This window comes from Castanea sativa, chromosome 2 (assembly GCF_040712315.1).
Source record: "Castanea sativa cultivar Marrone di Chiusa Pesio chromosome 2, ASM4071231v1".
NCBI classification, from domain to species: Eukaryota; Viridiplantae; Streptophyta; class Magnoliopsida; order Fagales; family Fagaceae; genus Castanea; species Castanea sativa.
Window position 1 is genome coordinate 16,496,572 of NC_134014.1, and position 62,362 is coordinate 16,558,933.

The following is a 62,362-nucleotide window of genomic DNA, read 5'->3' on the forward strand; positions in this document are numbered from 1 at the left end:
GTTGGGCTTGTGCCTAATTTTTAGATTTTAATTAAAAAAAAAAAAAATTCTCCATGTGCTTGTGGTGGTGCTGGAGTTTGTTTTAGAGGTCCAAGTCATATCAAAATTCCACTTTATGGAAGTCTAAAGTTATTAATTTTTTCACAATAGTTGGGATGGTGTGTTGTAATTAGTGCTATTGAAAATTGTGTCAATAATTTATACATATAACAGTAATATTGTTCTAATAAAAATTTATCATGTCAACATTTGTGAAATAGTTTATGAAAAATTATGTCTTTGTCATCTTTTCTTTTCTTTTTTGCAAATTCAAGTGGATTACTTAAGTTCAAAGAAGTTGAAGGTGTGTGTTCAAAATATTTAATTAATTTGAACAACAAAATAAATATTATAAAATTAAAATTTTGAACTTTCACACAAAACATAAAATTAATATAAGAAATCTAAATAAATAATTAGATTACTTAAGATTAATTATAGGGATTAAATAAACAACCTTGGATCTCCTTCTTCAGCCCATGCTTATATCAAAAGGGACCCTTTATTTTTTTAAAGGAAATTATATCTAAAAGATTTAAATTATCTATCACCATGGAAAATTTTCTCATCTAGAACAATTCTTAAAATTCCAAGGGAGCGGATATGAAAAGGAAAGTGCCAGTTGTAGCTCAAATCTTGCTCCATAACTTAGCCCCATTGAATAAGAAAGGTATCATCCATCCTATTCCGAAAAAACGAGTCAGCATAGGATGGAGTGATGGACCATAGAAAATTCTATCAACAATTATTTAGAAATTAATGTTGACAAGTTATATAAGAATGGACAATGAAGATTGAAGTAGTATAATACGGATGAGATTGTTTTACTAAAAATACAAAAAAGAAAAAAAAGAGGAAAACTATGAATGAGATTGTGTTGACAACTTCTTATTTTAGTTTTTCTACATTCACAATAAAACTCTTATCTTCTTCAAAAAAAACTTTTATTTTGGTGGATTTTGGTATAATCTTTTTATTTCATTTTATTTTGACCAATAATAAATCAACACATTATTTATTATCAACTTTTTTTTTTTCTTCTGAAAGAGTCCGCACATCTTTATATGCTCTTTTGAATTGTTTACACTGTAGAAAAAAGATGAATTGACATAAGATATATTATATGTCGGATATATTGCTAGGCATGGAACATGCCACATGTGCAAAAATTTGTGATATTTATTTTGCCCATATATTTGTTGACCCAAAAAGAAAAACGTGCAACATGTGACACCAAGGTCCACGTTAGTGTTGGGTCTCAAATAATATTATCAATAATATTAGCAATTTAAAATAGCAATCACATATACGAACACAAAATTTACGTGGAAAATCATTTCTCTTAAAGGGAAAAAATTACGAGACAAACTCCGACTCCGAATAATTTCACTATTATCAAATCAATTACAATAATAGTTGTATTTTTAAAATACAAAAACTCAAAATATAAACATGTTATAGATTAAGATAGTCATCAATCTCAATTTATCTTTGAAAAAGCATAAATGTATATGGCGGGTTGAGCCAATAACCTAACTCTTAGATCGGATTAATGTCAGGTCCAAGGATAATAACTATCTTTTGACTCGATTATAAATGAATCATATATGTATTAACCTGTTTGACTCGTCATCAATATGAGATAACCTAATTCATCATTCATGTTAAAGTGGCTTGAATCATTTTGACAAAAACAGGTTTAATCCATACAAATAAAGACACATTTAAAAAAAAAAAAATTAAGATTTTACAAATAGAAAAAAAATACTCCAGTTTATGATACAAAAATACTAAATTAACTCTGTTCTAAATGCATGACAACACTTGTTACGGATTAAATTTGTAAAAATTAAACATTATGGATGAAAATGACAATTTACCCAAATTAAAAGTATGTAATTTGACTTTAAGGTACCGTACATTAAGTTTTTCAATTAAATTCAAACACCATTACATATATATCTAATAAATTTAATTATCTTTAGAAGGTGCTTCATTGGTTAAAACATCAATTTGAATTTAATTGAGGAATATAAAATAAAATATTTGAAGAATTGTTAGCTAAATTTTGCATTAAAAATATGTTTATATGAAAAAATAATGTAGAGTAGCAATAAACTTATCCTACTTCAAGTTATATGTCTATATTTTAACATTTTATTTTTTTCAACAAAAGATTCTAATAATTCTTTTTTCCCTTCTATCTCTTTTAACTTTTCTTTATATAATATTATAAATAAATAAATAAGTTTTAATTTATATTTTTTTCTTATCTTTATCTATTTTTCATTTCCAGCCGCTACATACCCCTCGTCTCACACACATTTGCCTGTTATCATCTTCTCTTTTTTTCATTTTCTTCTTTATCAGATCTCTTCAAGTCTTCCTCTATGGCTCTATCTAAGCTTCTCTTATACTTTACTTAGCGTACCCTTGAAGTTGAAGTCTCAGGGCTTTAGATTAATCACCGCATCCAATAGCAAGTACGAGAGATCTTCACTAGCCATCCCTTGTTATCTTTGAAGGAGACTCCAAATGCGTTGGTGTTATTTTTGTTTTAATCAATAATTAAGAGTAGGGAAATTTAAATGCTGCGTGTCTCTAACCGTAAGGTTTGTATTGTTGCTTTCACTGTATTCTCATCCTTTCGCATTCCCCACGTTCATTTTATCCAAAATGTTTATCTTCAAAGAGCATGTGCATTGTAATTAAATTATGTACGTCTGTCTACACTGTCCCCTAGCAAGCCAATGCCTACTACAGGACTACCCCCCTCACATCCTGTGGTCTTCTCACATTAATTAACTCTGACCACTACCCCATGCAACGTCCTCCTCAGCCGTCACATCTTTTGGCCTTATTCTCACTCACTATTATCTCTAATCTTTAAAGAGTTTGTCCTCAGAAAATTACGAGGTCTGTCCAGCAGGGCATGCTTGATCGACCCCGACAATCAATCCTCTTCAACTTTTATCGTTGAAAAATAATAATATCATCGACAATAATACAATTTTATACCACAATTTGCCATAATTAATTAGAATGTATTCTCATACGATCCCATACATTTTTTTACCAACCACGTAATAAATGTGATTGTGCCATTTTTGTGGTCCTAGCACAACACTATAGTTCTGTCAGCGCAATAGGTTTCACATCTGCAATTGCTGTGCCCTGCATCCGGGAAAATCAACCACAGTATGAATGGACCTCTTCTCTTTTCAGAAAGCTTTATTTTGTCTTATGGCAACTTGGCAACCGACTATTGGGTTTTAGATTTGAGAATAGGATATGGGATTAAGACTTTTTGTTCTTGTTCTTATTCTTGTTTTGTTTTGTGTTTTTTTTTTTGGGTTGGTAATTTGCTGAAACATGTGGTTTGTGTTGAAGAAAATCCGGCATCTTATCCGTTGGGCTTGTGCCTAAATTTTATGTTTTAATTAAAAAAAAAAAAATTTCTCCATGTGTTTGTGGTGGTGCTGGAGTTTGTTTTAGAGGTCCAAGTCATATCAAAATTCCACTTTATGGAAGACTAAAGTTATTAATTTTTTCACAATAGCTGGGATGGTGTGTTGTAGGGCATGCTCGATCAAGCTTCTTTAACTTATTGTTTTGTCTTCTTTAATTAAATACAGCAATCACTCTTTATAAATTAGTTAGTACCGCTAAATTCTTCTAAAAAAAAAAAAGTTAGTACCGCTAAATAAAATTATACAGATTTTTACATTCTTTTCTCTCTGCTTTTGCTTTCACTACGTGGGAAAGACATGAGAAACAAAGGGTGCCACGTATTATGTCTTTGACAGCATTCAAAGCGTGCAAAACGTGAGCTCAAAAATGTCCAAACCCCAATGTATAAATCAGACGTTATCGTTGAAACTTCAAAGTTCAGAGTTCACATATTGTGAACGGGAGAAAAGTTGATGAGAAAGAATCAAAATACTGATGATATGATAAAGCTAGACTTATAATTGATGAGGTAGAAAATCGTTAGTTGTTATAGTTGCCTCTTCGCTAATGCTGATGAACGATGATACGCTATTACGATGATCAATCTGCAAAAAAAGACCACCAAATGATAGAACACTAGTGCAGTGTTGGCCAAGGACCCTTTGATGATAAAAGTTAGTTCAATGTGAAATGATTTACTTGCTTAAATTAGAAAGAAAATTTGGCTAGGAATTGTGAGTGTGAAATTATGTACCTTTCTCTCTTTGATTTGGGTGGATTTTATAATTCTTGTATTAATTGTCTAAATGAATATTTGTATATGTTTAAGAGATATGGAGCCGTAGACATTAATAGTTGTCTTTTATTATCTATCAACAGCTAGTCGTCCGTGGAATGTGAGATATGGATCCCACCATGAATTTAATGAGCGGACCTCATTATGAATGTGAGAGGAGGAAGTACCATTCTCCGTACTCCAAAAGTACCTATGAATTACTCTTCGTCCGTTAGTGTCCGCACGTTACTCCTTAGTTGTCTTGTGCATTGAACATCTTTTATGGCTTCGTCCGTTATTAATGTCCGATTGTTACGCCTTGTACTAAATATAATTTATTTTTTCCATCAAGAAATGGACAATCTTGATAAATTAAAACTCATCAATAATGAAGTGATTAAAGAGTACTACCCTATAGAGACTTTTTTTTTTTTAAATTAATAATTTCATTTTGGCAATTAATGTTTTGTTTGGTTGGCAAAAGATAAAATTAGACACAAACCAATAAGATGATCATATTTTATTTATTTCAATCAAATATATCAGGAAAAAGGAGGAGGAGATGGAGATCCTTCCATAAGAGTAATTCGCCTTTAGGATACAACAAAGTAAACAACTGAAAACAACAATTCTGAAGTTTCTATTAAAATTAATTTTCGAAGAAATTTTGTATTTGATTTTGATTTAGGTCCTTTGTTTATAGATAGTGAAGAGTTATGACTCTTCATTTAAATTGACACCTAACTCCTTTTTGAACATCATGACTTTTTAAAATATTTCATAAAATAATTATATTTTTAAAATCAATTATTTTTGCATCAGAAAATAATATCGAGAAGTTATAACCTAGGCATTTCATTTCCTTTTTAATGAATTAAACAATCATCGTCTACTCTTGATGACACACATGCACATGCCACGTGTCCAAGTGCACCAAAAGAACAAGTGTTGTAGAGCCACATGTACATAGATTTTGTCAATCATTTTATTTTTTGATGTTTATGTTTCTTTATATTCACCAAAAGTTTTTTGCAATTTCAATGTAGGACATGTCATAAAACATAAAATTCCAAGAGGCTGGCCTATTGTTTCCAATGTTTTATGTGATTCATGAAATCCTAGATTCAAATCTCATAACAAGTATCTTAAGAACATCGACAAGGATTACTTCCTGTAATTACCTTATATGTGTAAGATAGGAGAATTATATACAAATGGTGAATGTTCAAGCTAGCTCTCGCAGAACTTTGGAACCTACTCCTTTCCTTCCATATAACAATCTATAAGACAATATTTTAACAATAATTGCTATCAATCTAACACTTACCTAGTAACCTACTAGAAATTTTTTGGATAATTTGATAGCTGAGATATTGGAAGTTGAACTTTAGATATTATTGTTAAAAATATAATTAAAAAAAATGCTAATTGAGCTACAAAACTTTTAGTATTACCTACGTAAATATTAGCTAAGTTGTTTAAACAAATAAATAGTCAAGAAAACCTTAGTTTAGAACTTTGAAAAAAAAAAAACCCTTTAATAAGGATATTTAAATTAAGAAAAGTGGTACGTCTAATATTTTCACAACAAATTATAGATGATAAATTGTTACTAGTTTTAATTTAAACCTATCAATAAATCTACTTTTTTACTTACCAGTAACAACTTGCCGCTTAGGGAGTGTTTGGATATTGGTTATTTGTTAAAAACAGAAAATTTATTGCTGTAGCAAAATATTTTTTTAATGGGTAAAACATTGTTTCCCTGTTTTGTGCAAGTTGGCTGGTCCATGTACTGTAGTAGTAGGTCCCACTTTTTCAAATGCAAATGCAGACTTGGGGCTGGAAATGTGCAATCTAAAAGAAGACTTAGAATTTGTAGTGAAAATGTTGTAGAGATATAATTTTTCTTAAATTAAATACTCATAACTTCAATAAGCTTAATATGATAAGAAAACAAAGACTTATATTGGATGAATTTTGCTAAAACAATCATTATAGTTCAAATTCTATCTCTCCAATTATTAAGTTATAAATAAACAAAAAAAATTGTATCGATGCTTTCACTTTATTCACATCCTTTCGCCTTTCCACACTCATTATCCAATCTCCAAATCTTTATCTTCAAAGAGCTTGTGCATATATGGCAATTAAATTGGGTACATCTCTCTACATTGTCGTCCCCTTTGGTCTTCTCAAATTATCATGCTCCAAATCTGTTATATGTAGAGAGTCTGTAATCGGCAAATTATCTGTCCACTTTAATTTATTGTGACCATTTCACCATGCATCGTCCTTGTTAGTCATCACATCATTATGCTTTCTCACTCACTATTATCTGTAATCTTTTCAGAAAGCATTATTTTATCATATGGCAACTTGTCAACCGAATATTGGGTTTCAGATTTGAGAATAGGATATGGGATTAAGACTTTTTGTTCTTCTTATAAAAAAAAAGACCTTTTGTTCTCGTTCTTATTATTTTTTTTGTTTTGTGTGTTTTGTTTTGTTTTTTTTTTTTTTTTGGGTTGGTTTGCTGAAACATGTGGTTTGTATTGAAGAAAATCCGGCATCTTATCTGTTGGGCTTGTGCCTAATTTTTAGGTTTTAATTTAAAAAAAAAAAATTCTCCATGTGTTTGTGGTGGTGCTGGAGTTTGTTTTAGAGGTCCAAGTCATATCAAAATTCCACTTTATGGAAGTCTAAAGTTATTAATTTTTTCACAATAGTTGGGATGGTGTGTTGTAATTAGTGCTATTGAAAATTGTGTCAATAATTTATACATATAACAGTAATATTGTTCTAATAAAAATTTATCATGTCAGCATTTGTGAAATAGATTATGAAAAATTATGTCTTTGTCATCTTTTCTTTTCTTTCTTGCAAATTCAAGTGGATTACTTAAGTTCAAAGAAGTTGAAGGTGTGTGTTCAAAATTAATTATGGAGTTATTATGAGGGCATTAGTTTAAGTTCAAAGAAGTTGAAGGTGTGTGTTCAAAATTAATTATGGAGTTATTATGAGAGCATTAGTTAGCAAGGCATTTGCAATTGTAAAACTCAATTTCTATAGTTTTCAACGCATCAAACTATATGTAATTTGGAGTTTAATAGAGTGAGTTATGGTCATTTTAATATAGAATATCTAAGATGATATAATGCACTTTGAAGACACTTGAATTTCTTGCTTTTAGTTATATCTATTTAGTTTCTACAGTTTCTGTTTTAAAAATTCCTAGTCTTATTAACAATTTTGTTATGTTATTTGTGATTTAAATTATAAATTGATCAAGTGTTTGAGTTTTATTAAATGTTCTTGTCTTAAAAATATAAGTTTTTATTACTCATGTTACATGTTGGTCTATTTAAGTCCAAGATATCATATATGGATTGAAAAAGAATAAGTGTTATTTTGAATCAAATCAGTCTTTGACGTTTGAGGATAGGGATTTCTTTTTGCTAACTCTTACAATCATATAGTGTGGTTTGGATAGGTGGAGATTTTCTTGCCTTATCTCTTGATTCGATTTCTCTTATTGGTGAGCATTTTTATTCATAACTTTGTGTTCACTAGGCTAGCTACATTATTCACTAGAATTTCTACCAGATTGGTTCAGATATCCTTTTTCCAATTGCGTATGCACTGTATTAAAAAGGTACTGTACTATAGTCAAATTACAATGCACTAACACACAGACCCATAAAGTTTTAAAATTTAATCAAATCAAAACAAGTCTTAAGTATGACAGATAGAGTAATAGCGGCTGAAATAGTAGAAATCGATGAGAGTCTTACTATAACATTAATTAAGGAAATTATGAAAAGAAAAACAACATAATAAATTATCTTCCAAACAACAGGTAGTTCACACTCGTCAAATCAAAACCATTGATGAGTATATGAACTTTTTTTTTGGCATTTAAATTTTGCAGAAGCAGCAGAATAATATCCATCACTTGTTCAGAAAATAAAGTATAAAATCTAATAATTACGAGTGACGAAGTAGTTAATTTTTTGGCCAAGTTAACAATTGAGAACACTTACGAGTGACGACTTTTTTTTTTTCGTTTTTTGATTTGTACCAGTTCTTGAATAATATATATTATTTTTCACTGTTTTTTGTACCTATTCCTATTGTACTATTGTTGAATTATGTATATTTCTCATCAAAAAAAAAAAAAATTATGTATATTTAGGGCGTAAACAAGGAATGGCCATATGTTTGAAAATCAAACGAAAAATCTGACCTAATTCATTGAGATACATATACGTTAAAATGTACATTTATTATTATGGACCCCATGGAACCAAGATATAATCTTTGCTTGTTGCCTTATTCAGGTGCTGAAGACTATAAATAGGGGAGCATGCTACTGCACAACACCACAAGCCTACTTCTCCCTTCTTCTGCCCTAAACCTAGAACTTTCTGAGTTTTCTTGCTTTGTTTATACACAACACAATGGCCAGCAACAAGATTGTGCTAGCTTCTGCACAGAAAGCCATCAAGGCTGAGCTGAGCGTGTTAACCATGTCGGACGAGCAGATCACGGATCAGATTTATGCAACCCATGTTCATGCTGACGATGACAACTTTGATGAGGATTCTCTTTTTGCTATCGTGGAAAACATTCTCAAGCGTGCCACGGTTGTTGCTGACAATGTTATGCTGGTATATATATGTTACCACTACATGCACATACTCTCTTATGAGATGTTTGAATTAACACATGAGAGGAAATATTAGAATTATCGTTAAATAATTAAACATAATTTTCTAATAATTAAAACTTTTCAAAGCATCAATAACTTATCACAATATCTGTAAACCTCCATGGCTTATATCCTTATCAATGGCATAGAGATGAACAATTTTTTTTTCTCATATTTAGTTTTGAAAGGAATAAATAGATGCATGCTAAGTTGTTTTTTGTTTAAATTTATACAAGAAACGTTGGTAATTTCAAATTTGTATTCCCTTCATATATGTTTTTGAGTTTTCTCACGGAGAATTGCTTATGGCTTACTCTAGGGTACCCATGGACACCCGGAGAACGTTGAGGAAAAAGCTCCTAAAGCTAGCTTCACTCCACCACTGTGTACGCTCAAGCATCTTTCTTCCCTGGTAATTACAAAAGAATAGCATTTTTTGTCCCCATTGTAACTATTATAAAATTTAATAATCTAACTATTATTCTAACAATTGGTAATTTGACGCCAAATTATGTAATGCTAGATGACATGCAAATCTCCGGGTGAGGAATTTGCACACAAAACAACAATGTTAATACTTAGTAATCTTGCAAATTACTCATGGGATTCAAAGGCAGTATTGACACTTGCGGCTTTTGCTATGGAGTATGGGGAATTCTGGCTCCTTACCCAACTTCACTCATCAGACCAACTCGCGAAACCAATTGGGATCTTGAAGCGAGTACCTACCATCTTAAGCCGTCCAGGCCTTCAGAAACACAAGAAAGCGATGGTTGAACTTAACAACTTGGTCAAAGTCACATTAGAAGTCATTCAATGCATGTTTGAGTTGGAGAAGCTATCCATCTATGGTACAAAAGATGTACCAGCACTGTCAATAGCCATGGACCGTATCCCAATAGATGTCTATTGGGCTATCATAACTATTGCAGCTTGTATGACTCAATTCTGTTGCATCATTAATGATGAGTAAGTCCTTGCACTTGAAATGAAGAATATTTCCAGAATAATTGTGTATACTATCATATATTTAATCTAACGCAATAACCATGCTTATTGCTTAATTTCAGGGACAGGACACAGGATCTATCACCCTTTGCTCAAAAAATCAATTACACCCTTACCTTGCTAAGGATGCAGATAACACTTTGCCGTCAACAAATAGGTTAAATATGTTGCACATGAAATATAATAGGTTAAAAATGCGTAGGAATTCTAATCAAATTTGCTGTTCAATGCAGAGATAATAGAGGCATATCGAAAACTCTCCAAACTTTTACAAACCCCAACCGAGATCATGGAGGTGTTCAAGGCACTTATTTTTGGCAAAGATAATGTGCAGCCGCTCATTGATGGTTCCACTAACAGAGTGGTTAGCTCTAATGACATGTCGCTTTTTATGGTTTTATTTCTACTACTATTTTCACTATTATACAATGGATTGAGATCTATTGCACTATGCAATACCTTCTCAATGGTTCAGATTAAAAGTTAAAAAGTTAACTTTTGATACTAACCATTGGATGAAGGAAGTTAAAAAGGTAAAAAGGTTGAGAGTTTAAAAAAAGTTAAAAATTTTGAAAAAGTAAAAAATGATGTAAGAGGTCTTGCATGGTGCAATAGCCCGGATCCCAATCTAACAGTCTTTAATAACATACTACAAACAAGGGTGTCTATAGCATTGGGCAGGGTTATAGTATTTGCTCATGTTTGGCCTGAATCTAGCTCAGCTATGATTTTAGAAGTTACCAAAAACTATATCTTTTGATAAACATTATGCAAATAAAATTGCAAGAAACTGTGAACTACCCAAGTGGACTCCAAACCAACCCAATAAAGAGAGTAGCTAGCAAGCTGCAAGCCTAGTCCATACCTAATCCCATTTTTGAAACGCATGACATATCTATCAATAATATCGTACATAAAATTTAATTTATTTTCTCATTCACTTATGCATAATTTAAAATTTATCATTAAAAATTAAGACTAGATAGTATATAATTCAAAATTTTCTTCATATAAATAAAATAAAAATCAATTATTGAATAGGGTTGTTGTCGTAAATCAAGCCTAAGCCCAACTCAAAATGATGTTGAACCAATAAAAAATAGCCAGCCTAAGTGTTATGGGCACGTATTATCTCTAACTGAAGTCCTTAGATTTTTGAGCTGGCTAGCCTAACATGTCCGACCACTGGTACATTTGTATATAACTATATTCGATCTAAACTATGCAATAATTACATCATCTCTTTAATTAACATGTTACAACTTCGATCTAACATAGCTCAATTTTCATAAATGTATTGCATAAACAGGTTAATATCGATGTGCTGAAAAAGAAGAATGTTTTGTTTTACATTTCGGCCCTAGACATCACCATTGATGATATTTTGATTCTCAAGCCAATTTATGAAGGAATAAGAAAGGAAGATCAGTATAAAATTGTGTGGATCCCAATTGTGGAGCAATGGACTGATGAACTACGAAAGAAGTTTGAGATGCTGCGGTCTAAGATGCCATGGTACGTAGTGCAATACTTTTCACCAGTAGTAGGCATTAAGTTCATTAAAGAGGAGTGGAACTTCAAAAATAAGCCAATCCTCGTGGTGATGAATCGACAAGGGAAGGTGGAACACTCAAATGCACTCCACATGATCCGAGTATGGGGAATGAAGGCCTTTCCTTTCACTATTACGGCTGAAGAAGCTCTTACCAATAGAGTGGATGGGATAGGATCAGTGTGGTTTGACATTCACCCAGATGTTTCAAATTGGGTAAATTTATTTACTTATTTTCTCAAATCTAAATTTATATAAATACTTACATCTCATATTAAAATCCTCTGCATTTGAAATGAATTCATTTTATAGTCTACATCAAAATTTTAAATGACATAACACTATATATTGTTAGATTCAAAAAATAAAATCTTAATGATGAAATAGAATTTCTCTCCGTTTCAAGTTAAATGGAGAGGATCACATATGCAGTGAGGGATCATAATCACACACAATGACATGTACAAATATTTATGCACTTTGAAAAGCAAATTTTGAACATATTAATTCAAATAAAATTATTGCTTTGTTGTTTAATCAGATCAAACAAGAGAAGTATATTTTCTTCTATGGAGGCAAGGACAACGAATGGATCCAACAATTTAACAAGAAAGTAGCTACCTTGGCTAATGACCCAGTCATGAAGGATACAAAGATTTCCATTGAGTTGTTCTGCGTGGGGAAAGGCAGTAAAGGGGAGGACGAACCCAACATCTTAGGGCATTTCTGGAACCGCATAGAGAGCTTTTTCTTTTCCAAGACTCACAAGAAGACTGAGCAAGACATTGTAACTCAGGAAATCCAAAAGTTGCTTTCATACAAGACTGAAAGTGGATGGGCTGTGCTGAGCAAAGGCTCTAGATTGGTGGTTAGTGGTAATGGGACAACAATGTTGAAGGTCTTGGACGAGTTTGACAAAAAGAAGGAGCTAGTGCGTGAGGTTGGCTTTGAAATTTGTTTCAAGGATCACCATGAGAAGATTATTCAAACAGGTCGCCATTGTTGCCGTGTTGACATCCCCATGAATGCTGGAAAGGTCCCAGAGCATATTAAATGCCCTGAGTGTCCTCGAATTATGGAGACTTATATCAGCTTTAAGTGTTGCCACATTGATGGTCCTATGAATGCACTGCACTAAATGGCAACCTATGTCTCTCTCTCTCTATCATTATTATCTCTACCAAATAATTATGTGGCTAAGTTTGTTATGAGTACCGCTTGTGTGATGTATGTGATGTGTAAGAGTAATTCTACAATAAGGGAATCTTGATTACGATGGTAATCCGATGCCCATGTTAAGAAAATTATCTTTGTAATCGTTTGATGTTCATGATGCAATTGGAGGGTGTATTTAAGTATTTATTATGCATGGTATTAGTTTTTTTTTTTTTTTTTTTTCGGTAGGCTTTCTTTAGCTAAGCCTAATCCCAATAGCATTAAATGGGTGGCACAACATGGCAATGGGCCTTCAAGGCCGATCACTTTAATATAAGAAACTTCACATATTAGGCTCCAAGCCTAATGGAAATTGCAAGCAACCCTTAACGACATTGGACCTCAAACCCCAAGGGAACTAGAAACTCGTACTATACAATATTGGGCTCCTCCAACCCAATAAACTAATAGATGAAAGACAGCAACCCAAAGCCGTTTACATCTAAAGGACCTTGGATCTCCTTCTTCCGCCCATGCTTATATCTAAAGGACCCTTTATTTTTTTAAAAGGAAACTATATCTAAAAGATTTAAACCATGGAAAATTTTCTCATCCAGAACAATTCTTAAAATTCCAAGGGAGTGGATATAAAAAGGAAAGTGCTAGTTGTAGCTCAAATCTTGCTCCAAAACTTAGCCCCCATTGAATAAGAAAGGTATCGTCCATCCTATTTCGACAAAACAAGTTGGCATAGGATGGATGATAGAAAAATTCTTTCAACAATTATTTGTTTGTTAGCATTAACAAACGAATTTAGAAATTAATGTTGACAGGTTATTTAAGAATGGACAATGAAGATTGAAGTAGTATAATATGGATGATGAGATTGTTTTACCAAAAATACAAAAAAAAAAAAAAAAAAAAAAAAAGAAGAAGAGAAAAACTATGAATGAGATTGTGTTGACAACTTCTTATTTTAATTTTTCTACATTCACAATAAAACTCATATCTTTATCAAAATACTTTTATTTTGGTGGGTACTGGTATAATCTTTTTATTTCATTTTATTTTGACCAATAATAAATCAACACATTATTAATTGTAAAAATGGTGTGAGCTTTTGTTGGCAAAAATTCATGTTTTTCACGTTTCCACCTATAGTCTGATAATTGCAAGCATTATGCCACATGATGAAAGGTAGACTTATCATGTTTGTTCTTTAATTAGATCTAGGACCTCACCATCATACTTTATCATTGTGAACGGTCTTGAAACTTTGGACTCAAAGTCGAAGGTGATTATGACTCGAATTTATCATATGCTTGTGCTCCAATTGGCTCTCCCTTTTTTATTGTGCCATGTCCTTCAAAGTTTGGCCTCCAACGTGATTAATATCCTTCTAATTATTGCCCACAGCCAAGGTCATCGTGGACATTTACCTCCAATATTTTCTTATACGCTTCTTTCTATAAAAGTACACACATCTCTGTATGCTCTTCTTCTTCTTCTTCTTTTTTTTTTTTTTTTTTTTGGGTGATAGAAACAGGGTCCTATTTATAAGAAAAGAGTTTATACATCAACAATAGTCGGCCTTCGGGCACACAGTCTAGTTGTTCCGAGGTCTGTCAAATCCCGCATATAACATACATAGACAAAACTGGGACATGAGCTATAGATAGACAAAAGGTGTTGCTGGTGAGTTCCTGCTTCGCCAAAACATCTGCACAGTCATTTGCTTCACGATATACATGAAGTACTTGTACCTCCTAGTCCCGGTCCATGAGATTCTTGCAATCACAAAGTAAATGTATCATATTAGGAGGATACGTTGCATTTGTCCCTGTTAGCCAAGTTAACACTACGGTAGAATCAAGTTCAATTTGGATAAATTTAAACCCCATATCCCAAGCAATCGCCAAACCCTGTCTGACAGCTGCCAATTCTGCCTTGTTATTTGATGTTACTCCCAAAGAAAGGGAGAAACCAGATATCCATTCACCTAGATGATTTCTTAATAGGCATCCTGCACCAGCTACTCCTGGATCAGGAGGCATTTTCCACGTTATGTTTTGTGGTACTTTGACCTGGATGGGGCTGGCGGAACCAGCAAGGAAATGAAACTAAGTTGCAACCCTGCACAGAGGAGTATATAATGCTATGCTGAGATGGGAATGATTATTAAAAATCCTATCATTTCTGGCTAACCAAAGGTTCCAACAGAGAACTGGAAAGTAAAGTCGCCAAGGCAGTTGAAGATGCAGTACAACCTTGTTTCACTGTAGACAAAAGATGAATTATATGTCGGATTAATAATATTATATTGCTAGGCATGGAACATGCATGCCGCGTATGATATTTATTTTGCCCAAAAAAACGAAAACATGCAACGTGTGACACCAAGGCCACATTAGGAGAGGTCCTATACTTTACTTTGCATACCCTTGAAGTTGAAGTCTCAGGCTTCGGATTAATCACCGCATCCAATAGGAAGTGCGAGAGATATTCACTAGCTATCCCTTGTTATTTTTGAAGGAGACTCCAAATGCGTTGGTGTTATTTTTGTTTTAATCAATAATTAAGAGTAAGAGAATTTAAGGGTATGTTTGACAACTGTTTTTTTTTTCTCTTATTTTATGTTTCCAAAAAAAATTTTCTATTTTTGAAACTAAAAAACTTGTTTGGCAACCCAAAATGGACAAAAAATAAAAATTGTTCTCAAAACTCAATTTGTGAAGGAAACTGAAAACATGCAAAAGGCTGTTTTCAGTTTTCAATTTTCAAAAGTCAATGAAAATACACATTTAATTTAATAAATCTATCTCATTTAATGAGTTAGCATTAAAGTTTAAATCCTAGTAACAACATATTTTAGTATATTCCATTTTTTTCTTCAAAAAACTATTTTTTTTAATTACAACTAATCAAACATGTTTTTGATTTCAAAAATACAAGAAAATTGTTTTTTTCTTTATATTCCTAAAAATAAGTTTTTGAAAATAGAAAACAAAAACTGTTACCAAATATAACCTAAATGTTGCGTATTTCATATTTCTAACCGTAAGGTATTAACTAATTGAATTACAAATTTTTTTATTAATGTTGCTTTCACTGTATTCTCATCCTTTCGCATTCCTACATTCATTTTATTTAATCTCCAATGATAGGTCAAAAATGTATTGACCCTTTATGATAAATTAATTGATTAATTACCCAAGTTTATTAATTAATCAAATTAACATGCAATGTACGTGGCAACACAAACAAATCACTAACGAAAGTAAAATGCAACGAAAAATAAAGTTGACACGGTGATTTGTTTACGAATAGGGAAAACCTCCGAGGCCAAACCCCCACCGAGTGATTTTAAGGTCACCACTCCCGAGAATTCACTATTATCACAACACACGGTTACAAGTAAAGGAATCCCAGTACCTTACACCAACCTATAGTTGAACCCTTACTCTAATACCCAATTGGATTTGTAATGTAGTGACAATCTCTCCTTGTATTGCACGGCTCCCAGTACGTGACTAACCAATAGATGTGCGAATCTCAATACGCAACTTGATCACCAACTAGAGAAGGATGTTGGGTGCAAAGTTCTTCATTTTATCACACGATGAAAATCACAAAGTTGATTGGTCACAAAACCCTATGGTGTACAAACACAGCAGCTTCTTCAAGATGAACCAGGGCAAACTAGGTTTTTGGTTACAATTTGCATGAACAACACTTTTCTTCACACTTGTGCAATTATGCTCCATGTGACGACCCTTAAAATAATCTTTATATATGTTTAGGGTTGTGAAAATAGAAAGCTCAAATACATACTCAAGGATTGGATGAAAGTCAGAACTAAAAATCTCTTTTTCATAAACCTCAACAGATAACCTATCTGTTGAGCAGCTATCGAGTTTCTTGCTTAGACAGCTTTTAAACCTCGATAGACACTAGCTATTGAGCTAGCTGTTGAAATTTAATGAACAACACTTCTTTACTTGATTTTTGGACAGACTTGCATGACTTTAATACTTGAACTTGAAACCTTGTTTCTTGAAGTATTAAACACATCCTAGATCTACCCAAATACAAGTAAAGTGTGTTTTGTCAAAGGATTAGCCTATTACATAAAATGTTGACATATGTTCCTAACATGAATCACATATGTCTTAACAATCTCCTCCTTTGGCAATCCTTGACAAGACCACAACAAACAAATGAACATATGAGAGAAGTCATAAATCACTCAACTTATATTCACTTGTTGAATACAATAAAATCTATCTTAACACAAACTCTTGAAAAACTTTGCAAGAAGAGAGTTCATGGCAAGGAAGACTTTGACAACCTGTATTTCTGAAAAATTTTAAACAAAACTCATCAAGGCATCTTACTGTGAAACAGAATAAAAGATTGCATACAATTATATAAGAAGCATGTGCATAAAGAGAAAAAAGAAACAACACATGTAAAGACAGGTAAAAGAACTGTAATAACAACCTCAAATATATATATATATATATATATATATATATATATATATATATATATATATATATATATATATATATATATATATATATATATATATATCATTAACAAGTACAAGGTATGCTATCACAAAGTGGTCATAAGACTAAAGGTACATGAACAATGTATCTAAAATAGCAAGAAAAGAAAAAGATACAAAAGTCCTCACTACATCTCTCAAAATTATAAACACTCCCCCTAACAAAAATCTCCTAAGTACTAACTCTCCCCTATGTATATGACTACTTTTATATCCAAAACTACTCCCCCTTTTTGTTATGAGTGATACAGGGTAAGTACATCAAGTAGACATCTCATCATAACTAGGCGAGCTAACAACATCGTCCTCATCAGCATCATCACTATCGGAGCCATCATCACTCTTATCCTCTGAAGCCGATGGAGATGGAGTGGAAGCAACGAAACCACCCATGACAGCTTGTCGTCATGCAATACAACCGACATGGGTGTCACTGAACACAACTAATTACTGAGAGTGTCAAGGTGAGCATCCATGCGCACAAGCTATGTCATGATGTCCTCAAAAGTCACCCTACTCCCAGAACAAGAAGGAGTGGAGGTGGATGGAGCTGTAGAAGCTGGAGGAATCACCATCCCGGGCCACCTCGATCGTAGCTGCGCCTCGCTCCATTTAACGGTAGCGGCGTCTATGACACACATGACAGATAAATGGTCCAACTCGGGATAGGAGACAGAAAAATGGCGAATAATCTGCATGATAGCTGAAGGAAAACTAAGCTTATTACGGGTCGTCGTATCCCTATAGACATCTATGAGGGATAGAATGAAGTGAGAGGGGAAATCAATAGAGATATGCTTTAAAAGGGATAGCAAAAATCGAGCACGGGGCTCTGTGATAAAGTTATAGTGAGACAGAGAATGCAAAACAAAAGTCATCACCGTATTAAGAAACCTCAGACCTTTAGCAAAGGCCGAGCAAGGCGTGTACTGACAATCACCCCAATCAGAAGGACGCTCACAAAAAGAAGACATGAACTCGTCTTTGGACACAATCCTTAGACAATCACAGCCAGGGTACTTAGGATGCACTACCATTGAGACATGGTGCACCTCAGATACAATATTCGAAGTAACCACAATAAGTGTACCTCGAACGCAAGTAACAAAAAGAAGTATTGAATAATCGAATCTGTGCATGTTGGAGTAGAACTCCTGTATGATCTCGGATGGACAAGTGACCAGGACGCCACACAATGACTCCCAACCCCTACTGTGAATGATAGTGGGTAGGTCAGTATCGGAGAAGTCCGATAAAATGACTTGGAGTTCTAAATGAATGCCTCGTCTAGAAAAGTTCTCCGAAAAGTCCTTACGGGCTTTATCATCACTGAACCATATGTGGGAGGGGGTAGAATCAGAATAAGATGCCCCGGAATGAAGAGGGTTCCGAGACGGAGTAGATTTTTGTTTAGGTGCTATAGGGCAACTAACCAAGAGAGAGAGAGAGAGAGAGAGAGAGAGAGAGAGAGAAAAGTACAAACACAATCAATATATAAGAATATAAAACATTGAAGTTACATATGCATGAAAATAAATGAGCATGTGATATGCAATAGTAAAAACATCATGGTCTCAGCCCAATTTAAACCTACCAGCACACAAGATTGCAACAAAGTAAAACACACATCTAAAATACATGAATCATTATTATAATGTAAATGTGATGCAATTCATGATGATACAAGATCATTTTTAAAAAAAACCCATCCCAAAACTTTATCAAAAACCTCAACAATTTTGAAAAATTCTAAAAGATTTCAAAAACCCCAAAAGTTAGGTCAAAAGATATGAAATGCATGATTAATGAGTGAGAAAGCATCATACTAGAGAGGGAAGAAGATCTTGAGATCGAAGAATGAGTGGGGATGGGGTTTGGAGTGAGTGACAAAGGTTTTGGGAGGTGAAGAGACAAGTTTTGTCGAGAGAGATCGAGGAGAAATGAGAGAAATGTTGCACAAACCCTTTAAATAAAAATCTTAGTAACACGATAGATTAATAGGTGTCGAGAGCTATCGAGAATAAAAACGCGTGAATTAGTTGTCTAAGAGCTATCGAGGATCTGTTGAGAGGTGTCCACAGTAAAAAGGGGCTTGATGCATCGAGGAGCTATCGAGATTGCGATAAAAAATAACTGAAGAGCTTGATAGATAACCTAGCTGTCGAGAGGTGTGGAAAAGCTGTCGAGATTGCTTTAAAAACAGTTTTTTAAGAAGAGAAAAAACACAGACATGAATGCAATCAATATGCAACTCAACCAAAGATTCAAACAAGATTTTAAACTCTCAAAATCATCTCTCAACAAAAAAATGTCATGCTTTTAGATTCAAAACACACACACACAACAAGTCTAACCAATTTTTTATTTCAAAAACAAGTTAAGACAATTTAGTGAGCATACATTAACATGTGCAAACTTTGTGATGGCCAAATTACATTGTACGTGCACATGTATCAAAAGTAGTAAAGAATATTGCGTGTTGTGTGTGAAAAACATCGCAAGTTTGCATGAGTGTCTACATGTTATGACGATTTGAGATAAAAGTAAACCAATTTAACTCACACATGATCATAACTGCTTTATGGGGACTATCACATTTGAGGTACATCCTACAACTCTCACATCTCTTAGAATACACGCTTGCAATCATATTTTAAAGCATTTTGTTTCTTTTGCTTTAATTTTTCTTTGCATATTTTTCTTTGCATATTTTTCTTTTATTAAGCATATCATGCATGAGCATATAAAAGAGAGAAGAGAAATACCCAATGATGTTAAACTTTTTGACATTGTACTTTTACTATGCCAAAGCATACAAATGTCATTTCATGATTGGTGGGTAACAGTGGTGAGATGATTATTTACACCTTTCTCTTAGGATTTTCTAGTCATTCCCGTAAAAAAGAGTGATATGAGTGTTAAGTACAAGAGATAACTTAATCTTACTCATCACAAATTGTTTTTTGTATTTTTATGAATTTTCAATTTTTTTTTTAATTTTGAAAACAAAAGAAAATAAAAACCAAACAACCAAACAAAAATAGACAAACAATCATGAAAGCATGAAAGAAAGATGCAGATGCATGAAAGAAAAATGCAAATGCATGATTCCAAAAGCAGATAAGAAATCAAGTAAAGAAAGTCCTACTTTAAATAGAAAGAATTAAAGCAAATGACAACAGAAAATACAATTAAATCTTAGGCTCTTTTCTCACCCACACAGCACGAGTTTTTGCTCGTGAAGATGAAAAGACATGTGTCCTAGTATGTCTACTAAAGGATATAGAAGAATTAAGATTCTCCTGAAATTGAGTTAAAAAGCTCAAGGCTTTTAATAACTCTCCAAACAAAGGTATAGGTCATTGAGGGAAAATCTATAACCGTTTGGACACTTGCTTTTGAGGATATAACTTAAATCAATTAGAATGAGTGTGACCGGAAGCATCACAATAGTGACAAACATGAGTAGTTTTCGAACTACTATACTTCCTAGAAGGAGGTCTAACCTTAAAGGTTGACAAAGACCTTAATTTAGGACAATTCAGCCTAATATGACTAACAATAGGACAATGATGACAAGTGGGGACAAATTCAAAATTTTTATTTTTCCTAGGAGGAGTTTTAGATATAGGTTCAGAAACTTCAATGTTAACATCATAATTTTTACCTTTGTCTATCTTAGCAATATTAGCTTTCAACTCTTCATTATTCCTTTTAAATGGAGGAATATAAAAATCTTTTTATTTTAGTTAGGCTCAACAACAAGTTTGACACTAGTTAATTTTTTAACTTCAGTTTTAAATTCAACTAGTTGCTCTTCCAAACTCTTAATTTTGTCCACCTGAGATGAAATTTGATTTTTAAAATTATCATTCAAATTATTGGCTTCATCCAATTATACAATCAAATCATCTTTTTCAAGTTTGACCTTTTTAAATTTGGTTTTTAATTTTGTAGAATATACAAGAGATTTCATACAAAAATTATAAAGCTTGCAATAGGTATCTATCATTATCATCATTCAACACAAGATCATGCAAATCAAAACAATCAAGAGTTTTCATGACAACAAAAGTCAATGGATTACACAGCAAAGATTAACCCTAATCAGAGCGTGCTCGCTTTGATACCACTTGATAGGCCAAAAATGTATTGACCCATTATGATAAATTAATTGATTAATTATTCAAGTTTATTAATTAATCAAATTAACATACAATGTACGTGGTAGCATAAATAAATCACCAACTAAAGTATAATGCAGCGAAAAATAAAGTTGACATGGTGATTTGTTTACGAATGGGGAAAACCTCCGAAGCAAAACCCTACCGAGTGATTTTAAGGTCACCACTCCCAAGAATTCACTATTATCACAACAAGTGGTTACAAGTAAATGAATCTCAGTACCTTATACCAACACACAATTGAAACCTTACCCCAATACCCAATTAAACTTGTTTTATAGTGACAATCTCTCCTTATATTACACGACTACCAGTACGTGCCTAACTAATAGATGCGTGGATCCTAGTACGCAACTTGATCACCAACTTGAGAAGGATGTTGGCTGCAAAGTTCTTCAGTTTATCACACGATGAAGATCATGAAGTCACTTGGTTACAAAACCCTACGATGTACAAACACAGTAGCTTCTTCAAGATGAACTGAGGCAAACTAAGTTTTCGGTCACAATTTGCATGAACAACACTTTGCTTCACAGCTGTGCAATTGTGCTCCTTGTGACGGCCCTTAAAATAATCTTTATATATGTTTAGGGTTGTGAGAAAAGAAAACCCAAACACATACTCACAGATTGGATGAAAATCAGAACTGAAAATTTATTTTTTATAAACCTCGACAGATACCCTATCTGTGGAGCAACTGTCGAGCTTTGTGTTTAGACAGCTTTTAAACCTCAATAGACAATGGCTATCGAGCTAGCTGTCAAGATTTAATTAAAAACATTTCTTTACTTGATTCTTGAACAGACTTACATGGTTTTAGCACTTGAACTTGAAACATTGTTTCTTGAAGCATAAACGCATCTTAGATCTACCCAAATACAAGTAAAGTGCGTTTTGTTAAAGGATTAGCCAATTATATAAAATGTTGACATATATTTTTAACATGAATCACATATGTCCTAACGGTTTCAAGTTCAAGTATTAAAGCCATAAAGTCATGCAAGTCTGTCCAATAATCAAGTAAAAAAGTGTTATTCATTAAAACTTGACAGCTAGCATCTATCAAAGTTTAAAAGAGTTGTTTTAGCCCGAGCCTCGACAACTACTTGACAGCTAGGGTATCTGTCGAGGTTTATGAAATTCATATTTTCATCAATTCCATGATTATATGTTTGGGCTTTCTTTTCTCACAACCCTAAACATATATAAAGATTATTTTAAGGGCCGTATTAGGTTGTACAACCAAGAGTACAATTGCACAAAAGCATAATTTTACAAGTGTGACCGAAAACCTAGTTTGCTCTAGTTCTTGAAAGAAGCTGCTGTGTTTGTACACCATAGGGTTTTGTGACCAAGCAATTTCGTGATCTTCATGTGTTGAAGAACAGAAGAACTTTGCAGCCAACATCCTTCTCAAGTTAGTGATCAAGTCACGTACTGAGATTCACGCATCTATTGGTTAGTCACGTACTGGGAGACGTGCAATATAAGAAGAGATTGTCACTATAGAATAAGTCCAATTGGGTATTGGAGTAAGGGTTCAACTGTAGGTTAATATAAGGTACTGGGATTCATTTACTTGTAACCGCTTGTTTCAATAATAGTTGATTCTCGGGAATGGTGACCCTAAAATCACCCTGTAGGGTTTTTGCTGTGTAGGTTTTCCCCATTCGTAAACAAATCACCGTGTCATTTAATTTCCGCTGCATATTTAGTTAATTGGTGATTTATTTGTACCGCCACGCTTATTGCATGTAATTGAACCTAATTAATTTACTTGGCTAATTAATTGGTTAATTCATCACAAGAGGTCAATACATTTTTGGCTTATCATGTCCTAACATCCAAATCTCTATCTTCAAAAAGCTTGTACATTGTAATTAAATTAGGTACATTTGTCTACATTGTCCCCTAGCAAGCCAATGCCTACCCCCCTCTCACATCTTATGGTTTTCTCACATTAATTAATGGGTCATGCTAACGAATGTTCTTAGAGTATTGGTTAACAATCCATTTTAGAAAAGTTTTGACATCACTTTTATGGAAAATGAAAAAAGTTGTCAAAACATTAATTGCTTTATTTCTTTTTTCTACAAAAACTTTCTTCAAATGGATTATTAACTAATGTCTTAAGGGAATTTGTTAGCATTTCCTTTAATTAATTGTGACCACTACCCCACGCAACATCCTCCTCAGTCGTCACATCTTTCGGCCTTCTCACTCACTATTATCTCTAATCTTTAAAGAGTTTGTCCTTAGAAACTTTAGGAGGTCTGTCCAGTAGGGCATGCTCGATCGACCCCGCCATTCAAACTTCTTTAACTTATTGTTTTGTCTTCTTTAATTAAATATAGCAATCACTCTTTATAAATTAGTTAGTGCTGTTAATTGCTAAATAAAATTAAACAGATTTTTACGTTCTTTAATTTCTCTCTGCTTTTGCTTTCACTACATGGGAAAGACATGAGATATACAAAGGGTGCCACATCATATTTCTTTGACAGCATTCAAAGCGTGCGGTGAGCTCAAAAATGTCCAAACCCCAATATATGAATCAGACGTTATCGTTGAAACTTCAAAGTTCAGAGTTCACATATTGTGAACCGGAGAAAAGTTTGTGAGAAAGAATCAAAATACAGATGATATGATAAAGCTAGATTTATAATTGATGATGCATAAAATTGTCAGTTGCCTTTTTATCTATGCTGATGGACGATGAAAAGCTATTCCAATGATTAATCTACAAAAAAAAGACCACCAAATGATAGAACACCGGTGTGGTGTTGGCCAAGGGCCCTCCGATAATAAAAGTCAGTTTAAGGTGAAATGATTTGCTTACTTAAATCAGAGAGCAAATTTGGCTAGGAATTGTGAGTGTGAAATTGTATACCTTTCTCTCTTTGGTTTGTGTGAGTTTTTTTTTTGAAAGTGTTTTGTGTGAGTTTTATAATTCTTGTATTCATTTTTTGAATGAATATATGCATTTATGAGATATAGAGCCATTGGCATTAATAACTGTCTTTTATTGTCTATGAACAACTATTCGTCCGTTGGTGTCCGTACGTTACTCCCTAGCTGTCTTGTGCATTGAATGTCTTTTATGGTTTTGTCCGTTATTAATGTCTGACCGTTATGCCTTGCACTAAATAGCATTTATTTCATCCGTCAAGAAATGGACGGTCTTGATAAATTAATGCTCATCAACAATGAAGTGATAAAAGAGTACTACGCTATAGAGACTTTTTTTTTTGGTTGAGAAAATACCCTATAGAAACTTGATTTTGTAATATCAATGATTTTTTTAAAAATTAATAATTTCATTTTGGCAATTAATGTTTTATTTAGTCGGCAAAAGATAAAATTAGACACAAACTAATAAGACGATCATATTTTATTTATTTCAATCAAATATATCAAGAGAAAGGAGAAGGAGATGGAGATCCTTCCATAAAAGTAATTCACCTTTAGGATACAACAAAGTAAACAACTGAAAACAACAATTCTGAAGTTTCTATTAAAAATAATTTTCTAAGAAATTTTGTATTTGATTATGATTTAGGTCCTTTGTTTATAGACAGTGAAGAGTTATGACTCTTCATTTAAATTGACACCTAACTCCTTTTTGAACATCATGACTTTTTAGAATAATTCATAAAATAATTATATTTTTTAAATCAATTATTTTTGCATCAGAAAATAATATCCAGAAGTTATAACCTAGTGCATTTCATTTCCTTTTTATATGTATTAAGATAGGAGAACTACATACAAACGGTGAATACTCAAGCTAGCTATCGTAGAACTTAAGAACCTACTCCTTTCCTTCCATATCACAACCTATAAGACAATATTTTAACAATAATTGCTGTCAATCTAACACTTACCAAGTAACCTACGTAGAAATTTTTTGGATGATTTGATAGCTGAGGACATTGGAAGTTGAACTCTAGATATTATTGTTAAAAATATATTTTAAAAAAATATTAATTAAACTACAAAACTTTTAGTATCACCTATGAATATATTAGCTAAGTTGTTTAAACAAATAAATAGTCAAGAAAACCTGAGTTTAAAGCCTTTTTTTTTTTACTAAGTTTGCCAAGCAAGCGGGAAAAAAAAAAAACCTTTTATTGAGGATATTTAAATTAATAAAAGTGCTACAATCAACATTCTTACAGCAAATTTTTAATGGTAAGTTATTAGTTTTATTTTGAACTTATCAATAAAGCTACTTTTTTACTAATTAGTAACAATTTGCCATTTAAAATTTAATTGTAAAAATATTGTGAATATATCATTATTCTTAAATTAAATACTCATAATTTCGATAAGCCTAATTTATATATATATAATCGAAACCTTTGAAACTCTCACAATTTTTCACGTTAGCATAATATTTAAATAAAATTATTATTTTATTTAAATAAAATTATTTTTATTTAATCCAAATAGATAAATTTTCGTACGGGATAGCAATTAGTATAATAAGAAAACGAAAGACTTAATATTGGATGAATTTTGTCTGTCTACGTAGTACATTGTCGCCTAGCCCATATGTGCAATACCCCTTTAGTCTTCTCACATTATTATGCTCCAAATCTGTTATCTGTAAAGAGTCTGTATTCGGAAAATTATCTGCCTACTTTAATTAACTGTGACCACTTCGGATCCCCTTGCAATGTCCTTCTCCGTGGTCACATCATTATGCGTTCTCACTCTCTATTATCTGTAATCTTTAAAGAGTTTGTCTTCCGCAAATTAGGAGGTTTGTTCAGTAGAGCATGCTCGATCGACCCCGCCAATCAAACTTCTTCTAACTTTTATTGTTTCGTCAGCGCAAACGTAATAGGTTTCACATGCCTCTGCAATTGCTTTGCCATGCATGTGGGAAAATCAACCACAATATGGCTGGACCTCTTCTCTCTTTTCAAAAAGCTTTATTTTTTCATATGGCAACCAACTTTTGGGTTTCAGATTTGAGAATAGGAAATGGGGTTAAGACTTTTTGTTCTTGTTCTTACTTTTGTTTTGTTTTGTGTGTGTGTGTTTTTTTTGGGTTGGTTTGCTAAAACATGTGGTTTGTGTGGAAGAAAATCTCGCATCTTATCCGTTGGGCTTGTGCCTAATTTTTAGTGTTTTAATTTATTTATTTTTAAATCTTTTCTCCATGCGTTTGTGGTGGTGCTGGAGTTTGTTTTAGAGGTCCAAGTCATATCAAAATTCCACTTTATGCAAGACTCAATTTCTATAGTTTTCAGTGCATCAAACTATATGTAATTTGGAGTTTAATAGAGGGAGTAATGACCATTTTAATATAGAATATCTAAAATGACATAATACATTTTGAAGATGCATTAAAACTAGTTTTTATTTCAAAAAACAACTTAGCATGCATCTATATTAAAATTCTCTTGCTTCTAGTTATATTTATTTAGTTTCTACAGTTTCTTTTTTCAAAATTCCTTAGGCTTATTAACAATTTTGTTATGTTTTTTGTGTTTTGAATTATAAATTGATTGTGTTTGAGTTTTATTAAATGTTCTTGTCTTAAAAATATAAGTTTTTATTACCCCAATAAGGATTTCTTTTTGTTAACTCTTACAATCATTTAGTGTGGTTTGGATAGGTGGCGATTTTCTTGCCTTATCTCTTGATTCGATTTCTTTTATTGTTGAGCATTTTTATTCGTTACTTTGTATTCACTAGGCGAACTACATCATTCTACCAGATTGGTTCTGATATCCTTTTTCCAATTGCGTATGCACTTTACTAAAAACTAAAAAGGTACTGTACTATAATCAAATTACAATGCACTATCACACAAACTTACAAAGATTTAAATTTTTATCTAATCAAAACTAGTCTTTAGTGTGGCAGATAGAGTAATAACAACTGAAATAGTACTAGAAATCGATGAGAGTCTTACTATAACATTAAATAAGGAAATTATGAAAAGAAAAACAACATATATAATAAATTATCTTCCAAACAACAGGTAGTTTACACTAGTCAAATCAAACCATTGATGAGTATCATGTAAATTTTGCAGAAGCAGCAGAATAATATCCATCACTTGTTCAGAAAATAAAGTATAAAAACTAATAATTACGAGTGACGAAGTAGTTAATTTTTTGGCCAAGTTAACAATTGAGAACACTTACGAGTGACGATTTTTTTTTTTTTATTATTTGTACCTGTTCTTGAAATATATATATTGTTCACTTTTTTTTTGGTAGCTTTTCCTATTGTATCTATTGTTGAATTATGTATGTTTCTCATTAAAAAAAAAAATTACGTATATTTAGCGTGTAAACAAAGGAGAGCCATATGTTTGAAAATAATACAAAAAATCTGACCTAATTCATTGAGATACATATATGTTAAAATATGCATTTATTAGTATGGACCCATGGAACCAAGCAGGGACGGACCCATGTTAGGGCAGAGGGGGGCCATGCCCCCCCTCCCCCTCCAATTTTTTTTATAATAAAAATAGCACTATATACAAAAATTTCCCCTAAAAAATATTTTTTTGGCCCCCTTCCTTCAAATTTTTTACATTTTAACCCATGAAAACTAAAAAGAAAATTGCAACATCCTTTTGCCCATTGCATATTGATCCAAATATGAAGTCCACGGGAACTATGATCAAATGTGTGCAGTAAATACTAATGCTTATTTGTAGGTTTATTTTTAGAAAATATTTTATTAACATTAATGTTGTTGTAGCTTGTGGGGTATGTTTGTTTGGTTTATTTTTTGGACTAAATTTTTAAACAATAGAGCTATATAATATGGAAATAACGAAACTTTTACTTGAATTTTTGATGATGGGAAAATTATTTATAATATTTGATTTTTTTAAAGAGAAAAAAATATAAATAATTTGAAGCTGATAATGCAATAATTTGATGTCGCAATTCATGAAAATTTTCAAACAAAATTTCAAAAAATTACCACAGATTAAATTAGTATTTTGTCCAAACTGTGAAAATATGAGATCATAATGTTAATGAATGTGATGAAATTTAACAAAGTTTGAGTAGATGTTAGTTTTGATTTTTATAAACTTTTTTGGGTTTATAGTTTGGCCCCCCAACTTTGAATTCTGGTTTCGTCCCTGGAACCCAGATATTATCTTTGCTTGATGCCTTATTCAGGTGCTGAAGACTATAAATAGGGGACTATGCTACTGCACAACACCACAGGCCTACTGCTTTCTTCTTCTGCCCTAAACCTAGAACTTTTCTGAGTTTTCTTGTTTTGTTTATACACAACACAATGGCCAGCAACAAGATTGCGCTAGCTTCTGCACAGCAACCCATTAAGGCTGAGCTGAGCGTGTTTACCATGTCAGACGAGCAGATCATGAATCACATTTATGCAACCCATGTTCATGCTGATGACGATAACTTTGATGAGGATTCTCTTTTCTCTATTGTGGAAAACATTCTCAAGCGTGCTACGGTTGTTGCTGACAATGTTATGCTGGTATATATATGTTACCACTACATGCACATACTCTCTTAGGAGATGTTTAAATTCACACTTGAGAGGAAGTATTTGAATTATTGTTAAATAATTAAACATAGTTCCTAATAACTAAAACTTTTCGAAGCATTAATAACTTATCACAATATCTGTAAACCTCCATGGCTTATCCTCATCAATAGCATAGAGATGGACACAAAAATTTATCATATTTAGTTTTGAAAGGAATAGATAGATGCATGCTAAGTTGTTTTTTGTTTAAATTTAAACAGGAAACATTGGTGATTTCAAATTTTTATTCTCATCATATATGTCTTTGAGTTTTTTCACTGAAAATTTCTATTGGCTTACTCTAGGGTATTCATGGACACCTAGAGAACATTGATGAAAAGGCTCCTAAAGTTGGCTTCACCCCACCACTGTGTACGCTTAAGCATCTTTCCTCCCTGGTAATTACAAAAGAATAGCATTTTTTGTCCTACATTGTAACTATTATAAAAGCATAAATTTAATCATCTAACAATTATTCTATCAATTGGTAATTTGATGCCAAATTATGTAATGCTAGATGACATGCAAATCTCCGGGTGAGGAATTCGCACACAAAACAACAGTGTCAATACTTTATAATCTCTCAAATTACTCATGGGATTCGAAGGCAGTGTTGACACTTGCGGCTTTTGCCATGGAGTATGGGGAATTCTGGCTCCTTACCCAACTTCACTCTTCAGACCAACTTGCCAAACCAATTGGGATCTTGAAGCGAGTACCTACCGTATTAAGCCGTCCAGGCCTTCAAAAACACAAGAAAGCAACGGTTGAACTTAACAACTTGGTCAAGGTCACATTAGAAGTCATTCAATGCATGTTTGAGTTGGAGAAGCTATCCATCTATGGTACAAAAGATGTACCAGCATTGTCAATAGCAATGGACCGTATCCCAATAGATGTCTATTGGGCTATCATAACCATAGCAGCTTGTATGACTCAGATGTGTTGCATCATTAATGATGAGTAAGTCCTTGCCTTTGAAATGAAGAATATGTCCAGAAATAATTCTGTATAATATCGATCATATACTTAATCTAACGCAATAACCATGCTTATTGCTTAATTTCAGGGACAGGACACAGGATCTATCACCCTTTGCTCAAAAAATCAATTACACCCTTAACTTGCTAAGGATGCAGATAACACTTTGCCGTCAACATATAGGTTAAATATGTTGCACATGAAATATAATAGGTTAAAAATGCGTAGGAATTCTAATCAAAGATTGTTGTTCAATGCAGAGATAATAGAGGCATATCGAAAACTCTCCAAACTCTTACAAACCCCAACTGAGATCATGGAGGTGTTCAAGGCACTGATTTTTGGCAAAGATAATGTGCAGCCGCTCCTTGATGGTTCCACTAACAGAGTGGTTAGATCTTGTGGCGTATCACTTTTCCTGGTTTTATTTCTACTACTCTTATCACTATTATATATGCAACGGATTGAGATCTATTGCACCATGCAATTCCTTCTCAATGATTCAGATATAAGTTAAAAAATTAACTTTTGATACCAACTATGAATGAAGTTTAAAAAGTTGAGAGTTTAAAAAATGTTTAAATTTTTGAAAAAGTAAAAAATGATACGAGAAATATTGCGTGATGCAATAGCCCTAACTATTGCACCGGATCCCAATCCAACAGTCTTTGATAATATACTACAAATAAGGGTGTCTATAGCATTGGGTCGAGTTATAGTATTTGCTCATGTTTGACCCGAATCTAGCTTAGTTATGATTTTAGAAGTTACCAAAAACTTTATCTTTTGATAAACACTATACAAATAAATTACTAGAAACTGTGAACTAACCAAGTGGACTCCAAACCAACCCAATAAAGAGAGTAGCTAGCAAGCTGCAAGCCTAGTCCAATTTTTGAAATTTAATTTATCGTACAATATTGTATATAAAATTTAATTTACTTTCTCATTCATTTATCCATCATTTAAAATTTATCATTAAAAATTTAGACTATATAGTATATAATTTAAAATTTTCTTCATACAAATAAAATAAATCAAGTATTGAATGGGTTTTTTTTTGTCATAAATCAAGCCTAAGCCCAACTCAAAATGATATTGAGCCAATGAAAAATAGCCAGCCTAAGCGTTGTGGGCACGCATTATCTCTAACCCAATTCCTCAGATTTTTGAGTTGACTAGCTTAACAGGTTCGGCCACCGTTACATTTGTATATAACTATATTCGATCTAAACTATGCAATAATTACATCATCTATTTAATTAACATGTTACAACTTCGATTTAACATAGCTCAATTTTCATAATTGTATTGCATAAACAGGTTAATATCGATGTGCTGAAAAAGAAGAATGTTTTATTTTACATTTCGGCCCTAGACATCACCATTGATGATATTTTGATTCTCAAGCCAATTTATGAAGGAATAAGAAAGGAAGATCAGTATAAAATTGTGTGGATCCCAATTGTGGAGCAATGGACAGATGAACTACGAAAGAAGTTTGAGATGCTGCGGTTTAAGATGCCATGGTACGTAGTGCAGCACTTTTCACCATTAGTAGGTATTAAGTTCATTAAAGAGGAGTGGAACTTCAAAAATAAGCCAATCCTCGTGATGATGAATCGACAAGGGAAGGTGGAACACCCGAATGCACTCCACATGATCCGAGTATGGGGAATGAAGGCCTTTCCTTTCGCTACTACGGTTGAAGAAACTCTTACCAATAGAGTTGATGGGATAGGATCAGTATGGTTTGACATTCACCCAAATGTTTCAAATTGGGTAAAGTTATTTACTTATTTTCTCAAATCTAAATTTATATAAATACTTACATTCCATATTAAAATCTTCTGCATTTGAAACCAATTTATTTTATAGTCTATATATAAACATTAGGATTTAATCTAAAAGTGTATTTACTGTCACATTAAAATTTTAAACGACATGACACTGTATATTATTTGATTCAAAAAATAAAATTTTAACAATGAAATAAAATTTCTCTCAATTTCAAGCTAAATGGAGAGGATCACATGAAATAGAAATTGAGAATTTCTCTCAATGACATGTACACATATTCATGCATTTTGATAAGATAATTTTAAACATATTAATTCAAATAAAATTATTGCTTTGTTGTTTAATCAGATCAAACGAGAGAAGTATATTTTCTTCTATGGAGGCAAGGACAATGAATGGATCCAACAATTTAACAAGAAAGCAGCTACCTTGGCTAATGACCCAGTCATGAAGGATAAAAAGATTTCTATTGAGTTGTTCTGCGTGGGAAAAGGCAGTAAAGGGGAAGATGACCCCAACATCTTAGGGCATTTCTGGAACCGCATAGAGAGCTTTTTCTTCTCCAAGACTCACAAGAATACTGAACAAGACATTGTAACTCAGGAAATCCAAAAGTTGCTTTCATACAAGACTGAAAGTGGATGGGTTGTGCTGAGCAAAGGCTCTAGATTGGTGGTTAGTGGTAATGGGACAACAATGTTGAAGGTCTTGGAGGAGCTTGACAAAAAGAAGGAGCTAGTGCGTGAGGTTGGCTTTGAAATTTGTTTCAAGGATCACCATGAGAAGATTATTCAAACAGGTCGCCATTGTTGCCGTGTTGACATCCCCATGAATGCTGGAAAGGTCCCAGAGCATATTAATTGCCCCGAGTGTCCTCGTATCATGGAGACTTATATCAGCTATAAGTGTTGCCACATTGATGGTCCTATGAACGCATTGCACTAAATGGCAACCTATGTCTCTCTCTCTCTCTCTCTCTCTCTCTCTCTCTCTCTCTCTCTCTCTCTCTCTCTCTCATTACCATCTCTACCAAATAATCATGTGTCTAAGTTTGTAATGAGTACCACTTGTGTGATGTGTGTGATGTGTAAGAGTCATTCTACAATAAGGGAATCTTGATTATGATGGTAATCCGATGTCCATGTTCAGAAGTTTATCTATGTAATCGTTTGATGTTCATGTCGCAATTGGAGGGTGTATTTAAGTATTTATTATGCATGGCAGTAGAACCAAACAAAGTACAATAATGACAATCATAGAGAGAGAGGGAGAGAGAGGCAATAACTTTCACTCTGAAGCTCTGGAGAGTAATAATAAATCAATGGCATTTGGTAAGTTGGACACCTTTCGCTAGTAGTAATAATAAGTGTCAATGTTGTATTTTGTTCGGTCCCGATTCACATGTCAAAACAAATGCTAAATTTCAAAAAATTGAAAAAAAAATGCAAAATTTACAAGCTTTAAAGCAAAAAAGAGCAAAATAAATACAACATGATTGAATAGTGAATCAAATGGTCACAACATTTAAAAACCCTTTTGATAGCAATTAAGACCAAAACCCTAACCGAGTATTGTCAAAAAATTAAATTTTTGATCCAACTAGCGAATCAAGTTGAATCTTGGACTGTCTCATAGGAAATATTTTTCCCTTTGAAATGATAGTTTACAGGCCACAATCGAAGCTAAAACTAGTAAGTTATCATCAAAATACCAAAAACCCTAATAGAATCTTCACTTTTTTTTTACTGTATCGATTGGGTAAGAATTGGAGTAATCCGATTGAACTAACTTGAAGAATGAGGTTTTGACTATCTCTCATAAAAAGGGCTCAATGATATCTACCTTGAATTGGAAGATACACATTTTTCAAGGAAAAACATCACAAAATTTGTCACCACTAGGTCGTCTTCCTTCCAGATGCCATATCTTGATGACTGTAGCTCCAAATGTTGCAAGGACAAGACTATTGGAACTAGACATCCAAAGCTTTCCAAGCATATAAAGTTTGAAGAAACAAAGCTTGAAAAAGCCTTCAAACAGCTGCACAAAGAGCAGACCAGAAACTAAGAAAAAGACAAAATAATCGGCGAAGGTGGTAAAAAAAAAAAAGGGTTCGGTGTAGTATATTAGATTAAATATATCACAAATAAAGCAATAAAATAGTAAATTCAACAGAAATAACAGAAGAAAATAATATGGTGATCCAGGAAAACCAATGAAGTTGTGGTTTCATAGTAGAAAAAACTTGGAGATGATTTATCCTAAACAGTCCTCAATGCAATATCCATTAATAAAATCAAAATTTGTACAGTAATCTTAACCCTAAATCTACTGTTATCATGTAGCACATACTAGTCGTGATCGCACATAACTCCAAATTCACAAACTTTTCTATTATGGATTGTTGCACACAAACTACCATGTTTGTGGCTCCAAGCACTTCACTTAAAGATTATCTAGCAACTATGGTTAAATTGTAGATAAACATCCCTAGTTGTGACTCCAAGAAATCCACTTGAAGGTTTAGATCAACAATTGTTGTAGACTGGATTGCTCTAAGTTTTTTTTTTTTTTTGGTGAAAAGGATTGCATTAAACATTAGCTAGCCAAAATGGCCAAAGTAGTAGTGGTAAGTCTGCTATACTACAAGCCATTGGTATCTAATATTACAATAAAGTTTATATCATGAGATGGAAGGGGAGAGAAAGGTATGTTGCTAGTGACCTGCAATCATTGAGAAGGGGAGAGAAGGGTCTGTTAGCTGCTAACTCACCTTGCAAAAGATTAACAATGATTTTTGCATCAAGTTCAACTTCTAAATTTCGGATTCCTAACTGTTTTGCCAGAACCAACCCATTTCTAATGGCCCAACATTCTACCATGACACTCGTAGCAACCCCAATAGATCTAGAAAATCCCTTCACTCATTTTCCAGAGCTATCCCTTATGACACCAACTCCACTAGCTTTCCCCGAGCTACCCTACGATGCCCCATTAGTGTTTAGCTTTAGCCAATCCCTTGGGGGTTTAATCCATTACCTGGGTTGCAACCAAGCGATTTTGCTTCCTGATTTTCCCCACACAATAGAAGTACTCTAAAGCTTGGTTAATACAAGATTTGTGAAGGGAGAGGTCTGAAGTAGCATTTTCGAAACACATCCCTTTTTTGTGTTTCCAAAGAGACCAAATGGCAAAGGGGAAGAGAATTTTCCATGATATGGATGTCTGGTGGAATTCTTGGCTTAGGTAGTTTAATTTAAGTTGATCAGATATATTAGTAACACTAGACTGTCTCAGACCAGGGTGAATTTGGATTCTGTCCCAGAAAATTCGAGCAAATTCACAGTCACATAACATGTGGATTATAGTCTCCTCTTGCCTATTGTAAACAGGGCATTGGCTGCTGCAACTTATTCCTCGAGAAGCCAAAAGCCCCCTCACTAACATGCTGTTATGGAGACAAAGCCACAAGAAGTGGATTATTTTAGGGAGTGAGTCAATTTTCCATATCCACACTCCACAGAAAGGGGATTCTTGAGAATGGTCCAAAATGGCTAAGCGATAGTCCACATGATAGAATCCTCACCTGTGCCAAACATTTGGACAGGAATAGTTTTAATACTGTCTTTGATGTGTTAGGGTAGATCAAAAGAAATTAAGCTCCAATTCCAAACATGATTTTGGTTCAGGTCAGCCACCTTCAACTCACTCTCTGCTGAAGGTAGGGGTCCTTCAATAAGTTCCCAAAGCGAACTTCCCTACACTTTAGTTCTTTCCCCATTTCCATTTCTCCACCTAATGCCATCAAAATAGGTTGTAGATCCAAGCTTGATTGCTTGCCAGTTTGGTGAGGAAGGCAATTTATCCAAATCCTGTGACCTCCTTCTAGAGGCTGTGAAATACTTATTCAAAATAACTTTTGCCCGCAAAGATTCCTTTTCTTGGAACATTCTCCAATTCAACTTTGCCAGCAAAGCATTACTCTTTCCTCTAGCCACTTGTATCCCAAGTCCCCCTTCCTCTTTGGATTTTATTATATTGCTCCACCCCACAAGGTGTGTTTTTCTTTTCTGATCCATTGTTCCCCACAGAAAGTTTTGATTAACTCCATCCAATTTCTCACACAAGTGCACAAGGAGGGTTGAACCTTGCATCACATGATTAGGAATAGCCGACATAACTGACTTGACCAGGACTACTCTGCCAGCAAAGGAAAGGTAATTTGCTTTACATCTTGCCAGCTTTCTCATCACCTTCTCAACACAAATTTGAAACAATTTCTGTCTGAGCCTTTGTGCTTAAGGGTAAAGCCTAGATATTTACCAAAATTAGATGTGGACTAGATACCAAGTTTATCACACACTTCTTCTCTCTTTACTTGATCCATGTTGGGAGAGAAATAGATTCTAGATTTAACCACACTCACTTTTTGGCCTGATTTAGAGCAAAACACTTGCAACACCTCCGATATGGGTTCACAAGCCTCCTTCGTGACCTTTGCATACAAAATAAGATCATCTGCAAATATAAGGTGGGAGATTCTAATGTTCCCCTGTGAGGCCTTAAGCGGAATCTAGCTGCCTTCCACACACTTACCTTCAATGAGATGAGTGAGGAATTCCATACACAATATAAATAAGTAAGGAAATACGGGGTTTCTCTGCTTGATGCCATGAGAGGGGAGGAAACTATCCATCTTGCTTCCATTTGCTAGAATCGAAATACTTGTCGTAGAAACACAACTCATGATAAGTTTGGTAAGGTGATGGGGAAAGTGGAAAGCTTGGAGTACTTTGTGGATAAAGCTCCATTCTAATCTATTGTACGCCTTTTCCAAGTCCACCTTGATGGCCATATACCTATCCTTGCCCTTTTTTCTATCTAACGCATATATCATTTATTGGGTGATTAGGACATTATCCAAGCCTCTCCTTCCAGGATTGAAAGCGGCTTGCACAGGCAAAATAAGATTGCTTAGATACAGTTTGATCCGGTGCACAATAATCTTCAAGAGCACTTTGTAAATGGAATTACATAGGCTAATAGGCCTATACTGTGAAAGGGTCTCCAGGCATTGGCATTTTGGGATAAGGGTAATGAGGGTTTCATTAAGATAATCCAGGATGCAGCCTTGGGCAAAGCAATTTTCAATTTCCATCACAAACTGATTGTTTGACATCATGCCAGAAGTGCTGGAAAAATCCAGCATGAAGTCCATCTGGGCCAGAAGCCTTAAATGCCTTTAGGGCCCACAATCCGACCCTGATATCCTCCTCCAATACCTCCCTTCCAATCCTTTCTTGCTCCTCTTCCAAGAAAAAGTGACAGAGAAGCTAGAGATAGGAGAATTGAGACAAGACTTTCCTGACTTGATCATAAAACCCTCTTTGTATGTGTTCCCTGACTTGATCTTCCTCAAACATCCACTCCCCTTCTCTATTTTTAATACCTCTAATTTTATTCCTGTGTCTACGGTCTATAGTGGATAGATGAAAATACGAAGTATTTCTGTCTCTAAAAGCTGTAGCATTCATTCTAGACTTAAGGGCCCAGAATTCCTCCTCTTGAAGTAGGATAGTTGCATATTCTTCAATCAATTTCTTTTCCAACTGGATCAAAAACTCATTTGGACTATTGGCAAGGGCTTTTTGAGTTTCATTAATTCTTGTATGACCATTTTCTTTCTCATAAACACATTGCCAAACACATCCAAATTCCACCTTTTAGCCCTAACAATAAAATTCATGGTTGCCTCTAAAAGGCCAATACTCTCTGCCCAAGCACCTTGAACAACCTTCGGGAACTCAGGGTGAAGCAGCCACATTGTTTGAAAACGAAATGGCCTATTGGATGCATTTAGAGGTGGCCTGAATAAATCTACCAACACAGGGCAGTGATCAAAAAAGGTTCAAGGAAGGTGTGTTACAGTTGCTTTAGGGTACATAATTCTCCACTCAAGATTAGCAAAGCATATGTCAATTGTTTCCAATATGAGATCCGAAATAGGCCTCTTATTAGTACAGGTAAACCTTGGGCCAACAAAACCAAGATCAATCATATTACAGCTATCCAGACAATCTTTAAACTCTAAAGCTCTATTAATGCTCACTTGTCTACCCCCATACTTATACTCCCCATTATCAAGGTATGCTCCACTAATCACTCTTGGCTTAATTCTGCTATATATTCTAGTCCTAGAATAGCAGAGAGAAGATTACTATGGTCAAATCTGTCTGAAGTAGCTAAGCTTCACAATCTGCCCTAGCTGCCCTCCATGACAATTTAGTTTTTAGATTAATAAAATTTCAAACTGTGTCTATTGTTCCTTTATAGTGGATTCCAAAATCTTATTACTTTGTGGATTCAATAGACCCCTCAAGAATTTGAACTTTTCATTTAGAAGCTAAAATGTTTAGTTCTTTTTCCACATAAAAAGTGCGTCTTGTTTTCTTGTAACTTTTGCAACATCATGATTTTTTTTTTGGGAGGATCCTAATTAGTTTCCTATGTTGTAATTATAAGTTAATATCAATAAAATTTTTATTATTAAAAGAAAATGTGGTTCCAATCATTCGGTGAATATTTAAAAGTATCAACGTAATAGAGATTAAGAGTGCATTTAGCTTTTTTTTTTATTTGTTAAAAAAAAATCTTTTTGCTTCTTTTTTTTTTTGTAAATAATCTCATTTTTATTTTTATTTGTTCAAAATTTGTAGTTTTTTGTCACGTAGTTAACATAAAAATTATTAAAAATTATATTTTGATAAATATTATAAATAAGTTATTGAAAATAATTACTACCAAACAGATGGTAAATTAAATTGCTGAAAATAAAATATAAATAAATAAATAAAAGAAAAACTTTTTAAACCGATGCTTATCCAAAACTTTTCCCATCAAATTATTCTTCACTTTTTAACCGGGAATGACATTATCCATTATGAACTAGGGTCGGAAGAAATAGAAAAGGTAAAAAACATTAAAAAAAAGAAAAAAAAAAGAAAAAAAGAAAAGAAAAAAGAAAAAGAAAAGATAGGATGTGATAATATTGGAGTACGGATTCAGACTATTACAGAGAGCATGCCACATGCACAACTATCTATAATTATTAATTGCAACACTGCTCTGCTGAGTCTTTAGTGACTGACAACAGTGTCAAACTGCTACATAAAATATTTGTGTCGTGTCACGTGTCTCGATAACAATATAAAAACGTGCAACACGAAAGATGTGAAATTCAGTACAGTCAAACTGTAATAGAAAAAGGGGTTTTGGTTTTTTTTTTTTTTTTTCTTTATCGTAAAATCCAAAAAAAAAAGAAAGAAAGAAAAGGAATCCCAAGAATCACGTGCTGCATGAGTATTCGAGCTTTTGCCTTTTAGGTCATTACTCGCCTAGTTACACCCGGTCTGAAATATCATTTATTATGCCTTTTGCATGATTCTATCTAAAAGGAAATTACTGAATAAGTAAAAACAAAACATGACAAAACGTTGCTCAATAACCTGTAGTATTTAAAAATTAAAAAAAAAAATTATCATCACGTGGTTTAATTTTTTTTTTTTTACAATATAAAATTTTTACTTTAACTTAATTTGTATATGTGTGTGTGAAACTCTCTCTAAAAAACTTGAACCATGTCCCTTACCCCTACACCTCACAAGCACTTATACTTGTAGAATGATTTTCGCACCAAAAGTGTGCGGTGGTTGGTTTAATTCATTGCTAAAACTATCACACCCCATCACATATTTTTTAGCCTAAAAATCTCTAAAATGACACAACTTGTACTATAATTTGCTCACTTAAACATCCACATTAGTTGGTGGATACTCTTCTATAATACAAAAACTCATTCATTTTACACATTTTGGCTAAAAAAATACCCACATCAGTGGGTGTAAAGTTGTGCATAAATATACAAATGCTACAGTGACTGTAGATCGTGTATTTACTATTTTAATAATTTCTCCTCTCTCCTACATCTGACTCTCATCTCAACTCTCTCATTCTCATTTCATCACAGCTCTCTCTTTCTCTCATCTCAACTCTGCAAAGTCGATCAGCTTCTCCTTCTTCTTCGAAATCTCAGGCTTTGAAGACGAAAACAACGATAGCTCAGCGGAGATCTCGCACGCTACGGACTGAGTCCGATCAGCGAGTTTAGGCAACGAGTGAGTTGGGAACGCCAATGTGGGTGACGGAGAATTGATCGGACGGAGACGGAGACGGTGACAGAGAATTGATCGGACGAGAGAAATCCACAGCTGGGTGTGGGTGATTTTGTTCTGCGTTGATCCGCGTTGAGATCCGCGGTCGGCTAGGTGTGGGTATCCAAGGGCTCGATCTGCGTTGAGAATCCACGATCGAGCTTTGAGTTCCACGTCGAGAAGATGGTGGTTAGCTGGGTGATTTTGTTCTATTTGATCATTATGGTGGCTGGTGGCTCGGTGTGGGTGATTTTAGGTTTGTGTTGGGTCTGTAGCTCAACGGAGAAGATAATGGCTGGTGGCTAGGTGTTGGTGATTTTGGGTTTGTGTTGGGTTTGTAGCTTGACGGAGAAGACGGTGGCTGGTGTGGGTGATTTTGGATTTGTGTTGGGTCTGCGAGAGGGTTCCCGATAGGAAAGGGAAGGAAATAATAAAAAATGTAAAAAGAATAAATATTTTATTGAATAAATGTATAGAATAGATAAACTGATATGGGTGTATTGTAAAAGTAGATGTGTAAAATAGAAAAAATAGGTTTTTTCTTACAAAATAGACAGAAATTTGCACGAACTGATGTGGTTGCTCTAGAGAGTTCTGAGTTGTAAGAGCGTCAGCATCAACATCAGCATGTGTAAAGTTTTACAAAATAGAAAAAGTAACTGATTTTACACATTTTAAGCACACACAAAAAAAAAAAAAACACATCAGTGAGTGTAAAATTGTGCATAAATGCACAATAGCTACAATAATCGTGCAAATATGGATAGTTACTGTAGCTCTTGCATTTAATATTTTAATAATTTCTAATTTGCTCCTTTTTTTTCTTTTTTTTTTTCTCTCTTTTCTCCATCTGCAAAACTAACGCATTCTCTCTCTCATCATGTTCTTTACTAGAAACTTGAACCCCCGACCCTTACCCCCTACACCCCATAAGCACTTATACTTGTGAAGTGACTACCGCACCAAGGGTGCGCGGTGGTTGGTTTAATTCATTGCTAAAGCTATCGCACCCCATCACATATTTTTTAGCCTAGAAATCTGTAAAATGACACACCTTGTACTATAATTTGCTCACTTATAGAGAGTTGTAAGCTGTAAGAGCATCAGCATCAGCATGTGTAAAGTTTTACAAAATAGAAAAAGTAACTAATTTACACATTTTAAGCAAACAAAACTCATATCAATGAGTCTAAAATTATGCATAAATGCACAATAGCTACAGTAACCATGCAAATATGCATAGTTACTGTAGCTCTTGCATTTAATATTTTAATAATTTACTATTCGCTCCTTTTTTTCTCTCTTCTCCATTTGCAAAACTAACGCATTCTCTCCCTCATCATGTTCTTTCTTCCTCTAATACACACACTCCCACAGACACAAAATCAAAAATCAACCACAAAAATAAAAAATCAACCACTGGAACAAAGTTGTTGGATCGGTGATCGTGGATCGTGGATTGGAGAGGCAATTTGGATCGGTGATCGATGATGTGGGTATTGATGGTTGATCGGTGATGTGGGTTTTGATCGGTGGTTCTAGGTTTTGATGGTTATGGTGCTTGTGATGGAGTGTTAACGGAGATCGGTGGATTGGAGAGGTGTTCATCACCGTCACAATCGCCGCCGCCGCATGTGGATCGGTGCTTCTGGGTTTTGATGGTTGTGGTGCTTGTGATGGAGTGTTAATGGAGATCGGTGGATTGAAGAGGCGTTCTGGGTTTTGATGGTGATGTTGATCTGATTGTGAGAGAAAGAAGAAGAAAGAAGAGGAAGAAAAGAGAGAGGAAACGGCAAAAAGAGATAAGGAAAAAAAAAGAAGAAGAAAGAAGATGAAGAACAGGAAAAAGAAACAGGAGATAATATAATATTAAAAAAAGAATATAAAAATATTATTTATATAAAATATAGTGTATAATAGATGAACTGATGTGTGTGTTTTTTAAAAATGAGTGTGTAAAATAGAAAAAGTAGTTTTTTTGTGCAAAATAGATGATAAGTTTGCATCTACTAATGTGGATGCTCTAAATGTGTGATGGTAGATCCATGTAGAGATGCATATCTACCACTTACAATTCGTCATGTTGACAAATTGTGGCATACATTGTGTGTGTTTGGCAAAAATTATTTTTGCTAACTTATTTTACTATTCAACTTAGTTTTGCTACTATTCATGAGTTCTACTATACTATTTTAGCTAATTTTTACCTTTATCTACAGTGCTTTAAACAAAAAAGTTTTCAATTTTAGCAAATAAGCGAATCTCAAACAGACCCATTGTCTCATTTTATATATTCTTAGCTTTAAGTAACTCAGTGTACTATGCAATATGGATAGCATTGATCAGATAAACGCTTTGTTTGGTTGAAAGAGAGGGAAGAGAAAGAAAAAAACAATGAGTAAGGCTAAGTTTGGATTGAAAGGATTAAGAGAGAAAAGAAAAGAAGAGAAGGGAGAAGTAGCTCTTTCCTTAGTTTGGTTGGAAGAGGGAAGATGAGAGGGGCTGATTTGGAGTGAAATTTTTTTGGTGGAACCCAGCATTTTGCTTAGGGATGACAATAAAAGTCCGACCTGAGGATACCCAGTCCAGCCCGACCCTAATGGGCTAGATTTTACTCAGCCCGATAAATTATAGGGTCGGGTATGGGTCTTCAAAAAAAAACCTGAAGCGGGTCCAAGTCGGGTCCGGGTTTTTTTCATACCCAACCTAGACCCAAATCCGAACCTGGCCTGTTTTACTATAAATTATCCAAAACTCCTTATATATATATAAAAACCCTACCTGACTACTTCCTCTCATATTCCACACTCAGCCCTCACAGCCTCACTTTCCTCTCCCTCTCTCACTTACGGGCTCACCTTCTTCTCCTTCTCTCACTCACGCACTCAACCTCAAGCTCTGACCTCTGTCGCCGTTGCCATCACACGATCTTACCGCTGACCTCAAGTTTTGTCACCACCGGTCTCTAGATTGTCACAGGTTTGTTTCTCTCTTTCTTTGTCTTCTCTGAGCCCCGATCTGTCTTCTCCAAGTGTAGCTCAACCAAGATCTGCCACCTCCACCAAGATCTACCACCGCCAATATCTCTTTTTTCTTTTTTTTTTTAGGTTCGTTACTTGTGCCTGAAAGGGGTATTATTGTGTATATTCATTTGTGAGATTTATTTTGTAGATTTTTGAACTTGATGTAATGGTCACGGATTCGGATTTGGGGGATTTATTTTGTATATATTTGAACTTGTGGCAAATCTTGTTGTAAGGAAGGATTTTTTTTTTTTTAATGTATTTGGGTTATGTATATAGGATTTATGTATGGGTTTGTGATTTTTATGTATTATTTCTTGTGATTTCTGTATTTGGGTTTGTGATTTCTGTATTTAGGTTTGTGATTTTGAAAGGAAAAATGAGAAATCTAAAAGTAAATTATTGTAGATTTATGTGAAATTTGAAATCTAAAATTATTGTAGAAATCTAAAATAATTATTTTAAATTAAATTAGTGTAGAAATCTGAGATTTATTAAATTAATTATGGAATTTTTATTTTAAAAAAAGTGAGCCACGGTTTAGGCCTTGAGGACTTAGGATTGGGCCCTAAAGTGGACGGGACCCCTGGGGCCCGACGAGGCGGGTTTGGATCTGTGAAAAAAATCCATTTATTAACTGGGTTGGGTCCGGGTAATGGATACAGGCTCGCGGGTTGAGTTCGGGTATAAAGAAACTCGACCTGAACCTGACCCATTGTCATTCCCAATTTTGCTATCAGCCCATTGGTGGAAAAAGGGGGAAAGGGAGAAGTATATGGCATGATTTTTTCTTTTTATATCATAAAATTACTAAAATGTCCCTCACAAGTTATGTTACTATTTAATTTTTCAAGGGACATGAACTTAAAAATACACATTTTCCTTTCCTCTCTTTTTGTAAACCAAACAACAATCTTTATCATTTCTTACTTCCTTTCCTTCTATATCCAAACACCTCGAAGAAAAATATTTTCTTTTCTCATTCTCGTCGTTTCTTTTTTTCCTTTCTCTTCCCTTCCCTCAACCTCAACCACAACCACAACCAAACATACCGTAAAGCAAAAGAAGGGAAGATAAAAGGAAAAGAAATACTGTTTCTCTTCAATTTCCACCCATTTTGGACAAATTGCAAAAAATGGGTCCAAAGGAACTTGTTTCTATGCATTTCTTTTCTCTTTATTTAGCAACCTAATAGAGGAAATTACATTTAGTCCCTTCTTTTCTCTTCTTTCCCCTCCAAACATAGTGAAAATGACAAAATTCTAGGATCTCATAATAATGAGAAAAAGTAATATTATAGTTACAAATTATTTTATAACATTTTTATAAACTATTGTTATGGTCATCTTGACCCATCACTAACATCACTTACAAATAATTACTCACTACATTAACAGTTTGTAAAAAATGTTGTAAAATAATTTATAGTTCTAACATTTCTAATGTAGAATATATGTTTATGTTAATTTATTTAATAAATTAATTAAGTTTAAGCTTGCTCAAACTCAACTATTGAGTATTATATGTTTATATTTACAAACACTTGAGATTAGATTATGTAAATTTGTAAATAAATTCATTAAAAATATCAATTACTTAATAATTTATTGACAATATAGATAGTCCATTTGTAGTGCAATTATACATAATTTTCAACTATACAATGTTTGTGAATCTAATTTTTATAAGTTAAAAAAAATCATTTTATTTAATTAAATAAAATAACACAATTTCAATTTTAATTTTGATATAAATTATTATCATAGATTTGTGAAAGGAGTAAAAATATTTAGTTGTAGTGATCATCGTGTATTATATATAAAAATAATAATAAGTTAATCAGATACCTCATGAACAAGCTAAAGCTTGTTCGACAAGAAAATATGCCAAATTTGAACATACAATCTAATTTGATAATAAGCTCAGGTTTGGCTCATGTTTGAAATAAATTTAAATAAACAATCATGAACTTGCAATATACATTATTTGACTTAGCTCATTTGCAACCCTAAAAATAGGAGACACTGAAGAATAAACATTTTCATATCATGCTTTTAGTATTTTTAGTATTCGGAACAATTGAAAAATGCAAGTTTATAATGAAAAAAAAATCATACTCAACATGCTCAATAGAATGGAAGATATTTTTCATTATTGTTGATTAATGAACTTTTAACCTATAAGCAGATTTAGTATCTAAAGTTTAAAGTGACCAATTACAATTCCCAATGTTCTAAACTAAACTTTTTGGTCCCTCCATCATATTCCATTGATGGATATTTGGTTTAATTTTTTTTGTGAATTAGAATATGATTGGTAAACTTCAACAATGTAATTGATAGATTTTTTAATTACTTTTTTTTTGGTGATTGGTAATACATTAGTTTATAAGTTTTATGAAGTAAAATTTGTATTATCTCTAATATCATTCATGAGAAAAATTGCACAAAATCATTTTTTTTTTAATTATTATCATAAAATATGGGCCTTTCTATAATGGAAATGTGCTAGTAATGTAATATGACTTTCATCTAAATCTACCCTTAATTCTACTTTTATAAGTCATGATTAAATTATATGAACAATTGTTGATAAAGCCTAAATCAACCTAATATACTTAATGTGAGACTCAACACCCATCCACATAACAAAAAGTCAATTAATATCCAATCAAATCAAATCAAATCTTTGGGGAGTCATAATCTCCTATACTTAAATTCTTGACTTTCTTGTTAAGGCTAGTATTGTGGGGCAATGTCTCTAAGCCACATTTTTCTTGATGATAATTTTTAAAGAAAAATGCTAAAATTATTATCAATTTTATTTTAAGTGCTTTGTAAATTTAGTGATAATGAATGTAATTGGTGCAATATAAATGATGATGTCGAAAATATCACCAATAAGTTGCGAGCACTCTCCAACTCGAATCAAACCTGCAAACAGAAAACAAAGAGACCTAAAAGAGAGCACCGGTGTGGTACCAGCCAAAAACCCTCCGAAGATCAAGTTAGAATTTCTTTTCAACCCTAAAGTAATAGAGTTGAGTCAGATGTGCGTACCTTTAGTCATGGGGGTTTTGGATGTATTTATAGGGGTGAAGAGTCGATTTCCATCCCTTGACTATCAAGCTCTTTCCTTTTATGATTAAAACTCTTTCCATTCTCATACCTCAAAGAATTCCTTTCCTTATGAAATTCCTTTGATTAAGGCTAACGTGTAGTGCAAGAATTCTTCGTATTTATGTTTGCGTGAATCACACTCAGGGCCACGTCAGCCCTAATCGCATAGCGTGCTTTGAGGCAGCCTGGAGAGCGACGCATGAATTCTTCCTGTCCGTCTACCACCCATCCGTCCTCTTTAAGTCATATTACCCGTTACCTTATTGTAATCATACCAGCCATACCGTCATATTGGTTTTACCCTTATCAATAAATAATATAATAAATAAATTTCTAAATTATGTTATGTTTTATGTTTTAAAGTTGACATATTAATTTAATTATATAAAGAATTCATAACCAACTCTAAAATTTTGGAATTAAGTTTTGTTTGTTTATGGGGGTTTCTCTATAGCCACAGAAGTTGATTCTAAACTATCCTTGGCACGATAGAATTGGTTTGTCCCTTCTCTTTTTGAAGGTGTTGTCTTGTGTATCCTTGAAGTAACAAGTTTATTCCAAGGATAGTGGGGTTTTTCCCAGGGTTTAGGGAAATAGTGAAAAGGTTTTGGTGCAGTACAATGTTGGAGGGTAATGGAAGATATCACATAGATTTGGAGCCACTTGACCCTAACTGACAGGGAGGTTCCAAGATGTAGCCTAACATCTACCGACAGTCTAGAGGAATTTTCCATCATCGCAAAATTCTTCACAAAGAGAAATCTAAGCATTGATGTCATTGCTCGTACTTTCAATCTGATATGGAGGGCTCGCAATGGTTTCAAAATGCAAAACTATGGAGACCACATGGTCTTATTCACTTTCAACAACAAGAATGAGGTTGATAGAATCATAGCAAGTGAACCATGGAGTTTTGATAAGCATTTGGCTGCGATGCAGAAATATGACAAAGAAACATCGATAGGCGAGATTAAAGTTGGAAGGGCAAGCTTTTGGGTCCAATTACATGGCATCCCACCACGGTACATGACAAAGGAAGCGGCTTTGAAGATCAATGGAGTGATTGGGCAAGTGTCCATTTCCAAAGATTTCAAGGAAATTGATGGAGGGAACTTTCTTCGATTACTGGTGAGTGTAGATTTATCTTTACCTTTATTTCGAGGCAGACTTATTACTCTAGAGAATAGAAAGCAAGTTTGGATAAGTTTCAAGTATAAGCGCCTTCCAAATGTATGCTATTGGTGTGGTCGCCCAACCCACGATGACAAGGATTACGAGACATGGATTAACAGTGAAGGAATTCTAAAGCCAGAGGACAAACAGTTCGATCTAGGATTACAAGCTCCAGTTTTCACACCAACAAGAAAGATGGGAATGACAGTGCCGGGATACTACACCTCACGGAAAAAATCTGAAACTACCATTGCACATACACCTATGGAGGCCGAGGTGAATGTAAACTTGGATCAGCTACCGACGATACTCAAGGAAAAGGAACAAACTGGTGGTCTGAGTGCAACCAACAGTCATAGAGCCAGCCCACCGTTCACCAACGAGCTGAAGGGTAACGTACAAAACAACGTTAACTGTGAAGTTGAATTGCAATCCCAAACGGGGCGAAACAATAATTGTGGAGTTAATTCTACCTTTGAGACGGATATGAATTCCGAGCCGTTGATGGATCCACCTCAGCAAGACCTTGAATTGCATTCAACCTTCATCAATACCTAATCAGTTGCTCCATCGAATAATGAGGGATTCAATAAGCAATTAAAGGGGAATAATTGGGACTTGAAAACACGAGACAACTGTAAGGCAACAAACCTTTTTTTAGGAAAACAAAAGTCATGTGCCACCAAAACAGATGCTTGCCATGACAAAATAAGTAAATCATACGACTCCTACAAGACGGCTAGGGTTTCCAATCCATCATCAGGTACACTTCGAGTCCTCCCAACCTGGACACTAAAAACACGTCAAGCAACAACCAATTCAGCCCCAGTTTCAGAGCATCTTCTAGGCAGAAAACGTGGAGTCCTAGAATCAAGTTTTGAACCAGATTTTCCTAGCAAACGTCAACAAACTACCCAAGGCAGCAATGATGAACAACTCGAAACGGCGAAGGCTGTCCAACAACCCCGCCAAGGCCAATGAATTGCCTCAGCTGGAACTGCTGTGGATTGGGGCAACTAGTGGCAGTTCATGAACTCACAGAATTGGTGAAAGAACATACGCCCACCATTCTCTTTCTCATGGAAACAAGAGCAAAGGATCACAAGCTCAAAACACTTTGCTCAAACCTCCACCTAGAGAATGTTTTCATAGAGCCACGAGTTAACACAGGGGGCAGATTGGCCCTTTATTAGAAGGATGGAATCAATTTTAAAGTCTTGGATTCAACTCCAACCTTTATAGATGCAGTAGTAAACCCAGGACTGGATGACGGTTAGCGGGTGACGAGTTTTTACGAAAATCCAACAACAGCCAATTGGGAACACTCTTGGGCACTACTAAAACATCTAAGTCTAAAAATGGATTTACCATGGATGTGCGTGGGGGATTTTAACAAAATTACAAAAGCTGATGAGAAAAAGGGGGGGCCCAGTAGACTAGAAAGACAGATAAGGGAATTCAGAGAAGCATTAGATTTTTGTGGATTTCGGGATTTGGGATTTGTTGGTGCACCTTTCACTTGGTGTAACAACCAATTTGATGGGGAAGTAACTAAGATCCGATTGGATAGAGGGGTGGCAACTCTAGCATGGATACAATTATTCCCAACGGTCCGCATTCATCACATTCAAGGTACTTTATCTGACCATTGTCCTTTGTGGTTATGTTCTGACGATGAGAATGTTAGATTCTATAAAAAAATCCAGGCCTTTTCGTTTCTAAGCTGTTTGGCTAGAAGATGAAGCATGTGAGGGGATTATCAAAAGAGCATGGAATGGCCATAATTTTGGGGAGCCGGTTGGGAGGTTAATTGGCAAGGTAGAGGCATGCAGGTCAATTTTGCAAAAATGGAGTAGATTGAGTTTTGGTAATATACGGCACATGCTAAACCAAAAGAAGAAATAACTAGCCAAAGCCGAGTCCATGTCAATGGCTGGCGCAAACCATGAACAGATTTGGGTCCTAAGAAGGGAGGTGTATGAACTCATGGTGAAAGAAGAATGCTTATGGCACTAGAGATCCAGGGCGGAATGGTTGAAGAGTGGAGACATGAACACGAGTTACTTCCATAGCCGAGCAACAAAACGTAACAAAAGGAATTTTATTTCCAAGTTGCTTTTGGAAGATGGATCAATGGTGATGGATGACAAACAAATTGGAGACAGATTGGTGGAGTGCATCAAGCAAAAATTCACATCCATCTTGCCTACAAATTTTGACCAGATTTTGGAAGGGATTGACAAAAAGGTTAGCCCAACTATGAACCCTGATCTAACAAGAGATTACAATTTACATAGCAGATGAGGTTGAATTTGCTCTAAAACAGATGAAGCCTCTAATAGCCCCGAGCCCGGATGGTATGTCTCCCATTTTTTTCAAATCTTGTTGGAAATTTATTGGTCAAGATGTCATTGATGCTTCTTTGGCTATCCTAAATTCGGGTAACATGCCAGCTAGTTTAAATCACACTTACATAGCACTTACACCAAAAAGAAAATCACCAGAAAAAGCAACTGATTTCTGACCTATAAGTCTTTACAATGTCTTGTACAAAATCGTGTCTAAAACAATAGTCAATCGTCTAAAGAAAATCCTCCCAAAGTTGGTGTTAGAATCACAAAGTGCATTGATGTCAGATAGACTAATCTCAAACAACATCCTTGTAGCCTATGAAACCCTCCATCACCTCAAAACAAAAACAAAAAAAGGGGGAAAAATAGGGTACATGGCCATTAAGCTGGATATGAGTAAAGCATATAATAGAGTAAAGTGGGTATTTCTTGAAAAAGTAATGGAAAAAATGGGATTTGACAATAGATGGATCTCTCTTATTCATTCTTGCATTCAAACTATCTCATTCTCTGTATTGGTTAATTGTGAACCCCGTGGCAACTTCACTCCCAAAAGGAGTTTTCGCCAAGGGGATCCGTTATCACCTTATTTTTTTTCTCTTATGTGCAAAGGGGCTACATTCACTTATACAACAAGCTGTAATTTTGGGTGCAATCAAAGGAGTCTCTCTTTGTAGTGCAACCCCAACAATTTCACATTTGTTCTTTGCCGATGACAACTTGCTGTTTTGTCGGGCAACTTCACAGGAGTGTACCCACATCTTGGAGATTTTAAAGCAATATGAAGAAGCATCTGGGCAACAAATAAACCAAGGCAAAACTCAACTCTTCTTCAGCCCCAATACTGAGACGTGCATGCAAGAGGAGATAAAAAATTTGCTAGGAGTGGTAGCCACAACCAACTATGAAAAATATATTGGTTTAGCCTCTTTTGTGGGAAGGGGAAAAAAACAAAGATTCAGTTATATTAGAGAAAGGATTTGGCACAAAATGCTAGGTTGGAAAGAGAGATTATTGTCACAAGGTGGAAGAGAAGTCTTGATAAAAGCGGTACTCTAAGCCATGCCCACTTATACCATGAGATGTTTCAAACTCCTAAAAAGTCTATGCGAGGATATTGAGTCCCTAATTCGGAAATTCTGGTGGGGTTATAAGGGGGAAGCACGCAAGGTACATTGGGTGTAATGGAAAATTATGCAAGCCAAAGTGTCAAGGAGGTTTGGGTTTCAAGGATATTGAGAATTTTAATTTAGCCATGTTGGGAAAACAAGTATGGCGGCCGCTCCACAGAAAAGACTCACTTTTTTCAAGGTCTTCAAAATGAGATATTTTCCCAATTGCACGATATTGGAAGAGGGGGTGAAGGAGAAAGGATCATACGCTTGGCAAAGTATTCTACAAGCACGAAATGTGGTTCGATTGGGATCAAAATGGAGGATCGGGGATGGGAAATCAATTCAGATTAGTGGAGAAAGTTGGCTGCCTAACTTGCATTCTAGCCGTGTAATTTCACCCCAAAAAAATCTTCCCAACAACAGTCGGGTTTGCGCCCTTATCGATGAGGAGAACAGGTGCTCGCTTGAAGAACTGATCCACGATGAATTCCTTCCACATGAAGAAGAGTCAATCATAAGGCTCCCTCTAAGCTTAAATGCCACGGAAGACAGACTGATATGTGCAGAAACACAATCAGGCCATTACATTACCAAATCGGCATACCGAGTCCTGACAAGAAAGGCAGAAGTCTCAATTCCTAGCACGTCCAATCCAGCGGCTCACAAGTAGTTCTGGAATGAGATTTGGTTTATGAACGTACCAAACAAAATCCGTCACTTCATCTGGAGGGCAGCAACTGATGCACTCCCAAAAAAAAAGAACTTGCAATTGCGAAAAATAATTCAAAGTCCAACCTGTGATCGATGTGGTGAGGACGTTGAAGATAGTATACACGCCTTATGGGGATGCCAAATAGTGAAACATATCTGGTTTAACTGGAATGCAAAAAGGGCCGGGTCCACTTCCTTGCCAACGGAGAAAATTTACAATGATGCTATTGAGCAATTGCAAGAGTTTCGCTTGGTGCAAGAAGAACCACTACAACAAGGCATGGTATCCCACCCAGCTTAATGGTTGCCACCCCCACCTTCAGTCTACAAAATAAATTTTGATGAAGCGACTTTCATAGACAAGGAGTCGGCAGGATTGGGAGTGTTAGCTCGTGACTCAGATGGCATGGTTATCGCCTCCCTTTTGGAACGCATCAGACTACCACCAACGATTGCAAACCTAGAAGCTCTGGCATGCAGAAGGGCCATCTTCTTCGCACTCGAAATTGGACTCCAGGATGTGGTATTTGAAGGTGATTCAGAGGTTATTATCAACCACCTTAAAGCAAACCAGCCTTGTTTGACACCATTTGGTCACATAATAGAGGAAGCCCGAGCACTATCAGCTAAGCTAAGACAAGCATCTTACTCACACACACGGCGCAAAGGAAATAAAGTAGTAAGCTCGCAAAATTAGCAAAAAACTTGTATGAACCACAAGTGTGGATGGAGGATATTCAAAGCAACGCATTGCAATTTGTATTTCTTGACAGAGGCTTAATGCTTGAATAATGAAAAGTTCATTATTGTTTTCTAAAAAAAAATTAATTAATTAATTATAAGTTTCTTGTTAATAAAATTTGACGCAGCTATAGTGCTAGTCTTTTTTTTTATCCTATGATTTCTAGGCAACATTTTTACTCTCTATAGAATTTTTTATTTATTTATTTTTAGAAATTAATAACAAAAGAAGTTTAAGTACAGCATAGGTAGGGTAGAAAAATCCCGAAGCATTGGGCTTAAGATACATGTATGGGATCTCAATAAAGTATTAAAGCTTCATTTATCTCACACCCCCTTTGCCAGAAAGTCTGCACCAAAATTTCCTTTCCTCTTTCTTTGCTTGACTTCAAGAGAGTGGAATTTGTTGAGAAGGTAGCTGCAATCAAGTATCAAGACACTCAAAGGGTGAGATTGAAAAGTTTCATTCCCAGATTGTTTCAGCTAGCTAGGTTTACAACTATCATGGCATCCAAGTATATATCCAACTCCACCACAAATCCGAAAAATCTTTACCCTTTCCTTATTTATTGATTAGACCCCTTCTCCCATTGGCATCAATTATTGAATCAAATGGCAGGAACTCCAAAACAACAGACAGAAATGAATGATCGGGCCCAAACTAGTGACCATTTTTTCAATAATTCACACACTACTTCCTGTTCTGCATACATTTCATGTGGATAAAGTGAACAACATGGACCACTCTCGATTGGCGGGAAAGAGAACAATTAATTGTGGTAGATCATCACAAAAAAAAAAATTAATTAATTGTGGTAGTGTACCTGTGCATTAGGCTTAATGTTAATATCTCGCTGACGTGGATTCTGGGGACTTATTTCGTAAAGAAGATAATATAGTACTAGATTTTCCTTGTGACCTATAGGCAGTATTCGGTGTTGGATGGCTATAAAAAGCTCGTTTTTTTCGCAACTAGAACTCAAGCAAACCTTCACTCTTCTGCCCCAAACCTTGTGATTTTCTAACCTGTCTTTTTTTTTGTCTTGTGTTACCCAATTAGTAATCCATTATGGGCAGCAAGTTGGTGCCAAGTTCAGTACAACAAAGTGAGCTGAGCGTGTTAACCATGTCCGACCACGACATCATGAACCACATTTATGCAACCCATGTTCATGGTGACGAAAAGTTTGATGTTGAGTCTCTTTTCGTTCTCATCGAAAACATCCTTAAGCGTGCCACACTGATTGTTGACCATGTTGCACTGGTACACTACCATAATTCTTTATATTAGAATAAGATGCTCGCTCTCTCTCTCTCTCTCTCTCTCTTGTTTATTTTCTTTCTCTTAAGTCGGAATTTTAACTTGGACTGATCTCTCTCTCTCTCTCTTGTTTATTTTCTTTTTCTTAAGTCGGAATTTTAACTTGGACTGAAGCAGTCCATAGTTTGGAATACACTATAGTGAGGTAGGGTAGCCATTACTTTTACCAAAGAAATTGAAAAACCTCTTCAGCCTTAACGAAGTGGAATTAGCACACTAGGTTGCTTTTCATTTTTGTTAAATGAGGGATATGTAATGCAAGTCCATTTTGTTGGTATGAGCATATAGGTATGAGAATCAAAGTTGATGCATTTGGGTGTGTTCTAGATTAGTGAGGCTAGACAAATATTAAAATTTTAGAGTTAATTACAACAATCTTCATAAAATATTTCTTAATTATTGTAAATGGTTAATGATAAACAAATGAAGTGATGTGACCATACAAGAACCAACAAAAATGCCAACTCAACTAACATTACTCACAAAAATAATTTTCCTCTTTATTCTTCTCAAGACAATTATTTACACTCACTGTAGGGTACCCAAGTACACTTGGAGAGCTTGGAAGACAAGACCCCTAAGGCCAACTTTAATCCACCATTGTGTACACTGAAGAAAATTTCCAGCGAGGTAATCAGAATGATATAATTTTATTTCAAAATAATTAAATTAATATTTATAATTAAAAGTGTTTAAATAATGCTTATGTGATTAAACTCATTATTTCTTAATTTATCAATTATTATACCACTAAGCGTCATTTTAAATTATTAGATTAGAATTTTTCATAACAAAAGATTTGTAATGTCAGATGCAATGCAAGACTCCTGGTGAGGAAATTGCGCACAAAACAACAATGTCAATACTTAACAAACTGTCAAGCTATTCGTGGGATGCAAAGGCAGTGCTCACACTTGCTGCTTTTGCTTTGGAATATGGGGATTTCTGGCTACTTGCCCAACTTCACCCATCAGACCAACTCGCCAAATCAATAGGGATCTTAAAGCGAGTACCTGTTATCTTAAGGCGCCCAGGCCTTCAAAAACATCGAAGAGCGTTGGTTGAACTTAACAACCTGATCAAGGCCACATTGGAAGTGATAGAGTGCATCTTTGAGTTGGAGAAGCTATCTATCTATGATACAAGGGATGTACCTGCATTGTTAATTGCCATGGACCGTATTCCAGTGGATGTCTATTGGGCTATCATAACGGTTGTAGCTTGCTCAACTAAGATGTGTGGACTCACTAACGAAGAGTAAGTTTTGATCAAATCATTGAAGTACTTCCCGATCCTATACGTGTTTTAAGTCTTATTAATTACTATAAGAGCAATCTTGTTTTCACAAACTTTAGTCAAAAACCTTTCATGAAGTTTCATCTCCACGTTTTCTGATGTGAAATAGGTATTTAGTATTACAATTGAGTGAAAATTAAATCTTGTGAAAGATTTTTCAATATAAGTTGTGAAAATGGTATTGTTGTTGTTATAATATAAGTGGGTACTTAATAGAAAGAAATCTAGTCATTGTTGATAGTTCTAAAAAGATATTATCATTTACCATTAAAATAAATATTGATTTATACATTTTTTTTATTAAATTGGGCTAAATTACCATACAGCTCATGGTGTATATTGGTGTCCGTGACCAAAATGAAATCGTCAGAATCCCCTTCAAAAATCCTTTAATAATTTTATTCTAATAGAAACTTTAGGACTTCAAAATTTAGGAATTAAATTATTTGTGTGACTAGATTGTAATAGAGTTAAACTACAAGAAATAAAATAGGTTGTAATTGAAATTTGTCCCCCATAATCTGTTAATTTGGACAAAAGCTTAATAATTTCATTTTAATCAAAATTTTAAGGGGTAAATTATGAAAATTAAAATTTTGAGAACTAAATTGAGTTATAATATATTGAAGCAAACCACATAAAATAAATTGTAATTTTTCCATAAAAAAATTAACGCAAATGGTTGCCCACTTTTCAGGGAGCAGGTGCAGGAACTATCCCACTTTGCTCAGAAGCTCAACATTGTCCTCAGCATATTAAAGAAGCAGATTCAACTTTGCAAACAACAAATAGGTAAAGGCCACTAAGCGGTTTCGTTCTTAAGAATGCATAGATGCTGAAAGCTATCTTGCCTATCTATGTTGCAAAATGCAATGCAATGTCTTCAAAATGGACCACACTGCTCATGAAAAATCCTTGTTTACACAGAGGATCTGGAGGCTCATCGAAAGATCAAGAAACTCTTACAAACCCCTAATGAGATTATGGAGGTTTTCAAGGCGCTTATTTATGCCAAGAATAATCTGCAGCTGCTCATTGATGGTTCTACTCAAAAAACGGTGCGCTCTTTTAACCCGTCGTTATATAGTTTGTTACCATGACTGTTAACACTTATCACAACCACAAGTTCAATTGTACTGCTAGCTACTCTCTTCTTTTATCTTAAGACTAAAAACACCAATTGACTTTTAAAATAAATGAGAATTAAACCTAAATTTTTTGTTCAATCATAAATTGAGCTAACTAAAACACGTACAAACAGCAAACAGGTTATGTTTATCCAAAGCGTATGGAAATGGAATTAAAAAAGGTTATAATAATTGTATCGCTATATATATTTGCTTTATAAACTTAAAAAAAAAAGCACTATATGTTTGCCATTCATAATTGTCTTTAAGATTCTCAGGAAAAAATTGTCTGTAAGATGATATCTTCCGGATGCCATGTTCTAAAACAATGTCACGCGTGATAAAACACCAAATATTTTATATATGGAGAGAATACCACACATGCAATATTGCAACCAAGGTTCAAATAACTTCACCTTTTGTCAAGAAATAATTGTGGAATAGGATCCAAGGTAAAAGCATTTTCTAAAAGTGAGAAAGAAAAGAAAAGGGGCTTGGAAAGAGAATAAAGCACCTTTGTCATTTATACCGGCAAAAATGGTGTGAAGAATCTAAACATTTTCATTAGTTATAATTTAACTTGACTAAGAGTATTCACAATGAGGTTGCTAAAATAACTAAATAGTCATTTTAGCAACTCAAACACCAAAAATACACTTATAGTAAATTTGTTATTTTGTTTCATTGCTATAATCTTTAACTCATTACTATAGTGGGGAGATAGCAACCCACTGTAACTGAGAGTTATTCGCTGTTCACATTATTTTATTAGTCTCCCACACACCGTCTTTCCCACAGGAAAGAATGTTTTAGATGAAAGTAATAACAATAAAATAAAATAAAAGTAACAAAGCAGGAAAATAGGAATAAAAAATAATATTTAAATGGAAAGTTAAAAATTTTAAATGCTTTAATGTTGGATGCATTGTAAAGTGGATTGTTAAAATAGATAAAAAAACTTTTTAAAATTCTAAAAATTGTAATTTTTAACAATTTTACTATGAGCGCTCTAATATAGACTTTTTTAAAAATAGTAATAATAACGATAAAAATTTAAATATATGACGTTCGGTTTCATTACCATTTCTTTTTTCATCAGGCTAAAACATTGATTTTTAATATGGACGAAAGTTGAAGTCCTGCTATTAAAGTGATAACTTTTATTTTTTCAAGAAGGAAAACATAATATCATTACAAAGATAAAACCATGTGTCAACATAACAAAATACCAAGTTCTTTAGAACCCACTGGCAATTTAATTTCGTTGAATCACGTGCAATAAAAAAAAAATCAAAGAATAAATAGTTTATCGGGCATGAATTAGTTGGTGCTAATATTTTTTTTGAGCAAAAAGTTGGTGCTAATATAGAGACTCTCTGATGTTCTCAATTGTATTGACAAACAGGTGAGCATTGAAGTGTTAAAAAAGAAGAATATTCTATTGTTCATTTCGGGCGTGGACATCTCTGTTGATGAAATTTCGATCTTAAAGCCAATTTATGATGCAATAAGGAAGGAGGAGCAGTATAAGATTGTATGGATCCCGATTGTTGACCAATGGAACGATGACACGCGTAAGAAGTTTGAGATGCTCAAGTCCAAGATGCCATGGTACGTAGTGCAGTACTTTTCACCCATAGCTGGCATCAGGTTCATCAGAGAGGAGTGGCACTTCAAGAACAAGCCTATTATCGTGGTGATGAACCCAAAAGGGAAGGTGGAATGCCCAAATGCAATCCATATGATTCGGGTATGGGGAATGAGGGCATTTCCTTTCAGTAGCTCTGTTGAAGAAGCTCTATCAAATGGAAGAGACTGGATGGGATCCATAGTGACTGGCATAAACCCAAATTTACATAATTGGGTAAAGTTAACTTAACTAATACAAGTTCTAAAACTCAATTGCTTAGACACTAACACACACATTCACAAATGAATAAAAATATTTTATCTTACTCTAAATGTTCCACTTTATATTTTGCACAACTTGCCATGCATATTTTTTTTCCATTTAAAATAACAAAAATTATAATATAATTGATGGAGTATAAAGTAAAAGTAGACATATGTGATTTAATCTCACAAAAAATTAAACTAGTGATGTTCATGCAGAAAAAAAATTGATGATTAAAACATTTTGCTCAATCAGATCAAAGAGGAGAAGTACATTTTTTTCTATGGTGGCAAGGACAAGGAGTGGATTCAACAATTCACTAAAATTGCAAATGCCCTTGCAAACGATCCAGTGATAAAGGATGCAAGGGTTTCTATAGAGTTGCTTTGTGTTGGACAGAGCAACAAAGGTGAGGATGACCATAGTATCTTAGGGCATTTCTGGAACCGTATAGATAGCTTTTTCTTTTCCAAAACACAGAGGAAAAGTGAACCCGACCCTGTGACACATGAAATCCAAAAGTTGCTTTCGTACAAGAATGAGAGTGGATGGGCTGTGCTTAGTAAAGGGTCTAGAGTGGTGGTGAGTGGACACGGGACCTCATTTTTGAAGGTGTTAGAGGAGTTTGAGAAATGGAAAGAATACGTGCGCCAAATAGGCTTCGAAGTTTGCTTCAAGGAGTACCATGACAAGCTTCTTCACACTACTCGACGTTGTTGCCGTGTGGATATCCCCATTACTACTGGAAAGATCCCAGAGCATATGAAATGTCCCGAGTGTCCACGAATCATGGAGGCCTATATTAGTTTCAAGTGTTGCCACATTGACGGTGCTATGAATGGACTGCATTAGATCCCTACTTCTCTTTCTGCTAGCTTGTATTGCTACTAAATAATAATATTATGTTTAAGACTCTTCTTTTTATGCTAATATAGTGTTTAAGATTTTCTTGGTTAGTAACCAGTGCCACTAGTATGAGGGTGTGTGTTTGTTTGAGTAATGCTTCGATATAAAAGACATCTTGATTCATTTGGTGACTGATGCACACATTTGTGGGGTGCATCTTTGTATAACGTCAAATTGTGACATTGCAATAAGAAGGAATCTTCATTTATAAGTATGACACTTTGCTAGCATTTTCTTTTTATAAATAATCTTTTTTTAGTTTCAAAGATGGAACTTTGAAGAAATATAATGCTTCTTAAAGCATTGACAATATAGATTGTAAAACTATGCAAAAGCTATTTTAGCACCCAAATCATAAAAATCATGCTACATCAAAAGTGTTGTCTAAAAATTTATGACATTCAGCTACAGTAAAATATTATATATGTTACTCAATAAAAGAGGATAAGCTAAAGGCTATGAGATGTGAATGGAATGGGTTCATATTTGATATCACAATTTGCCATAAAAATATTTGTTAGCCTTGGATTATTTTAAATAACTCAGAGACATGGAAGAACTAAGAATGGAAAGAGTTCTCTTCCTCTTTTCTCTCCGCTCTATAAAAGTGCTTTGTGAACGTGTCTCCTTTATTGGGAGTGGTGTGTGAGTGTTTGGAAGTTTGAGCATGTGAATGTCTGAAAGAAAATGGAATAGAAAGAGAAACTGATCTCAAGGTTAGAGAGAGCAAGATTAATGAGAAAAAAAAAATGAAAGCATGTATTCATCTTTCATCCCACACAAATGGCATTAGCGAGTACAAGATATTTATAGGTTGCTAGATGAGCATGATCATATCTAATAGTCTCTATTCTAATTAACTCATAATAGAGTCTATAATTATTTAGAAGTAATTACAACGGCTATAATAGTAAAATGAAGAAGTTAATAGATATCCTAAAATTATTGGTTTATAAGAGATATTTTTAAAAACTTTTTATGAGAAAAGACAAAAAATAACCAATTTTTTTAACAATTTTTTATATATCTCATAAAAGTAGTATTAAAACCTTTCTAAAATGATCTATTAATAAATACTCTAAAAACACTCGTTAATAAAACTCAATAATAAACTAGATTTTGGTTAAATTTACTAATTAAAACGACACGTCATGCAATTGTTATTATGTAGAGATTAATAAACAGGTTGTAGTTTCACTTAGATATCATGCTTGACCTACAGCCCACAACACATTTTAATAAGGAAAATTGCAAGTCATTCAATACCAACGCTAATTGACATTAGAGCTAATTGATTTGTGGTGATAATGGCAATTTCCATTTGGATAGTGCCATTCCAATTTCCTCGACTTACCAAGAAAATTTTTGATAACTTGAGTATTTGGATGAAGGCATTGCTCATATCCCAATGTGCATAAGGGATAGGGTTAAAGAGTTATGTTTAGTCATACTATGAAGCATTTTGGCTTCAAATCAAAGTAAGCCTGGCAAAACAAAATGGTTGGGGAAAAAATCCCTTACATTGATCTATCAAGGTTTGGATGAAATAATGGTTGAGAAAATTGCAAATTCATCCAAGTAAGCATGGGAGATTCTTCAAAACTCTCTTAAGGGAGTTGATAAGGTGAAAAAAGTTTCCCTTCAAATATTGAGAGATTAGCACGAAATCTTGCACATGAGACAATTTAAATTAGTTTTGGATTACTTTTAATTTTTCAAGGGTTTTGTTCATTGTGAATCAAATAAAAAGATGTGAGAACTTGGTTGATGATTGTGTAGTAGAAATAATCCTCCAGTCATTAGCTTATGAAGTTTGATTATATCATCGGGGCGATTGAGGAGTCAAAAAGTTTGGAGTATTGAACATTGGCAAAGATTTTGGGATTTCTACAATCTCTTGAAGAAAGACTCAACAAGAAGAAGAAATAAGAGCCTTTGGACCAAATCTTACAATCAAAGCTAGCTTGCCTTATATGACAAAGGATGGTGTCAAAGTAGTCAAAGAGGCCAAGGATTTGGAGATGGTTGAGGAAGAAGACCTTATGAAGGAATGGTCGCTAATTATGAAGAGGAAATTTCTCAAAAATTATATGGCAAATTTTTCATAAAATGTATAATTGATAAGATAAATATTATTTTTACAACATTTTCACAATAAATTTTAAGTGACAAGTTGTTACTGGTAGGATAAAAAAGTAATTCAGTGATAAGTTCAAATTAAAACTAATAACAATTAACCACCTATAATTTGTTGTGAAAATATTATAGAAGTAACACTTCTCAATTGTTAAAAATTTGGGCATTGTGTTTCTAAATATAGTAAAGTTGCCAACAATGTTAAGCAGAAAGCCTAGAGCCTGGTGCTTCTCAATGCTTGTGATTATGGATTTAGTTGATTAGAGTAACAAATATTTGAAACTGGATTTGCCAGTTTTTTTTTTTAAGAACAGAGTAATGTGTGACAATTTTGGGTGGAATTCAAATTAATTACCCTATTGACGTGTTAATATTTTATGCTATGCCTTTGTCCGTCAAGTAAAGGTTTGTGCACAAATTTTGTCTAGAGGCAACTTTTTTTTTTTTTTTTTTCACATTATAGTGCAAGATAATAGCCTTTGTTTTAAGTTAGAACTATGTTATAATTACAAACTATTTTATAATATTTTTTCACATTAATATTAAATTTTTATTTAACAATAATTACTACTACATTAATAGTTTATAAAAATTTTAAAAAATATATGTGTACCTAATATTTATCTTTTAAGTTAATAAATTTAAATAAATAAAAAAAAAAAAGGAAAAAGACAACAGAGAAAAAGATATTTTCCAATGGGGAGGAGCATATTCTGTTCCTGATGTTGCGGAACGATGCATAGTACCTTACCTGACAATGTGGTCAGTGGTCACTACTAATTAGCTAAAAACAAAAACAATGTGGTACATTGATTGATGTGTTATCGCCTCATTGGATTATGCCCAAAAAAAATGGTTACCAGCCCCACCTATTCCTATTTGCAGTAGTAGTACTGGGTGTTGCACGTGAATTTTATCTTGGAGTTCCCCCGCATATAGATCCAAATGGGTGTGGCGTGTCCGTGTGAGTCATCACCAATTATTCTATGTCTGGTTGTACTTATAGTTGGGGAATGGGAAGAGAAAGGAAAAGAGCAAGAGAAGAAAATATTTCTCTTGAAGTGTTTAGAAAGAAAAGAACATGTGAGCATTATGATAGAGAAATTTATATAATACTTGTAATTTTTAAAGGTTTTGTTAATATGTGCTATAGGGCACATAATAATTAATTATTTTTAAAAATATTTTTTTAAAATTGAAAAAGTATTAACAATTTTTTCAATTTTTGAAAAAACATTTTTCAAAATAAATGGCTTAATATATACCCTAAAAATTGAAATTAAAAACCGGACCATTTTTTTAAAAGTATTAAAAATTGAAATTAAATTCAATAAGGACAGAGTGTAAATCTTTTAATTTACACTAGCCAATAAGAATGTGTCATATTAAATTTTTACTTAAACTTAATATAAAATCAATACATCCTCTTATATCTAATATTATCTTTAAAACAAAAAAATAAAAAAAATAAA

General features: G+C 34.0%; 3 protein-coding genes across 4 annotated transcripts; all 3 read left to right on the forward strand.

Moving 5' to 3' along the window:
• The first annotated feature begins 8,651 nt into the window (after nucleotides 1-8,651).
• On the forward strand, nucleotides 8,652-12,895 carry LOC142623842 (protein SIEVE ELEMENT OCCLUSION B-like). The gene is made up of 7 exons (XM_075797316.1): nucleotides 8,652-8,934; nucleotides 9,295-9,387; nucleotides 9,499-9,944; nucleotides 10,046-10,140; nucleotides 10,217-10,347; nucleotides 11,293-11,751; nucleotides 12,077-12,895. Exons 1-7 carry the CDS (start codon nucleotides 8,725-8,727, stop codon nucleotides 12,671-12,673), a joined length of 2,031 nt encoding a protein of 676 aa, XP_075653431.1. The 5' UTR covers nucleotides 8,652-8,724; the 3' UTR covers nucleotides 12,674-12,895.
• Nucleotides 12,896-28,680: 15,785 nt separating this feature from the next.
• Nucleotides 28,681-32,745, forward strand: LOC142623843 (protein SIEVE ELEMENT OCCLUSION B-like). The gene is made up of 7 exons (XM_075797317.1): nucleotides 28,681-28,935; nucleotides 29,292-29,384; nucleotides 29,504-29,949; nucleotides 30,056-30,150; nucleotides 30,228-30,358; nucleotides 31,291-31,749; nucleotides 32,116-32,745. Exons 1-7 carry the CDS (start codon nucleotides 28,726-28,728, stop codon nucleotides 32,710-32,712), a joined length of 2,031 nt encoding a protein of 676 aa, XP_075653432.1. The 5' UTR covers nucleotides 28,681-28,725; the 3' UTR covers nucleotides 32,713-32,745.
• A 20,420-nt stretch (nucleotides 32,746-53,165) lies between these two features.
• LOC142623625 (protein SIEVE ELEMENT OCCLUSION B-like) lies at nucleotides 53,166-58,772 on the forward strand. Of its 2 annotated transcripts, XM_075797067.1 has the most exons (7): nucleotides 53,166-53,474; nucleotides 54,069-54,161; nucleotides 54,343-54,788; nucleotides 55,525-55,619; nucleotides 55,755-55,885; nucleotides 57,360-57,818; nucleotides 58,104-58,772. In XM_075797067.1, exons 1-7 carry the CDS (start codon nucleotides 53,280-53,282, stop codon nucleotides 58,698-58,700), a joined length of 2,016 nt encoding a protein of 671 aa, XP_075653182.1. In that variant the 5' UTR covers nucleotides 53,166-53,279; the 3' UTR covers nucleotides 58,701-58,772. The 2 variants fall into 2 exon arrangements, with proteins under 2 accessions (XP_075653182.1, XP_075653183.1); XM_075797068.1 differs by lacking the exon at nucleotides 54,069-54,161.
• Nucleotides 58,773-62,362: the final 3,590 nt, after the last annotated feature.

What these genes read in the sequence shown, in the direction of transcription:
- LOC142623842 (XM_075797316.1), top strand. Translation starts at nt 8,725, where the DNA reads ATGGCCAGCAACAAGATTGTGCTAGCTTCTGCACAGAAAGCCATCAAG. An exon ending in TTGCTGACAATGTTATGCTG is followed by an intron (nt 8,935 to 9,294) that starts GTATATATATGT and finishes GGCTTACTCTAG; the next exon opens with GGTACCCATGGACACCCGGA. An exon ending in TGTTGCATCATTAATGATGA is followed by an intron (nt 9,945 to 10,045) that starts GTAAGTCCTTGC and finishes GCTTAATTTCAG; the next exon opens with GGACAGGACACAGGATCTAT.
- LOC142623843 (XM_075797317.1), top strand. Translation starts at nt 28,726, where the DNA reads ATGGCCAGCAACAAGATTGCGCTAGCTTCTGCACAGCAACCCATTAAG. An exon ending in TTGCTGACAATGTTATGCTG is followed by an intron (nt 28,936 to 29,291) that starts GTATATATATGT and finishes GGCTTACTCTAG; the next exon opens with GGTATTCATGGACACCTAGA. An exon ending in ACTTTGCCGTCAACATATAG is followed by an intron (nt 30,151 to 30,227) that starts GTTAAATATGTT and finishes TGTTCAATGCAG; the next exon opens with AGATAATAGAGGCATATCGA.
- LOC142623625 (XM_075797067.1), top strand. Translation starts at nt 53,280, where the DNA reads ATGGGCAGCAAGTTGGTGCCAAGTTCAGTACAACAAAGTGAGCTGAGC. An exon ending in TTGTTGACCATGTTGCACTG is followed by an intron (nt 53,475 to 54,068) that starts GTACACTACCAT and finishes CACTCACTGTAG; the next exon opens with GGTACCCAAGTACACTTGGA. An exon ending in ACCCAAATTTACATAATTGG is followed by an intron (nt 57,819 to 58,103) that starts GTAAAGTTAACT and finishes TTGCTCAATCAG; the next exon opens with ATCAAAGAGGAGAAGTACAT.